The sequence below is a fragment of the Scyliorhinus torazame genome, chromosome 22, assembly GCF_047496885.1.
Source record: "Scyliorhinus torazame isolate Kashiwa2021f chromosome 22, sScyTor2.1, whole genome shotgun sequence".
NCBI lineage: Eukaryota > Metazoa > Chordata > Chondrichthyes > Carcharhiniformes > Scyliorhinidae > Scyliorhinus > Scyliorhinus torazame.
The window spans coordinates 3822940-3890875 of record NC_092728.1 but is presented as its reverse complement, the minus strand read 5'-3'; the positions used below and the strand labels follow the sequence as shown (position 1 = coordinate 3890875).

General features: G+C 65.0%; 1 protein-coding gene across 1 annotated transcript; it reads left to right on the top strand.

Moving 5' to 3' along the window:
* The first annotated feature begins 27745 nt into the window (after positions 1–27745).
* On the top strand, positions 27746–37761 carry LOC140399469 (Krueppel-like factor 15). Its single transcript, XM_072489043.1, has 3 exons — positions 27746–28640; positions 30636–31508; positions 37249–37761. Exons 2-3 carry the CDS (start codon positions 30712–30714, stop codon positions 37415–37417), a joined length of 966 nt encoding a protein of 321 aa, XP_072345144.1. The 5' UTR covers positions 27746–28640; positions 30636–30711; the 3' UTR covers positions 37418–37761.
* The last annotated feature ends 30175 nt before the right edge of the window (positions 37762–67936 follow it).

Here is a 67936-nt window from a genome sequence, read left to right as displayed (position 1 = left end):
GAGAACGGGGGGGGGAAGACGGGGGGGAGAGAACGGGGGGGGGAGAACGGGGGGGGGAGAACGGGGGGGGGGAAGAGAACGGGGGGGGGAGAACGGGGGGGGGAGAGAACGGGGGGGGGGAGAGAACGGGGGGGGAGAGAACGGGGGGGGGAGGAAACGGGGGGGGCAGAACGGGGGGGGAGAACGGGGGGGGGAGACGGGGGGGGAGAACGGGGGGGGGAGGAACGGGGGGGGAGGGGGGGGAGAACGGGGGGGGAGAAGGGGGGGGGGAGAGAACGGGGGGGGGGAGAGAACGGGGGGGGAGAGAACGGGGGGGGAGAACGGGGGGTGGGGAACGGGGGGGGGGAGAACGGGGGGGAGAACGGGGGGGAGAACGGGGGGGGGGAGAGAATGGGGGGGGAGAACGGGGGGGGGGAGAACGGGGGGGGGGAGAACGGGGGGGGGGGGAGAGAACGGGGGGGGGGGGAGAGAACGGGGGGGGGGGAGAGGGGGGGGGGGGAGAACGGGGGGGGGGAGAGAACGGGGGGGGGGAGAGAACGGGGGGGGGGAGAGAACGGGGGGGGGGAGAGAACGGGGGGGGGAGAGAACGGGGGGGGGGGAGAACGGGGGGGGGGAGAACGGGGGGGGGGAGAACGGGGGGGGAGAACGGGGGGGAGAACGGGGGGGGAGAACGGGGGGGGGAGAACGGGGGGGGGAGAGAACGGGGGGAGAGAACGGGGGGAGAGAACGGGGGGAGAGAACGGGGGGGGGAGAACGGGGGGGGGGAGAACGGGGGGGGGAGAACGGGGGGGTGGAGAACGGGGGTGGAGAACGGGGGGGGGAGAGAACGGGGGGGGGAGAGAACGGGGGGGGGGAGAGAACGGGGGGGGGGGGGGAGAGAACGGGGGGGGGGGGAGAGAACGGGGGGGGGGGAGAGAACGGGGGGGGGGGGAAGAGAACAGGGGGGGGGGGAGAGAACGGGGGGGGGGGGGAAGAGAACGGGGGGGGGGGGGAGAGAACGGGGGGGGGGAGAGAACGGGGGGGGGGGGGAGAGAACGGGGGGGGAGAACGGGGGGGGGGAACGGGGGGGGGGGAGGGGGGAGAACGAGGGGGGAGAACGGGGGGCGGAGGGAGAACGGGGGCGGAGGGAGAACGGGGGCGGAGAACGGGGGCGGAGGGAGAACGGGGGCGGAGAACGGGGGGGGAGGGGGGGGAAGAACGGGGGGGGGAGGGGGGGGGAAGAACGGGGGGGGAGGGGGGGAAGAACGGGGGGGGGGAGGGGGGGGAAGAACGGGGGGGGAGAACGGGGGAAGAACGGGGGGGGAGGGGGGGAAGAACGGGGGGGGGGAGGGGGGGAAGAACGGGGGGGGAGAACGGGGGGGGGGAGGGGGGAGAACGGGGGGGGGGGAGAACGGGGGGGGGAGAACGGGGGGGGGGGAGAGAACGGGGGGGGAGAACGGGGGGGGGGAGAACGGGGGGGGGGGAGAGAACGGGGGGGAGAGAACGGGGGGGGGAGAACGGGGGGGGGAGAACGGGGGGGGGAGGGAGACGGGGGGGGGGGAGAACGGGGGGGGGGAGAACGGGGGGGGGAGAACGGGGGGGGGGAGAACGGGGGGGGGGAGAACGGGGGGGGGGGAGAACGGGGGGGGGGAGAACGGGGGGGGGGAGAACGGGGGGGGGAGAACGGGGGGGGGAGAACGGGGGGGAGAGAACGGGGGGGAGAGACGGGGGGGGGGAGAACGCGGGGGGGGAGAAGGGAGGGGGGGGGAGAAGGGGGGGGGGAGAACGGGGGGGGAGGAGGGGAGAACGGGGGGGGAGAATGGGGGGGAACGGGGGGGGGAGCACGGGGGGGGGGGAGTACGGGGGGGGGGGAGAGTACGGGGGGGGAGAATGGGGGGGAACGGGGGGGGAGAGAGAACGGGGGGGGGGGGGGAGTACGGGGGGGGAGAATGGGGGGGAACGGGGGGGGGGGAGAACGGGGGGGGGAGAGAGAACGGGGGGGGGGGGAGAGAGAACGGGGGGGGGAGAGAGAACGGGGGGGGGGGGAGAGAGAACGGGGGGGGGGGAGAACGGGGGGGGGGGGAGAACGGGGGGGGGGGGAGAACGGGGGGGGGAGAACGGGGGGGGGAGAACGGGGGGGGGGGGAGAACGGGGGGGGGGAGAACGGGGGGGGGGGAGAACGGGGGGGGGAGAACAGGGGGGGGGAGAACTGGGGGGGGAGATCGGGGGGGGGAGAACGGTGGGGGGAGAACGGTGGGGGGGGGGGGAAACGGGGGGGGGGAGAGAACGGTGGGGGGGGAGAGAACGGTGGGGGGGGAGAGAACGGTGGGGGGGGGGGGAGAGAACGGTGGGGGGGGGGAGAGAACGGTGGGGGGGGGAGAGAACGGTGGGGGGGGGAGAGAACGGTGGGGGGGGGGAGAGAACGGTGGGGGGAGAACGGTGGGGGGGGGGAGAACGGTGGGGGGAGAACGGGGGGGGAGAACGGTGGGGGGAGAACGGTGGGGGGAGAACGGTGGGGGGAGAACGGTGGGGGGAGAACGGTGGGGTGAGGGGAGAACGGGGGGGGGGGTGGAGAACGGTGGGGGGGGGGAGAGAACGGTGGGGGGGGAGAGAACGGGGGGGGGGGAGAGAACGGGGGGGGGGGGGAGAACGGTGGGGGGGGAGAGAACGGGGGGGGGAGAGAACGGGGGGGGGGAGAGAACGGGGGGGGGGAGAGAACGGGGGGGGGAGAGAACGGGGGGGGGAGAGAACGGGGGGGGGGGGAGAGAACGGGGGGGGGAGAGAACGGGGGGGGGAGAGAACGGGGGGGGGAGAGAACGGGGGGGGAGAGAACGGGGGGGGGAGAGAACGGGGGGGGGAGAGAACGGGGGGGGAGAGAACGGGGGGGGGAGAGAACGGGGGGGGAGAGAACGGGGGGGGGAGAGAACGGGGGGGGGGAGAGAACGGGGGGGGGGAGAGAACGGGGGGGGGAGAGAACGGGGGGGGGAGAGAACGGGGGGGGGAGAGAACGGGGGGGGGAGAGAACGGGGGGGAGAGACGGGGGGGGAGAGAACGGGGGGGGGAGAGAACGGGGGGGGGAGAGAACGGGGGGGGGAGAGAACGGGGGGGGGAGAGAACGGGGGGGGGAGAGAACGGGGGGGGGAGAGAACGGGGGGGGGAGAGAACGGGGGGGGGGAGAGAACGGGGGGGGGGAGAGAACGGGGGGGGGAGAGAACGGGGGGGGGGAGAGAACGGGGGGGGGAGAGAACGGGGGGGGGAGAGAACGGGGGGGGGGAGAACGGGGGGGGGAGAACGGGGGGGGGAGAACGGGGGGGGGAGAACGGGGGGGGAGAACGGGGGGGGAGAACGGGGGGGGAGAACGGGGGGGGAGAACGGGGGGGAGAACGGGGGGGGGGGGAGAACGGGGGGGGGGAGAACGGGGGGGGGAGAACGGGGGGGGAGAACAACGGGGGGGGGGGGAGAACGGGGGGGGGGAGAACGGGGGGGGGGGAGAACGGGGGGGGGAGAACGGGGGGGGGGAAGAACGGGGGGGAGAATGGGGGTGGGGGAACGGGGGGGGGGAGGAGAATGGGGGGGGAGAACGGGGGGGGGGAGAACGGGGGGGAGAACGGGGGGGAGAACGGGGGGGAGAACGGGGGGGGAGAACGGGGGGGGGAGAACGGGGGGGGGAGGGGGGGGAGAACGGGGGGGAGAACGGGGGGGGGGAGGGGGGGGAGAACGGGGGGGGAGAACGGGGGAGAATGGGGGGGAACGGGGGGGGGGAGAACGGGGGGGAGAACGGGGGGGAGAGAACGGGGGGGGGAACGGGGGGGGGGGGGAGAGAACGGGGGGGTGGAGAACGGGGGGGGAGAGAACGGGGGGGAGAGAACGGGGGGGAGAGAACGGGGGGGGGGGGAGAGAACGGGGGGGGGGGAGAGAACGGGGGGGGGGGAGAGAACGGGGGGGGGGGGGGAGAACGGGGGGGGAGAACGGGGGGGGGAGAACGGGGGGGGGGAGAACGGGGGGGGAGAACGGGGGGGGGAGAACGGGGGGGGAGAGAACGGGGGGGAACGGGGGGGGGGGGAGAGAACGGGGGGGGGGGAGAGAACGGGGGGGGGGAGAGAACGGGGGGGGGGAGAGAACGGGGGGGGGGGGAGAGAACGGGGGGGGGGGGAGAGAACGGGGGGGGGGGAGAGAACGGGGGGGGGGAGAGAACGGGGGGGGGGGAGAGAACGGGGGGGGAGAGAACGGGGGGGGGGGAGAGAACGGGGGGGGGGGAGAGAACGGGGGGGGGGGAGAGAACGGGGGGGGGGGGAGAGAACGGGGGGGGGGGGGGAGAACGAGGGGGAGAACGGGGGCGGAGGGAGAACGGGGGCGGAGGGAGGGAGAACGGGGCGGAGGGAGAACGGGGGCGGAGAACGGGAGGGGGGCGGAGGGAGAACGGGGGCGGAGAACGGGGGGGAGGGGGGGGAAGAACGGGGGGGAGGGGGGGGAAGAACGGGGGGAGGGGGGGGAAGAACGGGGGGGAGGGGGGGGAAGAACGGGGGGGGGAGGGGGGGGAAGAACGGGGGGGGAGGGGGGGGAAGAACGGGGGGGGGAGGGGGGGGAAGAACGGGGGGGGGAGGGGGGGGAAGAACGGGGGGGGAGAACGGGGGGGAGGGGGGGGAAAAGAAAAAGAAAAAAAAAACGGGGGGGAGAACGGGGGGGGGGGGGGAAGAACGGGGGGGGGGAGAACGGGGGGGGGGGAGAGAACGGGGGGGGAGAGACGGGGGGGGGGAGAACGGGGGGGGGGAGAACGGGGGGGGAGAACGGGGGGGGGGAGAACGGGGGGGGGAGAACGGGGGGGGGGAGAACGGGGGGGGGGGAGGTAGAACGGGGGAGGGAGAACGGGGGGGGGGAGAACGGGGGGGGGGAGAACGGGGGGGGGGAGAACGGGGGGGGGAGAACGGGGGGGGGGAGAACGGGGGGGGGGGGGAGAACGGGGGGGAGAGAACGGGGGGGGGAGAACGGGGGGGGGAGAACGGGGGGGGAGAACGGGGGGGGGGGAGAACGGGGGGGGGGGGGAGAACGGGGGGGGGAGAACGGGGGGGGGAGAACGGGGGGGGAGAACGGGGGGGGGAGAACGGGGGGGGGGAGAACGGGGGGGGAGAGAACGGGGGGGGGAGAACGCGGGGGGGGAGAACGCGGGGGGGGGGAGAACGCGGGGGGGGAGAACGGGGGGGGGGAGAACGGGGGGGGGGAGAACGGGGGGGGAGAACGGGGGGGGGAGAATGGGGGGGAACGGGGGGGGGGGAGAACGGGGGGGGGGGGGGAGTACGGGGGGGGGAGAATGGGGGGGGAACGGGGGGGGGGGGAGTACGGGGGGGGGGGAGAACGGGGGGGGGGGGAGAGAACGGGGGGGGGAGAACGGGGGGGGGAGAATGGGGGGGAACGGGGGGGGGGGGAGTACGGGGGGGGGAGAATGGGGGGGGAACGGGGGGGGGGAGGAGAACGGGGGGGGGAGAGACGGGGGGGGGGGGGGAGGGGGGGGAGGGCGGGCGGGGGGGGGGGTCGGGGGGGGGCGAAGGGGGGGGCACGGGGGCGGGGGGGGCCGGGGGACGGGGAGGGGCGGGGGAGAGGGGGGGCGGGGGGGGGGGGCGGGGGGGGGGGAGAACGGGGGGGGGGGGGGGAGAATGGGGGGGAACGGGGGGGGGGGGAGAACGGGGGGGGGGGGGGGGAGTACGGGGGGGGGAGAATGGGGGGGGAGAATGGGGGGGAACGGGGGGGGGGGAGTACGGGGGGGGAGAATGGGGGGGGAGAATGGGGGGGAACGGGGGGGGGGGAGTACGGGGGGGGGGGAGAACGGGGGGGGGGAGAGAGAACGGGGGGGGGGAGAGAACGGGGGGGGGGGAGAACGGGGGGGGGGGAGAACAGGGGGGGGGAGAACAGGGGGGGGGGAGAACAGGGGGGGGGGGGGGGGAGAACAGGGGGGGGGGGGGGAGAACAGGGGGGGGGGGGGGGAGAACAGGGGGGGGGGGGAGAACAGGGGGGGGGGGGGGGAGAACAGGGGGGGGGGGGAGAACAGGGGGCGGGGGGGAGAACGGGGGGGGGAGAACGGGGGGGGGGGAGAACGGGGGGGGGGGGGAGAGAACGGTGGGGGGGGGGAGAGAACGGTGGGGGGGGGGAGAGAACGGTGGGGGGGGGGAGAGAACGGTGGGGGGGAGAACGGTGGGGGGGGGAGAACGGTGGGGGGAGAACGGTGGGGGGAGAACGGGGGGGGGGGAGAACGGTGGGGGGAGAACGGTGGGGGGAAGAACGGGGGGGGAGAATGGGGGTGGGGGAACGGGGGGGGGAGGAGAATGGGGGGGGGGGAGAACGGGGGGGGGGAGAACGGGGGGGGGAGAACGGGGGGGGGGGGGAGAACGGGGGGGGGGGGGAGAACGGGGGGGGGAGAACGGGGGGGGGAGAATGGGGGTGGGGGAACGGGGGGGGGAGGAGAATGGGGGGGAGAACGGGGGGGGGGGGAGAACGGGGGGGGAGAACGGGGGGGGGGAGAACGGGGGGGGAGAACGGGGGGGGAGAACGGGGGGGAGAACGGGGGGGGAGAACGGGGGGGGGAGAACGGGGGGGGGAGAACGGGGGGGAGAACGGGGGGGGGAGAACGGGGGGGGGGAGAACGGGGGGGGGAGAATGGGGGGGAACGGGGGGGGGGAGAACGGTGGGGGGGGAGAACGGGGGGGGAGAACGGTGGGGGGGGAGAACGGGGGGGGGAGAACGGGGGGGGGAGGGGGGGGAGAACGGGGGGGGGAGAACGGGGGGGGAGAACGGGGGGGGGGGAGAACGGGGGGGGGGAGAACGGGGGGGGAATGGGGGGGGAGAACGGGGGGGGAGAACGGGGGGGGGGGAGAACGGGGGGGGGGAGAACGGGGGGGGGGAGAACGGGGGGGGGAATGGGGGGGGGGAATGGGGGGGGAGAACGGGGGGGGGGAATGGGGGGGGAGAACGGGGGGGGGGAGAACGGGGGGGGGAGAACGGGGGGGGGAGAACGGGGGGGGAGGGGGGGAGAATGGGGGGGAACGGGGGGGGAGAATGGGGGAGAACGGGGGGGGGGAGAACGGGGGGGGGGAGAACGGGGGGGGGAGAACGGGGGGGGGAGAACGGTGGGGGGGGAGAACGGGGGGGGGGGAGAACGGGGGGGGGAGAACGGGGGGGGAATGGGGGGGGAGAACGGGGGGGGGGAGAACGGGGGGGGGGAGAACGGGGGGGGGGAGAATGGGGGGGGAGAACGGGGGGGGGGAGGGGGAGGGGGGGGAACGGGGGGGGGAGAACGGGGGCGGGGAGAACGGGGGGGGGAGGGGGGGGGGACGGGGGGGGGAGAACGGGGGGGGGGGAATGGGGGGGGAGAACGGGGGGGGGGGAGAACGGGGGGGGGAGAATGGGGGGGGAGAACGGGGGGGGAGAATGGGGGGGGAGAACGGGGGGGGGGAGGGGGAGGGGGGGAAGAACGGGGGGAGGGGGGGGAACGGGGGGGGAGAACGGGGGGAGGGGGGAGAACGGGGGGAGGGGGAGAACGGGGGGGGGAGAACGGGGGGGGGAGAACGGGGCGGGGGAGAACGGGGGGGGGAGAACGGGGGGGGGAGAACTGGGGGGGAGAACTGGGGGGGAGAACTGGGGGGCGGGGGGGGAGAACTGGGGGGGAGAACTGGGGGGGAGAACTGGGGGGGGAGCTGGGGTGGCAGGCGGGGGGCCGGGGGGTGGCGGGACCGGGGGAGGGTGTGTGTGCGGGGACCGGGGGGGGGGGGGGTGGTGGTGGCGGGGACCGGGGGGGGGGGTGGCGGGGGGGGGGGTGGTGGCGGGGACTGGGGGGGGTAGCGGGGACTGGGGGGGGGGTGGCGGGGACTGGGGGGGTGTGGCGGGGACTGGGGGGGGGTGTGGCGGGGACTGGGGGGGTGTGGCGGGGACTGGGGGGGGTGGTGGCGGGGACTGGGGGGGTGGCGGGGACCGGGGGTGATGGCGGGGAGGGTGGCTGGTGGGGACTGGGGGGGGTGGCGGGGACTGGGGGGGGGGGGTGATGGCGGGGACTGGGGTGGGGGTGGCTGGTGGGGACCGGGGGGGGGGGGGGGGTGGTGGCTGGTGGGGACCGGGGGGGGGGGTGGCTGGTGAGGACCGGGGGGGGGGGGGGGTGCCGGGGGGGGGGGGTGGTGGTGGCGGGAACCGGGGGGGGGGGGGGGGTGGCGGGGACTGGGGGGGGTGGCGGGCGGGGTGGCGGGGACTGTGGGGGGGGGTGGCGGGGACTGGGGGGGGGGTGGCGGGGACTGGGGGGGGTGGCGGGGACTGGGGGGGGGTGGCGGGGACTGGGGGGGGGTGGCGGGGACTGGGGGGGGGTGGCGGGGGGGGACTGGGGGGGTGGCGGGGGGGGACTGGGGGGGGTGGCGGGGACTGGGGGGGGTGGCGGGGACTGGGGGGGGGGTGGCGGGGGGGGACTGGGGGGGGGGGTGGCGGGGGGGGACTGGGGGGGGTGGCGGGGACCAGGGGAGGGTCCCGGGCGCTGGTTGAGGGAGAGGGGTTGCTGGGGGGGTGAGTTTGTGATCTGGATGGGTCCCGGTGTTCCGCGGGAGCGGGAATACCTTGCGGCACGTTCGGGTCCCTGTTTCTGGAACCCACCTCTTCATTCCCCTGAGGAAGGAGCAGCGCTCCGAAAGCGAGTGATTCCAAACAAACCTGTTGGACTTTAACCTGGTCCCACTCTGCTCACCCAGTCCAACACCAGCATCTCCACATCACTACAACTCCCGGCATGCCTCGGCTCAATGGGCATGCGCAGTATCCATCAGCCTACAACTCCCGACAAGCCTCGGCTCAATGGGCATGCGCAGTATCCATCAGCCTACAACTCCCGACATGCCGAGGCTCAATGGGCATGCGCAGTATCCATCAGCCTACAACTCCCGACATGCCGAGGCTCAATGGGCATGCGCAGTACCCATCAGCCTACAACTCCCGACATGCCGAGGCTCAATGGGCATGCGCAGTGCCGATCCAGGCGTCCGACGGGCTGACCGGGAATGGGCGGCAGAGCAGAGGCCGGACGCTCGCAGCCTCCGTTACTCACCCCCCCGGCCCGGAGCCCCCACCCACCCCGGAGCCCCCACTCACCCCGGAGCAACACCGATTGGAGAAAGGATACAAGTCCAGCCGCTTCCCGCCGTTCGCAGCGACCGGACTCCCCGCCGCCATCGCAGGAAGCGACCAACCAGCGGGGGGGTCTGGGAGATACCACCCTGAGCCAATGGAGGGGGGGGCTGGGAGATACCACCCTAAGCCAATGGAGGGGGGGGCTGGGAGATACCACCCTGAGCCAATGGAGGGGGGGGGCTGGGAGATACCACCCTGAGCCAATGGAGGGGGGGGCTGGGAGATACCACCCTGAGCCAATGGAGGGGGGGGGCTGGGAGATACCACCCTGAGCCAATGGAGGGGGGTCTGGGAGATACCACCCTGAGCCAATGGAGGGGGGTCTGGGAGATACCACCCTGAGCCAATGGAGGGGGGGTATCTGGGAGATACCACCCTGAACCAATGGAGGGGGGGGTTGGACTGGGAGATACCACCCTGAGATACAAGGCGGGGGGGGGGGGTAAACTGGGTGATACCATCCTGGGATATGAGGTGGGGGGAACTGGGAGATACCATCGTGAGCCACTGGAGGGAAAGACTGGGAGATACCACCGTAATCGAATGGAGGGTTGGACTGGGAGATACCACTGTGAGCCAATGGAGGGAGAGACTGGGAGGTACCACCGTGAGCCAACAGAGGGGAGATTGGGAGATACCACCCTGAGCCAATGGAGGGGGGGTAGCACAGTGGTTAGCACTGTTGCTTCACAGCTCCAGGTTCGATTCCCGGCTTGGGTCACTGTCTGTGCGGAGTCTGCACATCCTCCCCGTGTGTGCGTGGGTTTCCTCCGGGTGCTCCGGGTGCTCCGGTTTCCTCCCACAGTCCAAAGATGTGCAGGTTAGGAGGATTGGCCGAGGGCGCTGCAACAGACGGCAGCATCATACTGCAATGTGACATGTTTACATAGATGTTGACATGAGGATTTCAAACTGCTGGGCTGGTTTGGATGGTTCACTCCTGCCCCTTGTTTGTGCATGGTCATCACAGCATGGGCGGGGGGGCTGTCATTCAGTCCTCCGACTCCATGCTGGAATGAGCCTCACCCGCAAGGATCCGCAGAACCCCTACAGTGCAGAAGGAGGCCATTCGGCCCATTAACCCCTACCAACTTTTACAGATGCACCATAGAAAGCATCCTATCGGGCTGCATCACAGCCTGGTATGGCAACTGCTCGGCCCAGGACCGCAAGAAACTTCAGAGAGTCGTGAACACCACCCAGTCCATCACACGAACCTGCCTCCCATCCATTGACTCCATCTACACCTCCCGCTGCCTGGGGAAAGCGGGCAGCATAATCAAAGACCCCTCCCACCCAGCTTACTCACTCTTCCAACTTCTTCCATCGGGCAGGAGATACAGAAGTCTGAGAACACGCGTGAACAGACTCAAAAACAGCTTCTTCCCCACTGTCACCAGACTCCTAAATGACCCTCTTATGGACTGACCTCATTAACACTACACCCTGTATGCTTCATCCGATGCCGGTGTTTATGTAGTTACCTTGTGTCGCCCTATTATGTATTTTCTTTTATTCCCATGTACTTAATGATCTGTTGAGCTGCTCGCAGAAAAATACTTTTCACTACCTCGGTACACGTGACGATAAACAAATCCAATCCAATCTCTGCGTCTCTCTTTCTCTCTCCCTCACTATCTTTGTCTCTGTCTCTCTCTTTGTCTCTCTCTCACTCTTTCTATATCTCTTTTTCTATGTTTCTCTCTTTCTGTCTCCCCTCTGTCTCTTCCTCTCTGTCGCTATCTCTGTCTCTCCATTTCTCTTTTTCTCTCTCTCTCTCCCTCTGTCTGTTTCTCTTTCTCACTCTCTGTCTCTATCTCTCTTTCCCTCTGTCTCTCTCTCTACCTCTGTCTGTCTCTCTCCCTCCTTCCCTCGCCCTTACTGTCTCTCTCTCTCTGTCTATCTCACTCACTTCTCTCCCTCTCTCTCCCTTTCTATGTCTGTCTCTATCTATCTTTCTGTCTCTCTCTGTCTGTCCCTCCCTTACTGTCTCGTCTGTCACTCTCTCTGTGGCTCACTCTGTTTTTCTCTCTCTCTCTCGTCTCTCACTCTCTTCCCCCCTCTGCCAATATTTACCAATTAAGCCAATGGTAGAGAGATTGAGAGCTCTGTGTGGTGTCCGAAGATAGCGAATTGGGAAAATATGGATTGCTCCAGAGGTCAGTGCCCCGTGTTTTCGAACTGCTCTGTCTGAGGGTTGACGCACTTGGCCACGCAACACAACAGGCTTATCTCTCTCTGGAGGAAGCTTTTGCGTCTCCCGTAACTTTGCAATTTATGAAAGGATTTTCTACCTTATTTGTGTCCTAAACGGTTCCCTGCAATTTATACCTCTCCAATCGCCGTCAGCCTTGTACCTGACTCTCACTGGGGTACAGTTCCAATCCCCCGTCCCCCTGGGACACTGACTCTCACTGGGGTACAGCTCCAATCTCCCGTCTCCCCGGGACACTGACTCTCACTGGGGTACAGCTCCAATCTCCCGTCTCCCCGGGACACTGACTCTCGCTGGGGTACAGTTCCAATCTCCCATCTCCCTGGGACACTGACTCTCACTGGGGTACAGTTCCAGTCTTCCCGGGACACTGACTCTCGCTGGGGTATAGTTCCAATCTCTGTCTCCCCGGGACACTGACTCTCACTGGGGTACAGCTCCAATCTCCCGTCTCCCCGGGACACTGGCTCTCACTGGGGTACAGCTCCAATCTCCCATCTCCCTGGGACACTGACTCTCACTGGGGTACAGCTCCAATCTCCCGTCTCCCCGGGACGCTGACTCTCACTGGGGTACAGTTCCAATCTCTGTCTCCCTGGGACACTGACTCTCACTGGGGTACAGCTCCAATCTCCCATCTCCCTGGGACACTGACTCTCACTGGGGTACAGTTCCAATCTCTGTCTCCCTGGGACACTGACTCTCACTAGGGTACAATTCCAGTCTCCCTGGGACACTGACTCTCGCTGAGGTATAGTTCCAATCTCTGTCTCCCCGGGACACTGACTCTCACTGGGGTACAGTTCCAATCCCCGTCCCCCTGCGACACTGACACTCACTGGGGTACAGTTCCAATCTCCCGTCTCCCCGGGACACTGACCTTCACTGGGGTACAGTTCCAATCTCTGTCTCCCCGGGACATTGACTCTCACTGGGGTACAGTTCCAATCTCCCATCTCCCCGGGACACTGACTCTCACTGGGGTACAGTTCCAATCTCTGTCTCCCCGGGACACTGACTCTCACTGGGGTACAGTTCCAATCTCTGTCTCCCCGGGACACTGACTCTCACTGGGGTACAGTTCCAATCTCCCATCTCCCCGGGACACTGACACTCACTGGGGTATAGTTCCAGTCTCCCTGGGACACTGACTCTCACTGGGGTACAGTTCCAATCCCCCGTCCCCCTGCGACACTGACTCTCACGGGTACAGTTCCAGTCTCTCCGGGGCACTGACTCTCACTGGGGTATAGTTCCAGTCGTTCCGGGACACTGACTCTCACTGGGGTACAGCTCCAATCTCTGTCTCCCCGGGACACTGACTCTCACTGGGGTACAGTTCCAATCTCTGTCTCCCCGGGACACTGACTCTCACTGGGGTACAGTTCCAATCCCTCGTCCCCCTGGGACACTGACTCTCACTGGGGTACAGTTCGAATCCCCGTCCCCCTGGGACACTGACACTCACTGGGGTATAGTTCCAGTCTCCCTGGGACACTGACTCTCACTGGGGTACAGTTCCAATCCCCCGTCCCCCTGCAACACTGACTCTCACTGGGGTATAGTTCCAGTCTCCCTGGGACACTGACTCTCGCTGGGGTATAGTTCCAATCTCTGTCTCCCCGGGACACTGACTCTCACTGGGGTACAGTTCCAATCCCCCGTCCCCCTGCGACACTGACTCTCACGGGTACAGTTCCAGTCTCTCCGGAACAATTACTCTCACTGGGGTATAGTTCCAGTCGCTCCGGGACACTGACTCTGACTGGGGTACAGCTCCAATCTCTGTCTCCCCGGGACACTGACTCTCACTGGGGTACAGCTCCAATCTCCCATCTCCCTGGGACACTGACTCTCACTGGGGTACAGCTCCAATCTGTCTCCCCGGGACACTGACTCCGCTGGGGTACAACTCCAATCTCTGTCTCCCCGGGACACTGACTCTCACTGGTGTACAATTCCAGTCTCCCTGGGACACTGGCTCTCACTGGGGTACAGCTCCAATCTCTGTCTCCCCGGGACACTGACTCTCACTGGGGTACAGTTCCAACCTCCCATCTCCCTGGGACACTGACTCTCACTGGGGTACAGCTCCAATCTCTGTCTCCCCGGGATACTGACTCTCACTGGTGTACAATTCCAGTCTCCCTGGGACACTGGCTCTCACTGGGGTACAGCTCCAATCTCTGTCTCCCCGGGACACTGACTCTCACTGGGGTACAGCTCCAATCTCTGTCTCCCCGGGACACTGGCTCTCGCTGGGGTACAGTTCCAATCTCTCTGGGACACTGACTCTCACTGGGGTACAGCTCCAATCCCCCGTCTCCCCGGGACACTGACTCTCACTGGGGTACAGTTCCAATCTCTGTCTCCCCGGGACACTGACTCTCACTGGGGTACAGCTCCAATCTCTGTCTCCCCGGGACACTGGCTCTCGCTGGGGTACAGCTCCAATCTCTGTCTCCCCGGGACACTGGCTCTCGCTGGGGTACAGTTCCAATCTCTCTGGGACACTGACTCTCACTGGGGTACAGCTCCAATCTCTGTCTCCCCGGGACACTGACCCTCACTGGGCTACAGTTCCAGTCTCCCCGGGACACTGACCCTCACTGGGGTACAGCTCCAATCTCTGTCTCCCCGGGACACTGACCCTCACTGGGCTACAGTTCCAGTCTCCCTGGGACACTGACTCTCGCTGAGGTATAGTTCCAATCTCTGTCTCCCCGGGACACTGAATCTCACTGGGGTACAGTTCCAATCCCCGTCCCCCTGCGACACTGACACTCACTGGGGTACAGTTCCAATCTCCCGTCTCCCCGGGACACTGACCTTCACTGGGGTACAATTCCAATCTCTGTCTCCCCGGGACATTGACTCTCACTGGGGTACAGTTCCAATCTCCCATCTCCCCGGGACACTGACTCTCACTGGGGTACAGTTCCAATCCCCCGTCCCCCAGCGACACTGACTCTCACGGGTACAGCTCCAGTCTCTCCGGGACACTGACTCTCACTGGGGTACAGTTCCAATCTCTGTCTCCCCGGGACATTGACTCTCACTGGGGTACAGTTCCAATCTCCCGTCTCCCCGGGACACTGACCTTCACTGGGGTACAATTCCAATCTCTGTCTCCCCGGGACATTGACTCTCACTGGGGTACAGTTCCAATCTCCCATCTCCCCGGGACACTGACTCTCACTGGGGTACAGTTCCAATCTCTGTCTCCCCGGGACACTGACTCTCACTGGGGTACAGTTCCAATCTCTGTCTCCCCGGGACACTGACTCTCACTGGGGTACAGTTCCAATCTCCCATCTCCCCGGGACACTGACACTCACTGGGGTATAGTTCCAGTCTCCCTGGGACACTGACTCTCACTGGGGTACAGATCCAATCCCCCGTCCCCCTGCGACACTGACTCTCACGGGTACAGTTCCAGTCTCTCCGGGACACTGACTCTCACTGGGGTATAGTTCCAGTTGCTCCGGGACACTGACTCTCACTGGGGTACAGCTCCAATCTCTGTCTCCCCGGGACACTGACTCTCACTGGGGTACAGTTCCAATCTCTGTCTCCCCGGGACACTGACTCTCACTGGGGTACAGTTCCAATCCCTCGTCCCCCGGGACACTGACTCTCACTGGGGTACAGTTCCAATCCCCGTCCCCCTGGGACACTGACACTCACTGGGGTATAGTTCCAGTCTCCCTGGGACACTGACTCTCACTGGGGTATAGTTCCAATCTCTGTCTCCCCGGGACACTGACTCTCACTGGGGTACAGTTCCAATCCCCCGTCCCCCTGCGACACTGACTCTCACGGGTACAGTTCCAGTCTCTCCGGGACACTGACTCTCACTGGGGTATAGTTCCAGTCGCTCCGGGACACTGACTCTCACTGGGGTACAGCTCCAATCTCTGTCTCCCCGGGACACTGACTCTCACTGGGGTTCAGCTCCAATCTCTGTCTCCCCGGGACACTGACTCTCACTGGGGTTCAGCTCCAATCTCCCATCTCCCTGGGACACTGACTCTCACTGGGGTACAGCTCCAATCTGTCTCCCCGGGACACTGACTCCGCTGGGGTACAGCTCCAATCTCTGTCTCCCCGGGACACTGACTCTCACTGGGGTATAGTTCCAATCTCTGTCTCCCCGGGACACTGACTCTCACTGGGGTACAGTTCCAATCCCCCGTCCCCCTGCGACACTGACTCTCACGGGTACAGTTCCAGTCTCTCCGGGACACTGACTCTCACTGGGGTATAGTTCCAGTCGCTCCGGGACACTGACTCTCACTGGGGTACAGCTCCAATCTCTGTCTCCCCGGGACACTGACTCCGCTGGGGTACAGCTCCAATCTCTGTCTCCCCGGGACACTGACTCTCACTGGTGTACAATTCCAGTCTCCCTGGGACACTGGCTCTCACTGGGGTACAGCTCCAATCTCTGTCTCCCCGGGACACTGGCTCTCGCTGGGGTACAGCTCCAATCTCTGTCTCCCCGGGACACTGACTCTCGCTGGGGTACAGTTCCAATCTCCCTGGGACACTGACTCTCACTGGGGTACTGCTCCAATCTCCCTGGGAAACTGACTCTCACTGGGGTACAGCTCCAATCTCCCGTCTCTCTGGGACACTGACTCTCACTGGGGTACAGTTCCAATCTCCCGTCTCTCTGGGACACTGACTCTCACTGGGGTACAGTTCCAATCTCCCATCTCCCCGGGACACTGACCCTCACTGGGCTACAGTTCCAGTCTCCCCGGGACGCTGACGCTCACTGGGGTCCAGTTCCAATCTCCCGTCTCCCCGGGACACTGACTCTCACTGGGGTACAGCTCCAATCTCCCATCTCCCTGGGACACTGACTCTCACTGGGGTACAGTTCCAATCTCCCGTCTCCCCGGGACACTGACTCTCACTGGGGTATAGTTCCAGTCTCCCTGGGACACTGACTCTCGCTGGGGTATAGTTCCAATCTCTGTCTCCCCGGGACACTGACTCTCACTGGGGTACAGCTCCAATCTCTGTCTCCCCGGGACACTGACTCTCACTGGGGTACAGCTCCAATCTCTGTCTCCCCGGGACACTGACTCTCACTGGGGTACAGTTCCAATCCCCCGTCCCCCTGCGACACTGACTCTCACGGGTACAGTTCCAGTCTCTCCGGGACACTGACTCTCACTGGGGTATAGTTCCAGTCGCTCCGGGACACTGACTCTCACTGGGGTATAGTTCCAGTCGCTCCGGGACACTGACTCTCACTGGGGTACAGCTCCAATCTCCCGTCTCCCCGGGACACTGACTCTCACTGGGGTACAGTTCCAATCTCCCGTCTCTCTGGGACACTGACTCTCACTGGGGTACAGTTCCAATCTCTGTCTCCCCGGGACACTGACTCTCACTGGGGTACAGCTCCAATCTCTGTCTCCCCGGGACACTGACTCTCACTGGGGTTCAGCTCCAATCTCCCATCTCCCTGGGACACTGACTCTCACTGGGGTACAGCTCCAATCTGTCTCCCCGGGACACTGACTCCGCTGGGGTACAGCTCCAATCTCTGTCTCCCCGGGACACTGACTCTCACTGGTGTACAATTCCAGTCTCCCTGGGACACTGGCTCTCACTGGGGTACAGCTCCAATCTCTGTCTCCCCGGGACACTGGCTCTCACTGGGGTACAGCTCCAATCTCTGTCTCCCCGGGACACTGACTCTCGCTGGGGTACAGTTCCAATCTCCCTGGGACACTGACTCTCACTGGGGTACTGCTCCAATCTCCCTGGGAAACTGACTCTCACTGGGGTACAGCTCCAATCTCCCGTCTCTCTGGGACACTGACTCTCACTGGGGTACAGCTCCAATCTCCCGTCTCTCTGGGACACTGACTCTCACTGGGGTACAGTTCCAATCTCCCGTCTCTCTGGGACACTGACTCTCACTGGGGTACAGTTCCAATCTCCCATCTCCCCGGGACACTGACCCTCACTGGGCTACAGTTCCAGTCTCCCCGGGACACTGACCCTCACTGGAATACAGTTCCAGTCTCCCCGGGACGCTGACTCTCACTGGGGTCCAGTTCCAATCTCCCGTCTCCCCGGGACACTGACTCTCACTGGGGTACAGCTCCAATCTCCCATCTCCCTGGGACACTGACTCTCACTGGGGTACAGTTCCAATCTCCCGTCTCCCCGGGACACTGACTCTCACTGGGGTATAGTTCCAGTCTCCCTGGGACACTGACTCTCGCTGGGGTATAGTTCCAATCTCTGTCTCCCCGGGACACTGACTCTCACTGGGGTACAGTTCCAATCCCCCGTCCCCCTGCGACACTGACTCTCACGGGTACAGTTCCAGTCTCTCCGGGACACTGACTCTCACTGGGGTATAGTTCCAGTCGCTCCGGGACACTGACTCTCACTGGGGTATAGTTCCAGTCGCTCCGGGACACTGACTCTCACTGGGGTACAGCTCCAATCTCCCGTCTCCCCGGGACACTGACTCTCACTGGGGTACAGTTCCAATCTCCCATCTCCCTGGGACACTGACTCTCACTGGGGTACAGTTCCAATCTCTGTCTCCCCGGGACACTGACTCTCACTGGGGTACAGCTCCAATCTCTGTCTCCCCGGGACACTGACTCTCACTGGGGTTCAGCTCCAATCTCCCATCTCCCTGGGACACTGACTCTCACTGGGGTACAGCTCCAATCTGTCTCCCCGGGACACTGACTCCGCTGGGGTACAGCTCCAATCTCTGTCTCCCCGGGACACTGACTCTCACTGGTGTACAATTCCAGTCTCCCTGGGACACTGGCTCTCACTGGGGTACAGCTCCAATCTCTGTCTCCCCGGGACACTGGCTCTCGCTGGGGTACAGCTCCAATCTCTGTCTCCCCGGGACACTGACTCCGCTGGGGTACAATTCCAGTCTCCCTGGGACACTGGCTCTCGCTGGGGTACAGCTCCAATCTCTGACTCCGCTGGGGTACAGCTCCAATCTCTGTCTCCCCGGGACACTGACTCTCACTGGTGTACAATTCCAGTCTCCCTGGGACACTGGCTCTCACTGGGGTACAGCTCCAATCTCTGTCTCCCCGGGACACTGGCTCTCGCTGGGGTACAGCTCCAATCTCTGTCTCCCCGGGACACTGACTCTCGCTGGGGTACAGCTCCAATCTCCCATCTCCCCGGGACACTGACCCTCACTGGGGTACAGTTCCAGTCTCCCCGGGACGCTGACTCTCACTGGGGTACAGCTCCAATCTCCCGTCTCCCCGGGACACTGACCCTCACTGGGCTACAGTTCCAGTCTCCCCGGGACACTGACCCTCACTGGGCTACAGTTCCAGTCTCCCCGGGACGCTGACTCTCACTGGGGTCCAGTTCCAATCTCCCGTCTCCCCGGGACACTGACTCTCACTGGGGTACAGCTCCAATCTCCCGTCTCCCCGGGACACTGACTCTCACTGGGGTACAGTTCCAATCTCAGTCTCCCCAGGACACTGACTCTCACTGGGGTACAGTTCCAATCTCCCGTCTCCCCGGGACACTGACTCTCACTGGGGTACAGCTCCAATCTCCCATCTCCCTGGGACACTGACTCTCACTGGGGTACAGCTCCAATCTCCCGTCTCCCCGGGACACTGACTCTCACTGGGGTACAGTTCCAGTCTCCCCGGGACACTGATCCTCACTGGGCTTCAGTTCCCGTCTCCCCGGGACGCTGACTCTCACTGGGGTCCAGTTCCAATCTCTCGTCTCTCCGGGAAGGCTACAGTTCCAGTCTCCCCGGGACGCTGACTCTCACTGGGGTACAGTTCCAATCTCTGTCTCCCCGGGACACTGACTCTCACTGGGGTACAGTTCCAATCTCCCGTCTCCCCGGGACACTGACTCTCACTGGGGTACAGTTCCAATCTCAGTCTCCCCAGGACACTGACCCTCACTGGGGTACAGTTCCAATCTCCCGTCTCCCCGGGACACTGACTCTCACTGGGGTACAGTTCCAATCTCCCGTCTCTCCGGGAAACTGACTCTCACTGGGGTATAGTTCCAATCTCTGTCTCCCCGGGACACTGACTCTCACTGGGCTACAGTTCCAGTCTTCCCGGGACACTGACTCTCACTGGGGTACAGTTCCAATCTCCCGTCTCTCCGGGACACTGACTCTCACTGGGGTACAGTTCCAATCTCCCGTCTCCCCGGGACACTGACTCTCACTGGGGTACAGTTCCAATCTCTGTCTCCCCGGGACACTGACTCTCACTGGGGTACAGTTCCAATCTCCCATCTCCCCGGGACACTGACTCTCACTGGGGTACAGTTCCAATCTCTGTCTCCCCGGGACACTGACTCTCACTGGGGTACAGTTCCACTCCCAGTCTCCCCGGGACACTGACTCTCACTGGACTACAGTTCCAGTCTCCCCGGGACACTGACTCTCACTGGACTACAGTTCCAGTCTCCCCGGGACACTGACTCTCACGGGTACAGTTCCATCCTCTCCATAAGACCATTAGACGTAGGCCCCTTGGCCCATCGATACTGCTCCGCCAGTCAATCATGACTGATATTTTCTCATCCCCATTCTCCTGCCTTCTCTCCATATCCCCTGACCCCCTTATTAATCAAGAACCTGTCTATCTCTGTCTTAAAGACACTCAGTGATTTGGCCTCCACAGCCTTCTGCGGCAAAGAGTTCCACAGATTCACCACCCTCTGGCTGGAGAAATTCCTCCTCATCTGTTTTAAAGGATCGTCCCTTTAGTCTGAGATTGTGTCCTCTGCTTCTAGTTTTTCCTACAAGTGGAAACATCCTCTCCACGTCCACTCTATCCAGGCCTCGCCGTATCCTGGAAGTTTCAATAAGATCCCCCCTCATCCTTCTAAACTCCAACGAGTACAGACCCAGAGTCCTCAACCGTTCCTCATACGACAAGCTCTTCATTCCAGGGATCATTCTTGTGAACCTCCTCTGGACCCTTTCCAAGGCCAGGATATTTTTTTTACAATTTAGAGTATCCAATTAATTTTTTCCAATTAAGGGGCAATTTAGCGTGGCCAATCCACCTATCCTGCACATCTTTTGGGTTGTGGGGGCGAAACCCACGTAAACACGGGGAGAATGTACAAACTCCACACGGACAGTGAGGAGCCGGGATCGAACCTGGGACCTCGGCGCCGTGAGGCAGCAGTGCTAACCACTTGCGCCACCGTGCTGCACCCTTGCCAGGATCTTACCCGTAACACCGCGGGCTCTTAACTTATTTAACAGTCTCCTATGCTCCACCTGGAAATCTAAATAAATCAGGTCCACTGGTTCTCCTTTCTCTATCTTCCTTGATACTTCCTCAAAGAACTCTCACAGATTTGTCAGACGTGACCTCCCCTTGACGAAGCCGTGCTGACTCAGTCCTATTTTTGCACTGCCAAGTACTCCGCGATCTCATCTTTAATAACAGACTCTAAAACCTTACCAATGACCGAAGTCAGGCTAACCGGCCTATAATTTCCCGTCTTCTGCCTCCCTCCCTTCTTAAACAGGGGTGTTACATTAGCCACTTTCCAATCCTCTGGGACCCTTCCTGCCTCCTGTGATTCCTGAAAGATCATCACTAATGCCTCCACAATCTCCTCAGCTATCTCTTTTAGAACTCTGGGGTGTAGTCCATCCGGTCCAGGTGACTTATCCACCTTCAGACCTTTCAGTTTCCCCAGAACCTTCTCCTTAGTGATCGCCACTGCACTCACCTCTGCCCCCTGGTTCTCCTGGAGCTCTGGCATCCCACTGGTGTCTCCCACCGTGAAGACTGATGCAAAGTAACTATTCAGTTCGTCTGCCATTTCTTTGTTTCCTATTATTACTTCTCCAGCTACATTTTCCAGTGATCCAATGTCTATTTTTGCCTCTCTCTTACCTTTTATATATTGAAAAAATCTCTTCCTATCTTCCTTTATATTACTAGCTAGCTTGCACTCGTGCTTCATCTTCTTCCCCCTTATTGCTTTTTCAGTTGTCCTCTGCTCGCTTTTAAAGGCTTCCCAATCCTCTGGTTTCCCACTAATCCTCGCCACTTTATATGCTTTTTCTTTTGCTTTTATGTTGTCCTTGACATCCCTCGTCAGCCATGGATGCCTTGTCCTCCCCTTAGCATGTTTCCTCCTCCTTGGGATGAATTTCTGTTGTGCCTCCCTAATAACCCCCAAAACTCAGCCATTGCTGTTCCGCTGTCTTCCCTGCTAGGCTCCTTTTCCAATCAACACTGGCCAGCTCTTCCCTCATGTCTTTGTAGTTACCCTTATTTAATTGTAATACCGTTACATCTGATTGCAGCTTCTCCCTCTCAAACTGCAGGGTAAATTCTGTCATATTGTGGTCACTGCTCCCTAAGGGATCCTTCACCTTAAGTTCCCGAATCAAGTCTGCCTCATTACACATCACCAAATCCAGAATTGCCTGTTCCCTAGTAGGCTCTGTCACAAGCTGCTCCAAAAAACCATCTCTTAGACATTCCACAAATTCGTTTTCTTGGGATCCACTCCCAACCTGATTTTCCCAGTCCACCTGCATATTGAAGTCCCCCATGATTATTGTAATATTGCATTTTTTACAGCCTTTTCTGTCTCCTGATTTATTTTCTGTCCCACATCCTGACCTGGCTAGGGGGCCTGTACATAACTCCCATCAGGGTCTTTTTACCTTTGCTATTCCTCAACTCTACCCACAGAGATTCTATGCCTTCTGATCCTATATCGCTCCTGGCTATCGATTTAACTTCCCTGGGGACACTGACACTCACTGGGGTACAGATCCATTTCGGAAAGAAAGTCGGAGGGTCAGTGCTGAGGGAGCGCCGCACTGAGGGTCAGTACTGAGGGAGTGCTGCACTGTCAGAGGGTCAGTACTGAGGGAGTGCTGCACTGTCAGAGGGTCAGTACTGAGGGAGTGCTGGACTGTCGGAGGGTCAGTACTGAGGGAGTGCCGCACTGTCAGAGGGTCAGTACTGAGGGAGTCTGCACTGTCAGAGGGTCAGTACTGAGGGAGTGCTGCACAGTCAGAGAGTCAGTACTGAGGGAGTGCCACACTGTCAGAGGGTCAGTACTGAGGGAGTGCCGCACTGTCAGAGGATCAGTACTGAGTGAGTGCCGCACTGTCAGGGGGTCAGTACTGAGGGAGTGCCGCACTGTCAGAGGGTCAGTACTGAGGGAGTGCTGCACTGTCAGAGGGTCAGTACTTTGGGAGTGCTGCACTGTCAGAGGGTCAGTACTGAGGGAGCGCTGCACTGTCAGAGGGTCAGGACTGAGGGAGTGCCGCACTGTCAGAGGGTTAGTACTGAGGGAGTGCTGCACTGTCAGTGGGTCAGTACTGAGGGAGTGCCGCACTGTCAGAGGGTCAGTACTGAGGGAGTGCCGCACTGTCAGCGGGTCAGTACTGAGGGAGTGCCACACTGTCAGAGGGTCAGGACTGAGAGAGTGCTGCACTGTCAGTGGGTCAGTACTGAGGGAGTGCCGCACTGTCAGAGGGTCAGTACTGAGGGAGTGCCGCACTGTCAGAGGGTCAGTACTGAGGGAGTGCTGCACTGTCAGAGGGTCAGTACTGAGGGAGTGCCGCACTGTCAGAGGGTCAGTACTGAGGGAGTGCTGCACTGTCAGAGGGTCAGTACTGAGGGAGCGCTGTACTGTCATAGGGTCAGGACTGAGAGAGTGCTGCACTGTCAGTGGGTCAGTACTGAGGGAGTGCCGCACTGTCAGCGGGTCAGTACTGAGGGAGTGCCGCACTGTCAGCGGGTCAGTACTGAGGGAGTGCCGCACTGTCAGAGGGTCAGTACTGAGGGAGTGCCGCACTGTCATAGGGTCAGTACTGAGGGAGTGCTGCACTGTCAGAGGGTCAGTACTGAGGGAGTGCTGCACTGTCAGAGGGTCAGTACTAAGGGAGTGCTGCACTGTCAGAGGGTCAGTACTGAGGGAGTGCTGCACTGTCAGAGGGTCAGTACTGAGGGAGTGCTGCACTGTCAGAGGGTCAGTACTAAGGGAGTGCTGCACTGTCAGAGAGTCAGTACTGAGGGAGTGCCGCACGGTCAGAGGGTCAGTACTGAGGGAGAGCTGCGCTGTCAGAGGGTCAGTACTGAGGGAGTGCTGCACTGTCAGAGGGTCAGTACTGAGGGAGTGCCGCACTGTCAGAGGGTCAGTACTGAGGGAGTGCTGCACTGTCAGAGGGTCAGGACTGAGAGAGTGCTGCACTGTCAGTGGGTCAGTACTGAGGGAGTGCCGCACTGTCAGCGGGTCAGTACTGAGGGAGTGCCGCACTGTCAGAGGGTCAGGACTGAGAGAGTGCTGCACTGTCAGTGGGCCAGTACTGAGGGAGTGCCGCACTGTCAGAGGTTCAGTACTGAGGGAGTGCCGCACTGTCAGATGGTCAGTACTGAGGGAGCGCCGCACTGTCAGAGGGTCAGTACTGAGGGAGTGCCGCACTGTCAGAGGGTCAGTACTGAGGGAGTGCTGCACTGTCAGAGGGTCAGTACTGAGGGAGTGCCGCACTGTCAGAGGGTCAGTACTGAGGGAGTGCCGCACTGTCAGAGGGTCAGTACTGAGGGAGTGCCGCACTGTTGAGGGTCAGTAGTGAGGGAGTGCCGCACTGTCAGAGGGTCAGTACTGAGGGAGCGCCGCACTGTCAGAGAGTCAGTACTGAGGGAGTGCCGCACTGTTGTGGGTCAGTAGTGAGGGAGTGCCGCACTGTCAGAGGGTCAGTACTGAGGGAGCGCCGCACTGTCAGAGAGTCAGTACTGAGGGAGTGCTGCACTGTCAGAGGGTCAGTACTGAGGAAGTGCCGCACTGTCAGAGGGTCAGCACTGAGGGAGTGCTGCACTGTCAGAGGGTCAGTACTGAGGGAGTGCCGCACTGTCAGATGGTCAGTACTGAGGGAGTGCCGCACTGTCAGAGGGTCAGTACTGAGGGAGTGCTGCACTGTCAGAGAGTCAGGCCTGAGGGAGTGCCGCACTGTCAGAGGGTCAGTACTGAGGGAGTGCCACACTGTCAGAGGGTCAGTACTGAGGGAGCGCCGCACTGTCAGAGGGTCAGTACTGAGGGAGTGCTGCACTGTCAGAGGGTCACTACTGAGGGAGTGCTGCACTGTCAGAGGGTCAGTACTGAGGGAGTGCCGCACTGTCAGAGGGTCAGTACTGAGGGAGTGCCGCACTGTCAGAGGGTCAGTACTGAGGGAGTGCTGCACTGTCAGAGGGTCAGTACTGAGGGAGTGCTGGACTATCAGAGGGTCAGCACTGAGGGAGTGCCGCACTGTCAGAGGGTCAGTACTGAGGGAGTGCTGCACTGTCAGAGGGTCAGTACTGAGGGAGTGCTGGACTGTCAGAGGGTCAGTACTGAGGGAGTGCCGCACTGTCAGAGGGTCAGTACTGAGGGAGTGCCGCACTGTCAGAGGGTCAGTGCTGAGGGAGTGCCGCACTGTCAGAGGGTCAGCACTGAGGGAGTGCTGCACTGTCAGAGGGTCAGTACTGAGGGAGCGCTGCACAGTCAGAGGGTCAGTACTGAGGGAGTGCCGCACTGTCAGAGGGTCAGCACTGAGGGAGCGCTGCACTGTCAGAGGGTCAGTACTGAGGGAGTGCTGCACTGTCAGAGGGTCAGTGCTGAGGGAGTGCCGCACTGTCAGAGGGTCAGTACTGAGGGAGTGCCGCACTGTCAGAGGGTCAGTACTGAGGGAGTGTCACACTGTCAGAGGGTCAGTACTGAGGGAGCGCTGCACTGTCAGAGGGTCAGTACTGAGGGAGTGCCGCACAGTCAGAGGGTCAGTACTGAGGGAGTGCCGCACTGTCAGAGGGTCAGTACTGAGGGAGCGCTGCACTGTCAGAGGGTCAGTACTGAGGGAGTGCTGCACTGTCAGAGGGTCAGTGCTGAGGGAGTGCCGCACTGTCAGAGGGTCAGTACTGAGGGAGTGCCGCACTGTCAGAGGGTCAGTACTGAGGGAGTGTCACACTGTCAGAGGGTCAGTACTGAGGGAGCGCTGCACTGTCAGAGGGTCAGTACTGAGGGAGTGCCGCACTGTCAGAGGGTCAGTACTGAGGGAGTGCCGCACAGTCAGAGGGTCAGTACTGAGGGAGTGCCGCACTGTCAGAGGGTCAGTGCTGAGGGAGTGCTGCACTGTCAGAGGGTCAGTGCTGAGGGAGTGCCGCACTGTCAGAGGGTCAGTACTGAGGGAGTGTCACACTGTCAGAGGGTCAGTACTGAGGGAGCGCTGCACTGTCAGAGGGTCAGTACTGAGGGAGTGCTGCATTGTCAGAGGGTCAGTACTGAGGGAGTGCCGCACTGTCAGAGGGTCAGTACTGGGGGAGTGCTGCACTGTCAGAGAGTCAGTACTGAGGGAGTGCCGCACTGTCAGAGGGTCAGTACTGAGGGAGTGCCGCACTGTCAGAGGGTCAGTACTGAGGGAGTGCCGCACTGACAGTGGGTCAGTACTGAGGGAGTGCCCCACTGTCAGAGGGTCAGCACTGAGTGAGTGCTGCACTGTCAGAGGGTCAGTACTGAGGGAGTGCTGCACTGTCAGAGGGTCAGTACTGAGGGAGTGCTGCACTGTCAGAGGGTCAGTACTGAGGGAGTGCCGCACTGTCAGAGGGTCCGTACTGAGGGAGTGCCGCACTGTCAGAGGGTCAGTACTGAGGGAGTGCTGCACTGTCAGAGGGTCAGTACTGAGGGAGAGCTGCACTGTCCGAGGGTCAGTACTGAGGGAGTGCTGGACTGTCAGAGGGTCAGTACTGAGGGAGTGCTGCACTGTCAGAGAGTCAGTACTGAGGGAGTGCCGCACTGTCAGAGGGTCAGTACTGAGGGAGTGCCGCACTGTCAGAGGGTCAGTACTGAGGGAGTGCCACACTGTCAGAGAGTCAGTACTGAGGGAGTGCCGCACTGTCAGAGGGTCAGTACTGAGGGAGTGCCGCACTGTCAGAGGGTCAGTACTGAGGGAGTGCTGCACTGTCAGAGGGTCAGTACTGAGGGAGTGCCGCACTGTCAGAGGGTCAGTACTGAGGGAGTGCCGCCCTGTCAGAGGGTCAGTACTGAGGGAGTGCCGCACTGTCAGAGGGTCAGTACTGAGGGAGTGCCACACTGTCAGAGAGTCAGTACTGAGGGAGTGCCGCACTGTCAGAGGGTCAGTACTGAGGGAGTGCCGCACTGTCAGAGGGTCAGTACTGAGGGAGTGCCGCACTGTCAGAGGGTCAGTACTGAGGGAGTGCCGCACTGTCAGAGGGTCTGTACTGAGGGAGTGCTGCACTGTCAGAGGGTCAGTGCTGAGGGAGTGCCGCACTGTCAGAGGGTCAATACTGAGGGAGTGCTGCACTGTCAGAGGGTCAGTGCTGAGGGAGTGCCGCACTGTCAGAGGGTCAGTGCTGAGGGAGTGCCGCACTGTCAGAGGGTCAGTGCTGAGGGAGTGCCGCACTGTCAGAGGGTCAGTGCTGAGGGAGTGCCGCACTGTCAGAGGGTCAGTACTGAGGGAGTGCCGCACTGTCAGAGGGTCAGTACTGAGGGAGTGCCGCACTGTCAGAGGGTCAGTACTGAGGGAGTGCCGCACTGTCAGAGGGTCAGTACTGAGGGAGTGCCGCACTGTCAGAGGGTCAGTACTGAGGGAGTGCTGCACTGTCAGTGGGTCAGCACTGAGGGAGCGCCGCACTGTCAGAGGGTCAGTACTGAGGGAGTGCAGCACTGTCAGAGGGTCAGTACTGAGGGAGTGCCGCACTGTCAGAGGGTCAGTACTGAGGGAGTGCTGCACTGTCAGAGGGTCAGTACTGAGGGAGTGCCGCACTGTCAGAGGGTCAGGACTGAGGGAGTGCAGCACTGTCAGAGGGTCAGTACTGAGGGAGTGCTGCACTGTCAGAGGGTCAGTACTGAGGGAGTGCCGCACTGTCAGAGGGTCAGTACTGAGGGAGTGCCGCACTGTCAGAGGGTCAGTACTGAGGGAGTGCTGCACTGTCAGTGGGTCAGCACTGAGGGAGCGCCGCACTGTCAGAGGGTCAGTACTGAGGGAGTGCAGCACTGTCAGAGGGTCAGTACTGAGGGAGTGCTGCACTGTCAGAGGGTCAGTACTGAGGGAGTGCTGCACTGTCAGAGGGTCAGCACTGAGGGAGTGCCGCACTGTCAGAGGGTCAGTACTGAGGGAGTGCTGCACTGTCAGAGGGTCAGTACTGAGGGAGTGCCGCACTGTCAGAGGGTCAGTACTGAGGGAGTGCTGCACTGTCAGAGGGTCAGTACTGAGGGAGTGCTGCACTGTCAGAGGGTCAGGACTGAGGGAGTGCAGCACTGTCAGAGGGTCAGTACTGAGGGAGTGCCGCACTGTCAGAGGGTCAGGACTGAGGGAGTGATACATTTGGAAGATGGGGGTGGGGGTTTCTCCCTATTTATCGCTGAACCAACATCACAAATAAGCTGATGTTCAGGTTTTTACTAATATGTTAACTGGACATGTCCGTCGCTGGCTCAGCGCCAGCGTTTATCGCCCGTCCCTAATTGCCCCTTGTGGAGGGGGTGGGTGAGCCGCCTTCTTGAACCCGCTGCAGTCCCCGTGCGGTGTAGGTACACCCACTGTGCTGTTCGGGAGGGAGTTCCGGGATTTTGCCCCAGGGACAGTGAAGGAACGGCCGATATATTTCCCAGTCGGGGTTGCTGCTTGAGGGATCCTTCTGTGCAGATATTAACCTTCTCCCTCGCCGCATTGCAGCAGTGATCACCTTTCCCAAGTACGGCAGGGACTGTGCAATACTTTGGGGGAGGGGTTGCTGGGATGGTGACGGGTTCTATGGAAATGCAGCCTCCGTTACCCAGGCAGTGCCTGAGGTTATACTCTGATAAACCCTGGCACTGTTTGACCTGTTACACACAGCGAGATAGTTGCACATTAACAGGTAGGAGGGTGCCCTTAGACGTGCCGGAATGTTTTCCAAGCCATCCTGCGCCGATCACAGACTGAGAAAGTTGACTGAGTGACGGTGCTGTGAGAGGGGGAGCCCTGTGTCAGACCCTGACGTGAGCGTGGACCCGGGGAGGGGTCAGCCTCCTTAAATAAGAGCGGCGGTGTGTCTGACTGCAGAGGGAAGAATTCGCCCAGCGTTGACACGGAGCGAGGGAGAGCGGGACCGAGGGAGCGAGGGAGAGTAGAATCCAGATTGGGATCTTTATACAGCTCAGTTCTGCACAAATACAACCCACACACTTGGCTGACAATCCAGACTGACTGAGCTCGTCATTCACAAGGTCCACGTGGAGGTGGTCTTGTGGCCTGGGGTGTGCTGTCCAGCAGGTAACCGACCATCACTGTTTGATGGGGACAGTGTAGAGGGAGCTTTACTCTGTATCTAACCCCGTGCTGTACCTGTCCTGGGAGTGTTTGATAGGGACAGTGTAGAGGGAGCTTTACTCTGTATCTAACCCCGTGCTGTACCTGTCCCGGGAGTGTTTGATGGGGACAGTGTAGAGGGAGCTTTACTCTGTATCTAACCCCGTGCTGTACCTGTCCTGGGAGTGTTTGATGGGGACAGTGTAGAGGAGGCTTTACTCTGTATCTAACCCCGTGCTGTACCTGTCCTGGGAGTGTTTGATGGGGTCAGTGTCGAGGGAGCTTTACTCTATATCTAACCCCGTGCTGTATCTGTCCTGGGAGTGTTTGATGGGGAGAGTGTAGAGGGAGCTTTACTCTGTATCTAACCCCGTGTTTACCTGTCCTGGGAGTGTTTGATGGGGGCAGTGTAGAGGGAGCTTTACTCTGTATCGAACCCCGTGCTGTACCTGTCCTGGGGGTGTTTGATGGGGACAGTGTAGAAGGAGCTTTACTCTGTATCTAACCCCGTGCTGTACCTGTCCTGGGAGTGTTTGATGGGGGCAGTGTTGAGGGAGCTTTACTCTATATCTAACCCCGTGCTGTATCTGTCCTGGGAGTGTTTGATGGGAACAGTGTAGAGGGAGCTTTACTCTGTATCTAACCCCGTGCTGTACCTGTCCTGGGAGTGTTTGATGGGGACAGTGTAGAAGGAGCTTTACTCTGTATCTAACCCCGTGCTGTACCTGTCCTGGGGGTGTTTGATGGGGACAGTGTAGAGGAAGCTTTACTCTGTATCTAAACCCGTGCTGTACCTGTCCTGGGGGTGTTTGATGGGGACAGTGTAGAGGAAGCTTTACTCTGTATCCATCCCCGTGCTGTACCTGTCCTGGGAGTGTTTGATGGGGACAGTGTAGAGGGAGCTTTACTCTGTATCTAACCCCGTGCTGTACCTGTCCTGGGAGTGTTTGATGGGGACAGTGTAGAGGGAGCTTTACTCTGTATCTAACCCCGTGCTGTACCTGTCCTGGGAGTGTTTGATGGGGACAGTGTAGAGGGAGCTTTACTCTGTATCTAACCCCGTGCTGTACCTGTCCTGGGAGTGTTTGATGGGGACAGTGTAGAGGGAGCTTTACTCTGTATCTAACCCCGTGCTGTACCTGTCCTGGGAGTGTTTGATGGGGACAGTGTAGAGGGAGCTTTACACTGTATCTAACCCCGTGCTGTACCTGTCCTGGGAATGTTTGATGGGGACAGTGTAGAGGGAGCTTTACTCTGTATCTAACCCCGTGCTGTACCTGTCCTGGGAGTGTTTGATGGGGACAGTGTAGAGGGAGCTTTACTCTGTATCTAACCCCGTGCTGTACCTGTCCTGGGAGTGTTTGATGGGGACAGTGTCGAGGGAGCTTTACTCTGTATCTAACCCCGTGCTGTACCTGTCCTGGGAGTGTTTGATGGGGACAGTGTAGAGGGAGCTTTACTCTGTATCTAACCCCGTGCTGTACCTGTCCTGGGAGTGTTTGATGGGGACAGTGTAGAGGGAGCTTTACTCTGTATCTAACCCCGTGCTGTACCTGTCCTGGGAGTGTTTGATGGGGACAGTGTAGAGGGAGCTTTACTCTGTATCTAACCCCGTGCTGTCCCTGTCCTGGGAGTGTTTGATGGATGAGTTAGCACTGTTCCTTCACAGCTCCAGGGTCCCAGGTTCGATTCCCCGCTGGGTCACTGTCTGTGTGGAGTCTGCACGTTCTCCCCGTGTGTGCGTGGGTTTCCTCCGGGTGCTCCGGTTTCCTCCCAGAAGTCCCTAAAAAACGCGCTGTTAGGTGAATTGGTCATTCTGAATTCTCCCTCTATGACCCGAACAGGCGCCGGAATGTGGTGACTAGGGGCTTTTCACAGTAACTTCATCGCAGTGTTAATGTAAGCCTACTTGTGACACTAATAAAGATTATTATTAATCAGGTGTCGTTCCTTTGGCAGAACGGTGAGAAACACAGACTCTGCTCCGGGGAAGTGTTTTGGCTGAAGTTGTGTCGGAGTTTAACCCCGCCCGGGGATGTTCTACTACAGCAGCCAGGGGTTGGATTCCCGGCTTCAGGACTCTCCTGCCTCCTGGCTCTGGGAATATGACAGCGACAGTTCCAGTCACAGCGTGCCAGAGCCCAACTGCTCGCTGCACTGCCAGAGTTTCATGGATTATCTGCTGTCCCAGGCTGCGGGGTCTGAACAGAGCGATGCTGACCCCCACCTCCACGACCTGCAGAGCGGTGCTGACCCCCACCTCCCCGACCTGCAGCCCAGGCCATGCCGAAACTTCCAACCCACGCTGGACGAGATTGAGGAATTCCTGCTGGAGAAGAGAAGCCTGGCGCTGAAGGGGGAAAGTTCGGAGAGCGCTGACTGGCCCCCGCGGCTGGGGGGTGATGGCTCGGGCGTTCAGGGGCTGAGAGTCGGGGAGTCAGAGGAGTGCAGGGCCGGGGGGCAGGACCCCGCGGGCTCCCCCGGACCCTCTGGCCTCCTGCTGCAGCTGCAATGTGTGAGGGAGGGCCGTGGGCTCCTCCCCCAGCTCCTGCTTAGCGTCCAGGGACAGACGTACACGCTGGTGCCCCAGGCCTCCCCCTCCGTAGCCCCTCGCCAGTTTGTCCGCATCGCAGCCAAGCTCTCGGCCCAGGGCCCGCGCGAAACACCGAACAAGGCGGCAGCTGGGACGGCCACGGAGGCCCTGAAGGTCCACAAGTGTGCCCACCCCGGCTGCAATAAGATCTACCGCAAGAGCAGCCACCTGAAGGCCCACAACAGGCGACACACCGGGGAGAAACCCTTCGCTTGTACCTGGCCCGGCTGCCATTGGCGGTGAGTGAAGACCACACAACAACCTGCATTCCTATAGCACCTTAAACACGCTTAAAACATTGCCATCTGACCCCTGACCCCCAGCCACCTGACCCCTGCCGCCCAGCCATCTGACCCCAGCCACCTGACCCCTGCCCCCAGCCACCTGAACCCTGCCCCCAGCCACCTGACCCCTGCCCCCAGCCACCTGACCCCTGCCCCCCAGCCATCTGACCCCTGCCCCCCACCATCTGACCCCTGCCCCCAGCCATCTGACCCCTGCCCCCCACCATCTGACCCCTGCCCCCAGCCATCTGACCCCTGCCCCCCACCATCTGACCCCTGCCCCCAGCCATCTGACCCCTGCCCCCCAGCCACCTGACCCCTGCCCCCCAGCCATCTGACCCCTGCCCCCAGCCACCTGACCCCTGCCCCCAGCCACCTGACCCCTGCCGCCCAGCCATCTGACCCCAGCCACCTGACCCCTGCCCCCCAGCCATCTGACCCCAGCCACCTGACCCCTGCTCCCCCAGCCATCTGACCCCTGCCCCCAGCCATCTGACCCCTGCCCCCCAGCCATCTGACCCCTGCCCCCAGCCACCTGACCCCTGCCCCCAGCCACCTGACCCCTGCCCCCCAGCCATCTGACCCCTGCCCCCCAGCCATCTGAACCCTGCCCCCCAGCCACCTGACCCCTGCCCCCCAGCCATCTGACCCCTGCCCCCCAGCCATCTGACCCCAGCCCCCCAGCCATCTGCCCCCTGCCCCCCAGCCATCTGACCCCAGCCACCTGACCCCTGCCCCCAGCCACCTGACCCCTGCCCCCAGCCACCTTCCTGCCCCCAGCCACCTGACCCCTGCCCCCAGCCACCTGACCCCTGCCCCCCAGCCATCTGACCCCAGCCACCTGACCCCTGCTCCCCCAGCCATCTGACCCCTGCCCCCCAGCCATCTGCCCCCTGCCCCCCAGCCATCTGACCCCAGCCACCTGACCCCTGCCCCCAGCCACCTGACCCCTGCCCCCAGCCACCTGACCCCTGCCCCCAGCCACCTTCCTGCCCCCAGCCACCTGACCCCTGCCCCCAGCCACCTGACCCCTGCCCCCCAGCCATCTGACCCCAGCCACCTGACCCCTGCTCCCCCAGCCATCTGACCCCTGCCCCCAGCCATCTGACCCCTGCCCCCCAGCCATCTGACCCCTGCCCCCCAGCCATCTGACCCCTGCCCCCAGCCACCTGACCCCTGCCCCCAGCCACCTGACCCTTGCCCCCCAGCCATCTGACCCCTGCCCACCAGCCATCTGACCCCTGCCCCCCCAGCCACCTGACCCCTGCCCCCCAGCCACCTGACCCCTGCCCCCCAGCCATCTGACCCCTGACCCCCAGCCATCTGACCCCTGCCCCCCAGCCATCTGCCCCCTGCCCCCCAGCCATCTGACCCCTGCCCCCCAGCCATCTGACCCGTGCCCCCAGCCATCTGACCCCTGCCCCCAGCCATCTGACCCCCCCCAGCTACCAGAACCACCCCTGCCCCCCCTCCCAACAGCTACCTGACCCCTGGAGCAGGTTACAGAGATAAGGAGGGGTGGAGGGCTGGAGGAGGTTACAGAGATAGGGAGGGGTGTAGGGGCTGGAGGAGGTTACAGAGATAGGGAGGGGTGTAGGGAGCTGGGGGAGATTACAGAGATAGGGAGGGGTGTAGGGATTGGAGGAGGTTACAGAGATAGGGAGGGGTGTAGGGGCTGGAGGAGGTTACAGAGATAGGGAGGGGTGTAGGTGACTGGAGGAGGTTTCAGAGATAGGGAGGGTTGTAGGGGCTGGAGTAGGTTACAGAGATAGGGAGGGGTGGAGGGGCTGGAGGAGGTTACAGAGATAGGGAGGGGTGTAGGTGACTGGAGGAGGTTACAGAGATAGGGAGGGGGTGTAGGGGCTGGAGGAGGTTACAGAGATAGGGAGGGGTGTAGAGACTGGAGGAGGTTACAGAGATAGGGAGGGTGTAGGGGCTGGAGGAGGTTACAGAGATAGGGAGGGGTGTAGGGGCTGGAGGAGGTCACAGAGATAGGGAGGGTTGTAGGAGCTGGAGGAGGTTACAGGGATAGGGAGGGGTATAGAGGTTGGAGGAGGTTACAGAGATAGGGAGGGGTGTAGGGGCTGGAGGAGGTTACAGAGATAGGGAGGGGTGTAGAGACTGGAGGAGGTTACAGAGATAGGGAGGATTGTAGGAGCTGGAGGAGGTTACAGGGATAGGGAGGGGTATAGGGGCTGGAGGAGGTTACAGAGATAGGGAGGGGTGTAGAGGCTGGAGGAGGTTACAGAGATAGTGAGGGGTGTCGGGGGCTGGAGGAGGTTACAGGGATAGGGAGGGGTGTCGGGGGCTGGAGGAGGTTACAGGGATAGGGAGGGGTGTAGGGGCTGGAGGAGGTTACAGAGATAGGGAGAGGTGTAGGGGTTGGAGGAGGTTACAGAGATAGGGAGGGTTGTAGGGGCTGGAGGAGGTTACAGAGATAGGGAGGGTGTAGGGGCTGGAGGAGGTTACAGAGATAGGGATGGGTGTAGGGGTTGGAGGAGGTTACAGAGATAGGGAGGGTTGTAGGGGCTGGAGGAGGTTACAGTGATAGGGAGGGTGTAGGGGCTGGAGGAGGTTACAGAGATAGGGAGGGTGTAGGGGCTGGAGGAGGTTACAGAGATAGGGATGGGTGTAGGGGTTGGAGGAGGTTACAGAGATAGGGAGGGTTGTAGGGGCTGGAGGAGGTTACAGTGATAGGGAGGGTGTAGGGGCTGGAGGAGGTTACAGAGATAGGGAGGGTGTAGGGGCTGGAGGAGGTTACAGAGATAGGGATGGGTGTAGGGGTTGGAGGAGGTTACAGAGATAGGGAGGGTTGTAGGGGCTGGAGGAGGTTACAGAGATAGGGAGGGGTGTAGGGGCTGGAGGAGGTTACAGAGATAGGGAGGGTGTAGGGGCTGGAGGAGGTTACAGAGATAGGGAGGGTGTAGGGGCTGGAGGAGGTTACAGTGATAGGGAGGGGTGTAGGGGCTGGAGGAGGTTACAGAGATAGGGAGGGGTGTAGGGGCTGGAGGAGGTTACAGAGATAGGGAGGGGTGTAGTGGCTGGACGAGGTTACAGAGATAGGGAGGGGTGTAGGGGGCTGGAGGAGGTTACAGAGATAGGGAGGGTGTAGGGGCTGGAGGAGGTTACAGAGATAGGGAGGGTGTAGGGGCTGGAGGAGGTTACAGAGATAGGGAGGGGTGTAGGGGTGGAGGAGGTTGGGGATAGGGAGGGTGTAGGGGTGGAGGAGGTTGGGGATAGGGAGGGTGTAGGGGTGGAGGAGGTTGGGGATAGGGAGGGTGTAGGGGTGGAGGAGGTTGGGGATAGGGAGGGTGTAGGGGTGGAGGAGGTTGGGGATAGGGAGGGTGTAGGGGTGGAGGAGGTTGGGGATAGGGAGGGTGTAGGGGTGGAGGAGGTTGGGGATAGGGAGGGTGTAGGGGTGGAGGAGGTTGGGGATAGGGAGGGTGTAGGGGTGGAGGAGGTTGGGGATAGGGAGGGTGTAGGGGTGGAGGAGGTTGGGGATAGGGAGGGTGTAGGGGTGGAGGAGGTTGGGGATAGGGAGGGTGTAGGGGTGGAGGAGGTTGGGGATAGGGAGGGTGTAGGGGTGGAGGAGGTTGGGGATAGGGAGGGTGTAGGGGTGGAGGAGGTTGGGGATAGGGAGGGTGTAGGGGTGGAGGAGGTTGGGGATAGGGAGGGTGTAGGGGTGGAGGAGGTTGGGGATAGGGAGGGTGTAGGGGTGGAGGAGGTTGGGGATAGGGAGGGTGTAGGGGTGGAGGAGGTTGGGGATAGGGAGGGTGTAGGGGTGGAGGAGGTTGGGGATAGGGAGGGTGTAGGGGTGGAGGAGGTTCGGGATAGGGAGGGTGTAGGGGTGGAGGAGGTTGGGGATAGGGAGGGTGACTTTGCCCCTGTGTCAGTTCCCCCGGCAGCTCCTGTGAAGAGAAGTTGAGCGAATGTTTCAGAAAGTCTCCGACTGAGTTCATCGAGAATTTGATGTTTGATTTTTCCGAATGTGCGGATTTGTCCACAATTCCCCCCCTGGTTTTCCGCGGTGTGGGGCACACGGTTCATCCGGAATCTGATCGGAGTTGCGATGTGGAGTTGAAGTTAACCATTGGGTTCGGACAGGAATGTTTGTGATGCCCCTGCAGTTGAATATGTCTGTGGACTTGCGGCAGCTGTGCCCGGTGACGTGTCTGTGCATCTGTGAGGATAGTTTCGGATCTCTCACCTGTCCTGATGCTGAGTGAGTGAGAGTGTTTGAGTGAATGTGTGTTTGCATGTGTATGTCTGAGTGTGTGTGGGGGGTGGGGGGGGGGGGGGGTGTGTGTGGGGGGTGGGGGGGGGGTGGGGGGGGGGTGTGTGTGGGGGGGGTGGGTGTGTGTGGGTGTGTGTGGGGGTGTGGGGGGTGTGTGTGGGGGGTGTGGGTGTGGGGATGTGTGTGGGGGGTGTGGGTGTGGGGATGTGTGTGGGGGGGGGGTGGGGGTGTGTGTGGGGTGTGTGGGTGGGGTGTGTGGGGGGTGTGGGGGGTGTGTGGGGGGTGTGGGGGGGGTGTGTGGGGGGTGTGGGTGTGTGTGGGGGGGGTGTGGGTGTGTGTGGGGATGGGGGGTGTGGGGGTGTGTGTGGGGGGGTGTGTGTGTGTGGTGTGGGGTGTGGGTGTGTGTGGGGGGGTGTGGGGGTGTGTGTGGGGGGGGTGTGGGGGTGTGTGTGGGGGGTGTGTGTGTGGGTGTGTGTGTGTGGGGGGGGTGTGTGGGGGTGTGTGTGGGGTGTGGGTGTGGGTGTGTGTGTGGGGGTGTGGGGGTGTGTGGGGGGTGTGTGGGGGTGTGTGTCTGTGTGTGTGTGTGTGTGTGTGTGTGTGTGTGGGTGGGGTGGGGGATGTGGGGGTGTGTGGGGGGGGTGTGGGGGTGTGTGGGGGGGGTGTGTGGGGGGGGTGTGGGGGTGTGTGTGGGTGTGTGTGGGGGGGTGGGTGTGTGGGGGGGTGTGGGGGGTGTGTGTGGGGGGTGTGGGTGTGGGGATGTGTGTGGGGGGGGGGGGTGGGGGTGTGTGTGGGGTGTGTGGGTGGGGTGTGTGGGTGGGGTGGGGGGGGTGTGTGGGGGGTGTGGGTGTGTGTGGGGGGGGGGGGGTGTGGTGGGGATGGGGGGTGTGGGGTGTGTGTGGGGGTGTGTGTGTGTGGTGGGGGTGTGGGTGTGTGTGGGGGGGGTGTGGGGTGTGTGTGGGGGGGGTGTGGGGGTGTGTGGGGGGTGTGTGTGTGGGTGTGTGGGTGTGGGGGGGGTGTGTGGGGTGTGTGTGGGGGGTGGGGGGTGTGTGGGGGGGTGTGGGGGGTGTGTGGGGGGTGGGGGTGTGGGGGGGGTGTGGGGGGTGTGTGGGGGGGTGTGGGGGTGTGTGTGTGGGGTGTGGGGGATGTGGGGGTGTGGGGGGGGGGTGTGGGGGTGTGTGGGGGGGGTGTGTGGGGGGGTGTGGGTGTGGGTGTGGGGGGGTGTGTGGGGGTGTGTGGGGGTGTGGGTGTGGGGGGGGGTGTGTGGGGGTGTGTGGGGTGTGTGTGTGGGGGTGGGGTTGTGGGGGTGTGTGGGGGGTGTGGGGGGGGTGTGGGTGTGTGTGGGGGGGGGTGTGGGTTTGTGTGGGGGGTGTGGGTGTGTGTGGGGGTGTGGGGGGGGGGGTGTGGACCAGTCTGGGAGTTCTCCGCCGCTCTGATGGTCTGTCCCCTGTGTCTGTGCTGCAGGTTTTCCCGCTCTGATGAACTTTCGAGACACAAGCGTTCACACTCTGGGATTAAGCCGTACGAGTGCTCGGTGTGCGAGAAGAGATTTGCTCGTAGTGACCACTTGTCGAAACACGTCAAGGTGCATCGCTTCCCCCGGTGCAGTCGAGGCAGCCAGATCGCCAACTGACTCTGTCCCTCACTCCCAGACTCTCTGATCCAGGCTCTCACAGCCTGGACTCTGCGGTCGGAATTCCAGGCAGCCGGGTGCTGGGTTTAGAATGTGCTGACGGACAGGAATCGAATCGACTGTCCAGCTTTTCCCAGAGGCCAAGTCTGGGACATTCTTCCCACGCCAGTGGTCAAGGAATTCTCAAAACAAGCGTGGACTGCAGGGCAACTATTGCACTGTGGGATGCTTCACTGAAAGCTGCGATGGAGATAAACATTTGTGTTGTTTCATTCACTGTTGTTCCAAGCCCAAAACATACCCCCTTCCCCCCCCCCCCAACACCCTCATACTGGGGGAGAGAATCTCCGATCAGTCTGAGGGAGGGGGGTGCCTGTCTGAGGGGGGGTCAGTCTGGGGGGGGCCTGTCTGAGGGGGGTCTGTCTGAGGGGGGTCAGTCTGGGGGGGGTCAGTCTGGGGGGGTCTGTCTGAGGGGGGGGTCTGTCTGAGGGGGGGTCTGTCTGAGGGGGGTCAGTCTGGGGGGGTCTGTCTGAGGGGGGGTCAGTCTGGGGGGGTGTCAGTCTGGGAGGGGTCTGTCTGAGGGGGGTCTGTCTGGGGTCGGTCAGTTTGGGGGGGGTCAGTCTGGGGGGGTCAAACTGGGGGGGTTCAGTCTGGGGGGGTCAGCCTGGAGAGGATCAGTCTGGGGGGGGGGTCAGTCTGGGGGGGGGGCAGTCTGGAGAGGGTCAGTCTGGGGGGGTCAGTCTGGGGGGGGGTCAGTCTGGGGGGGTCAGTCTGGAGAGGGTCAGTCTGGGGGGGTCAGTCTGGGGGGGGTCAGTCTGGGGGGGGGTCAGTCTGGGGGGGGGGGTCAGTCTGGGGGGGGTCAGTCTGGGGGGGGTCAGTCTGGGGGGGGCAGTCTGGAGGGGGGTCAGTCTGGGGGGGGGTCAGTCTGGGGGGGTCAGTCTGGGGGGGGTCAGTCTGAGGGGGGTCAGTCTGGGGGGGGGGTCAGTCTGGGGGGGGGTCAGTCTGGGGGGGGTCAGTCTGGTGGGTCAGTCTGGGGGGGTCAGTCTGGGGGGGGGTCAGTCTGGGGGGGGTCAGTCTGGTGGGTCAGTCTGGGGGGGATCAGTCTGGGGGGGGTCAGTCTGGGGGGGGTCAGTCTGGGGGGGGGCAGTCTGGTGGGGGGTCAGTCTGGGGGGGGTCAGTCTGGGGGGGTCAGTCTGGGGGGGTCAGTCTGGGGGAGGTCAGTCTGGGGGGGGGGTCAGTCTGGGGGGGGTCAGTCTGGGGGGGGGGTCAGTCTGGGGGGGGGTCAGTCTGGGGGGGTCAGTCTGGGGGGGTCAGTCTGGGGGGGGTCAGTCTGGGGGGGTCAGTCTGGGGGGGGTCAGTCTGGGGGGGTCAGTCTGGGGGGGGTCAGTCTGGGGGGGGGTCAGTCTGGGGGGGGGGTCAGTCTGGGGGGGGGGGTCAGTCTGGGGGGGGGGGTCAGTCTGGGGGGGTCAGTTTGGTTTCCGATTGCCGTTGAAGGATGTGCTGATTTTAGTTGCAGTTGTTTGTGTGACCTGTTCACAAACCAGTTCCCTCATTTTGTGATTCATTTCAGTCCCGGTCTCCTGGGAGCAACAAATAACTTTTATTAAATTCTGAATGTACCGTGTGGCTCTCCGCAATTCAGTCTCAGCACCTTCTGTGTCTCATATCGGTGTCTCTGATCTCCAGGAGGTGGTGTTGTGATGGTTAGCTAGTAATCCAGTAATCTGATAATCCAGTAATCTGATAATCCAGTAATCCTGGTAATCCAGTAATCCTGGTAATCCAGTAATTCCGAGGCCCAGGATATCGCTCTGACAAAACGGGTTCAAATCCCTCTCACAGCAGCGTCCCAAATTAAAATTCAATTCAATAAGACCATAAGACACAGGAGCAGAATTCGGCCACTCGGCCCATCGAGTCTGCTCCGCCAGTCAATCATGGCTGATATTTTTCTCATCCCCATTCCCCTGCCTTCTCCCCATAACCCCTGACCCCCTTATTGATCAAGAACCTATCTATCTCTGTCTTAAAGACACTCAGTGATTTGGCCTCCACAGCCTCCTGCGGCAAAGAGTTCCACAGATTCACCGCCCTCTGGCTGAAGAAATTCCTCCTCATCTCTGTTTTAAAGGATCGTCCCTTTAGTCTGAGATTGTGTCCTCTGCTTCTAGTTTCTCCTACAAGTGGAAACATCCTCTCCACGTCCACTCTATCCAGGCCTCGCAGTAGCCTGTAAGTTTCAATAAGCTCCCCCCTCATCCTTCTAAACTCCAACGAGTACAGACCCAGAGTCATCAACCGTTCCTCACACAACAAGTTCTTCATTCCAGGGATCATTCTTGTGAAACCTCCTCTGGACCCTTTCCAAGGCCAGCACATCCTTCGTTAGATACGGGGAACTGCTCACAATACTCCAAATGGGGTCTGACCAGAACCTTATACAGCCTCAGAGGTACATCCTTGGTCTTGTATTCTAGCCCTCTCGACATGAATGCTAACATTGCATTTGCCTTCCTAACTGCCGACTGAACCTGCACGTTAACCTTAAGAGAATCGTGAACAAGGACTCCCAAGTCCCTTTGTGCTTCTGATTTCCGAAGCATTTCCCCATTTAGAAAATAGTCTGAGCCTAAATTCCTCCTCCCAAAGTGCATAACCTTACACTTTTCCACATTGTATTCCATCTGCCACTTCTTTGCCCGCTCTCCTAGCCTGTCCAAATCCTTCTGCAGCCCCCTTGCACCCTCAATACTACCTGTCCCTCTACAGATCTTTGTATCATCTGCAAACTTAGCAACAGAGCCTTCAGTTCCTTCTTCCAGATCATTAATGTATATTGTGAAAAGTTGTGGTCCCAGCACAGACCTCTGAGGCACACCACTAGTCACCGGCTGCCATCCTGAAAAAGACCCCTTTATCCCCACTCTCTGCCAGTCAGCCAATCCTCTATCCATGCCAGGATCTTACCCTGAACACCATCTGTAATCACCTCTATCTTTTTTTCTCTTTAACCCCCTTTCTCTCTCTCTGTGACTCCCTCTTTCTCTGTGACCCTCTCTTTTTCTCTCTTTGTGACCAATTCTTTCTCTGTCTGTGACACCCCCCCCCCCCTCTAAGTAGCCCTGGCTCCGCGCTCTCTCGGTTCAGACACACTCTCTCTCTCCTCCCAATGTTGTTGTCACATTGTGGGAGAGATCCTGTTTTTCTCGAGGTTCCCAGTGGATCTGATCTACTCGTGACGTGGTGAACAGTGGAACTGCGCAGGAGCCCAGCGAGAGACCGAGGGCTTTGCCCTCCTCGCTCATTCAACAGCCAGTGACGTTGGAAGCGGCTTTGCTCGTTAATCATTGATCACCCATTGCCAATCAATGTCAGAAAACTTCCGATGTAGCAGTTCGTATTTAATAGTAAATAAAGTGATTGACTTAGACATTGGGACATCACCAACATGTGGACCAAGTTCATAAACCACGCAGCACAGGGGACGCCATTCAGCCCATCCACAGGAGGCCATTCAGCCCATCCACAGGAGGCCATTCAGCCCATCCACAGGAGGAAGCCATTCTGTCCACCTTGCCAGTGTCGGCTATTTGAAAGTTCCATCCGATTCATCCCCCCGCCCCCTGTGAATTTTCCCCCTCTCCGGTATTTCTCCCATTCCCTCTTTTGAACGTGGGGGGCACGCACAGCTAAATCCCCACCACACCCCCCCACCCTGTCCAGGAGAACTTTGTCAGTCCACAGAAGGGAGTGACTGTCGGGATGATGAGACGTCCCGCCCTGTACGTCCGTACATCAGCCCCTCCACCCGAGAGAGAGAGTTGGGGCAAAACGATTGGCAGCGTCGAGTTTTGGAGGGAATAGAAATGGCGTCTGTCAATGAGTAACCCCATCGGGAAGTGGAGCAAAGTCCTTGTGCAATTTCTGACTTAAAAACACACACACACACAAAGAGGTGGACGCATAGCCGGGGCAAACAGAGCGGTTGCGTCAGTAACTAACGCTGTTGATACGTTTGCTGACGTTGTTTTCCGAGAGTTTGTCTTTCCCAGACGGGGGCAGGAGCAGCGAATCGCAGTTAGACATCCCGAGGCAGCACGAAGCTGGCAGCAACCTGACTGGGGCTCGGTTAACCGCCCGCGAGCTGCCATTGAGAGGGGAGGCAGAGAGAGAGAGACGTGGGCCGTTCAGGGAGGGAATTCCAGAGATTAGACCCCCCCCCCCCTCAGGGCAGCTGAATCCGGAGAGCTCACAGGGACATCGTTCCCCGTTTTACAATGAACACTCGGAATTTCCTGGGAAGGGTGAGGGTGTAGGGTAGTGAGGGTGTAGTGAGGTGAGGGTGCAGTGAGGTGAGGGGGTAGTGAGGTGAGGGACAGGGAGGCGAGGGACAGGGAGGCGAGGGACAGGGAGGCGAGGGCAGGGAGGCGAGGGACAGGGAGGCGAGGGACAGGGAAGCGAGGGACAGGGAGGTGAGGGTGTAGTGAGGCGAGGGACAGGGAGGCGAGGGACAGGGAGGCGAGGGGACAGGGAGGCGAGGGACAGAGAGGCGAGGGACAGGGAGGTGAGGGTGTAGTGAGGCGAGGGACAGGGAGGCGGGACAGGGAGGCGAGCGACAGGGAGGCGAGGGACAGGGAGGCGAGGGACAGGGAGGCGAGGGACAGGGAGGCGAGGGACAGGGAGGCGAGGGACAGGAAGGTGAGGGGTGTAGTGAGGCGAGGGGACAGGGAGGCGAGGGACAGGGAGGTGAGGGACAGGGAGGTGAGGGTGTAGTGAAGCGAGGGACTGAGAGGCGAGGGTCAGGGAGGCGAGGGACAGGGAGGTGAGGGACAGGGAGGCGAGGGACAGGGAAGCGTGGGACAGGGAGGCAAGGGACAGGGAGGCGAGGGACAGGGAGGTGAGGGTGTAGTGAGGCGAGGGACAGGGAGGCGAGGGACAGGGAGGCGAGGGGACAGGGAGGCGAGGGACAGGGAAGCGTGGGACAGGGAGGCGAGGGACAGGGAGGCGAGGGACAGGGAGGTGAGGGTGTAGTGAGGCGAGGGACAGGGAGGCGAGGGACAGGGAGGCGAGGGACAGGGAGGCGAGGGACAGGGAGGTGAGGGTGTAGTGAGGCGAGGGACAGGGAGGCGAGGGACAGGGAGGCGAGGGACAGGGAGGCGAGGGGACAGGGAGGCGAGGGACAGGGAGGTGGGGGACAGGGAGGTGAGGGTGTAGTGAGGCGAGGGACAGGGAGGCGAGGGACAGGGAGGCGAGGGACAGGGAGGCGAGGGACAGGGAGGCGAGGGACAGGGAGGCGAGGGACAGGGAGGCGAGGGACAGGGAGGCGAGCGACAGGGAGGCGAGGGACAGGGAGGCGAGGGACAGGGAGGCGAGGGTGTTGTGAAGCGAGGGACAGGGAGGCGAGGGTCAGGGAGGCGAGGGTCAGGGAGGCGAGGGACAGGGAGGCGAGGGACAGGGAGGCGAGGGACAGGGAGGCGAGGGTGTAGTGAGGCGAGGGTCAGGGAGGCGAGGGACAGGGAGGCGAGGGACAGGGAGGCGAGGGACAGGGAGGCGAGGGACAGGGAGGCGAGGGTCAGGGAGGCGAGGGACAGGGAGGCGAGGGACAGGGAGGTGAGGGTGTAGTGAGGCCAGGGACAGGGAGGCGAGGGACAGGGAGACGAGGGACAGGGAGGCGAGGGATAGGGAGGCGAGGGACAGGGAGGCGAGGGACAGGGAGGTGTGGGTGTAGTGAGGCGAGGGACAGGGAGGCGAGGGACAGGGAGGCGAGGGACAGGGAGGCGAGGGGCAGGGAGGCGAGGGACAGGGAGGCGAGGGACAGGGAGGCGAGGGTGTAGTGAGGCGAAGGACAGGGAGGCGAGGGACAGGGAGGCGAGGGACAGGGAGGCAAGGGACAGGGAGGCAAGGGACAGGGAGGTGAGGGACAGGAGGCGAGGGACAGGGAGGCGAGGGACAGGGAGGTGAGGGTGTAGTGAGGCGAGGGACAGGGAGGCGAGCGATAGGGAGGCGAGGGACAGGGAGGCGAGGGACAGGGAGGTGAGGGACAGGGAGGCGAGGGACAGGGAGGCGAGGGACAGGGAGGCGAGGGACAGGGAGGCGAGGGACAGGGAGGTGAGGGTGTAGTGAGGCGAGGGACAGGGAGGCGAGGGACAGGGAGGCGAGGGACAGGGAGGCGAGGGACAGGGAGGCGAGGGACAGGGAGGCGAGGGACAGGGAGGCGAGGGACAGGGAGGCGAGGGACAGGGAGGTGAGGGACAGGGAGGCGAGGGACAGGGAGGCGAGGGACAGGGAGGCGAGGGACAGGGAGGTGAGGGTGTAGTGAGGCGAGGGACGGAGGCGAGGGACAGGGAGGCGAGGGACAGTGAGGTGAGGGACAGGGAGGCGAGGGGCAGGGAGGTGAGGGTGTAGTGAGGCGAGGGACAGTGAGGCGAGGGACAGGGAGGTGAGGGTGTAGTGAGGCGAGGGACAGGGAGGCGAAGGACAGGGAGGTGAGGGTGTAGTGAGGCGAGGGACAGGGAGGCGAGGGACAGGGAGGCGAGGGACAGGGAGGCGAGGGACAGGGAGGCGAGGGACAGGGAGGCGAGGGACAGGGAGGTGAGGGACAGGGAGGCGAGGGACAGGGAGGCGAGGGACAGGGAGGCGAGGGACAGGGAGGTGAGGGTGTAGTGAGGCGAGGGACAGGGAGGCGAGGGACAGGGAGGCGAGGGACAGTGAGGTGAGGGACAGGGAGGCGAGGGGCAGGGAGGTGAGGGTGTAGTGAGGCGAGGGACAGTGAGGCGAGGGACAGGGAGGTGAGGGTGTAGTGAGGCGAGGGACAGGGAGGCGAAGGACAGGGAGTTGAGGGTGTAGTGAGGCGAGGGACAGGGAGGCGAGGGACAGGGAGGTGAGGGTGTAGTGAGGCGAGGGACAGGGAGGCGAGGGACAGGGAGGCGAGGGACAGGGAGGCGAGGGACAGGGAGACGAGGGACAGGGAGGCGAGGGACAGGGAGGTGAGGGTGTAGTGAGGAGAGGGTCAGGGAGGCGAGGGTCAGGGAGGCGAGGGAGAGGGAGGCGAGGGACAGGGAGGCGAGGGTCAGGGAGGCGAGGGTCAGGGAGGCGAGGGACAGGGAGGCGAGGGACAGGGAGGCGAGGGACAGGGAGGTGTGGGTGTAGTGAGGTGAGGGAGAGGGAGGCGAGGGACAGGGAGGCGAGGGACAGGGAGGCGAGGGACAGGGAGGCGAGGGGCAGGGAGGCGAGGGGCAGGGAGGCGAGGGACAGGGAGGCGAGGGACAGGGAGGCGAGGGACAGGGAGGCGAGGGTGTAGTGAGGCGAGGGACAGGGAGGCGAGGGACAGGGAGGCGAGGGACAGGGAGGTGAGGGTGTAGTGAGGCGAGGGGCAGGGAGGCGAGGGAGAGGGAGGCGGGACAGGGAGGCGAGGGACAGGGAGGCGAGGGACAGGGAGGCGAGGGACAGGGAGGCGAGGGACAGGGAGGTGAGGGTGTAGTGAGGCGAGGGACAGGGAGGCGAGGGACAGGGAGGCGAGGGACAGGGAGGTGTGGGTGTAGTGAGGCGAGGGACAGGGAGGCGAGGGACAGGGATGTGAGGGACAGGGAGGTGAGGGTGTAGTGAGGCGAGGGACAGGGAGGCGAGGGTCAGGGAGGCGAGGGACAGGGAGGCGAGGGACAGGGAGGCGAGGGACAGTGAGGTGAGGGTGTAGTGAGGCGAGGGACAGGGAGGCGAGGGACAGGGAGGCGAGGGACAGGGAGGCGAGGGACAGGGAGGCGAGGGACAGGGAGGCGAGGGTGTAGTGAAGCGAGGGACAGGGAGGCGAGGGACAGGGAGGCGAGGGACAGGGAGGTGAGGGTGTAGTGAGGCGAGGGACAGGGAGGCGAGCGACTGGGAGGTGAGGGACAGGGAGGCGAGGGACAGGGAGGCGAGGGACAGGTAGGCGAGGGACAGGGAGGCGAGCGACAGGGAGGCGAGGGACAGGGAGGCGAGGGACAGGGAGGCGAGGGACAGGGAGGCGAGGGACAGGGAGGTGAGGGTGTAGAGAGGCGAGGGACAGGGAGGCGAGGGACAGGGAGGCGAGGGACAGGGCGGCGAGGGACAGGGCGGCGAGGGACAGGGAGGCGAGGGACAGGGAGGCGAGGGACAGGGAGGCGAGGGTCAGGGAGGCGAGGGACAGGGAGGCGAGGGACAGGGAGGCGAGGGACAGGGAGGCGAGGGTCAGGGAGGTGAGGGACAGGGAGGCGAGGGACAGGGAGGCGAGGGACAGGGAGGTGAGGGTGTAGTGAGGCGAGGAACAGGGAGGCGAGGGACAGGGAGGCGAGGGACAGGGAGGCGAGGGACAGGGAGGAGAGGGTGTAGTGAGGCGAGGGACAGGGAGGCGAGGGACAGGGAGGCGAGGGACAGGGAGGCGAGGGACAGGGAGGTGAGCGTGTAGTGAGGTGAGGGACAGGGAGGCGAGGGACAGGGAGGCGAGGGACAGGGAGGCGAGGGACAGGGAGGTGAGCGTGTAGTGAGGCGAGGGACAGGGAGGCGAGGGACAGGGAGGCGAGGGACAGGGAGGCAAGGGACAGGGAGATGAGGGTGTAGTGAGGCGAGGGACAGGGAGGCGAGGGACAGGGAGGCGAGGGACAGGGTGGCGAGGGACAGGGAGGCGAGGGACAGGGAGGCGAGGGACAGGGAGGCGAGGGTGTAGTGAAGCGAGGGACAGGGAGGCGAGGGTCGGGGAGGCGAGGGACAGGGAGGTGAGGGACAGGGAGGCGAGGGACAGGGAGGCGAGGGACAGGGAGGCGAGGGACAGGGAGGTGAGGGTGTAGTGAGGCGAGGGACAGGGAGGCGAGGGACAGGGAGGCGAGGGACAGGGAGGCGAGGGACAGGGAGGCGAGGGACAGTGAGGCGAGGGGCAGGGAGGCGAGGGACAGGGAGGTGAGGGATAGGGAGGCGAGGGACAGGGAGGCGAGGGACAGGGAGGCGAGGGACAGGGAGGTGTGGTTGTAGTGAGGCGAGGGACAGGGAGGCGAGGGACAGGGAGGTGAGGGACAGGGAGGCGAGGGACAGGGAGGCGAGGGACAGTGAGGCGAGGGGCAGGGAGGCGAGGGACAGGGAGGTGAGGGATAGGGAGGCGAGGGACAGGGAGGCGAGGGACAGGGAGGCGAGGGACAGGGAGGTGTGGTTGTAGTGAGGCGAGGGACAGGGAGGCGAGGGACAGGGATGTGAGGGACAGGGAGGTGAGGGTGTAGTGAGGCGAGGGACAGTGGGCGAGGGCCAGGGAGGCGAGGGCCAGGGAGGCGAGGGACAGGGAGGCGAGGGACAGGGAAGCGAGGGACAGGGAAGCGAGGGACAGGGTATGCGAGGGACAGGGAGGCGAGGGACAGGGAGGCGAGGGACAGGGAGGTGAGGGTGTAGTGAGGCGAGGGACAGGGAGGCGAGGGACAGGGAGGCGAGGGACAGGGAGGCGAGGGTGTACTGAAGCGAGGGACAGGGAGGCGAGGGTCAGGGAGGCGAGGGACAGGGAGGCGAGGGACAGGGAGGCGAGGGACAGGGAGGCGAGGGACAGTGAGGTGAGGGTGTAGTGAGGCGAGGGACAGGGAGGCGAGGGACAGGGAGGCGAGGGACAGGGAGGCGAGGGACAGGGAGGTGAGGGTGTAGTGAAGCGAGGGTGTTATGAAGCGAGGGACAGGGAGGCGAGGGACAGGGAGGCGAGGGACAGGGAGGCGAGGGACAGGGAGGTGAGGGTGTAGTGAGGCGAGGGACAGGGAGGCGAGCGACTGGGAGGTGAGGGACAGGTAGGCGAGGGACAGGGAGGCGAGCGACAGGGAGGCGAGGGACAGGGAGGCGAGGAACAGGGAGGCGAGGGACAGGTAGGCGAGGGACAGGGAGGCGAGCGACAGGGAGGCGAGGGACAGGGAGGCGAGGGCAGGGAGGCGAGGGACAGGGAGGTGAGGGTGTAGAGAGGCGAGGGGCAGGGAGGCGAGGGACAGGGAGGCGAGGGACAGGGCGGCGAGGGACAGGGCGGCGAGGGACAGGGAGGCGAGGGACAGGGAGGCGAGGGACAGGGAGGCGAGGGTCAGGGAGGCGAGGGACAGGGAGGCGAGGGACAGGGAGGCGAGGGTCAGGGAGGCGAGGGACAGGGAGGTGAGCGTGTAGTGAGGCGAGGGACAGGGAGGCGAGGGACAGGGAGGCGAGGGACAGGGAGGTGAGCGTGTAGTGAGGCGAGGGACAGGGAGGCGAGGGACAGGGAGGCGAGGGACAGGGAGGCAAGGGACAGGGAGATGAGGGTGTAGTGAGGCGAGGGACAGGGAGGCGAGGGACAGGGAGGCGAGGGACAGGGTGGCGAGGGACAGGGAGGCGAGGGACAGGGAGGCGAGGGACAGGGAGGCGAGGGTGTAGTGAAGCGAGGGACAGGGAGGCGAGGGTCGGGGAGGCGAGGGACAGGGAGGTGAGGGACAGGGAGGTGAGGGACAGGGAGGTGAGGGACAGCGAGGCGAGGGACAGGGAGGCGAGGGACAGGGAGGCGAGGGACAGGGAGGCGAGGGACAGGGAGGCGAGGGACAGGGAGGTGAGGGTGTAGTGAGGCGAGGGACAGGGAGGCGAGGGACAGGGAGGTGAGGGACAGGGAGGCGAGGGACAGGGAGGCGAGGGGCAGGGAGGCGAGGGGCAGGGAGGCGAGGGACAGGGAGGTGAGGGATAGGGAGGCGAGGGACAGGGAGGCGAGGGACAGGGAGGCGAGGGACAGGGAGGTGAGGGTGTAGTGAGGTGAGGGACAGGGAGGCGAGGACAGGGAAGCGAGGGACAGGGAGGCGAGGGACAAGGAGGTGAGGGACAGGGAGGCGAGGGACAGGGAGGCGATGGACAGGGAGGCGAGGGACAGGGAGGCGAGGGACAGGGAGGCGAGGGACAGGGGGGCGAGGGACAGGGGGCGAGGGACAGGGGGGTGAGGGACAGGGGGGTGAGGGACAGGGAGGCGAGGGACAGGGAGGCGAGGGACAGGGAGGCGAGGGACAGGGGGGCGAGGGACAGGGGGCGAGGGACAGGGGGGTGAGGGACAGGGAGGTGAGGGACAGGGAGGCGAGGGGCAGGGAGGCGAGGGGCAGGGAGGCGAGGGGCAGGGAGGCGAGGGACAGGGAGGCGAGGGAAAGGGAGGCGAGCGACACGGAGTCGAGGGACAGGGAGCCGTGGGACAGGGAGGTGAGGGACAGGGAGGCGAGGGGCAGGGAGGGGAGGGGCAGGGAGGTGAGGGACAGGGAGGTGAGGGACAGGGAGGTGAGGGTGTAGTGAGGCGAGGGACAGGGAGGCGAGGGACAGGGAGGCGAGGGACAGGGAGGCGAGGGACAAGGAGGTGAGGGACAGGGATGTGAGGGTGTAGTGAGGCGAGGGACAGGGAGGCGAGGGTCAGGGAGGCGAGGGACAGGGAGGCGAGGGACAGGGAGGCGAGGGACACGGAGTCGAGGGACAGGGAGGCGAGGGACAGGGAGGTGAGGGTGTAGTGAGGTGAGGGACAGGGAGGCGAGGACAGGGAAGCGAGGGACAGGGAGGCGAGGGACAAGGAGGTGAGGGACAGGGAGGCGAGGGACAGGGAGGCGATGGACAGGGAGGCGAGGGACAGGGTGGTGAGGGACAGGGAGGCGAGGGACAGGGAGGCGAGGGACAGGGGGGCGAGGGACAGGGGGCGAGGGACAGGGGGGTGAGGGACAGGGAGGTGAGGGACAGGGAGGCGAGGGACAGGGAGGCGAGGGACAGGGAGGCGAGGGACAGGGGGGCGAGGGACAGGGGGCGAGGGACAGGGGGGTGAGGGACAGGGAGGTGAGGGACAGGGAGGCGAGGGGCAGGGAGGCGAGGGGCAGGGAGGCGAGGGGCAGGGAGGCGAGGGACAGGGAGGCGAGGGAAAGGGAGGCGAGCGACACGGAGTCGAGGGACAGGGAGCCGTGGGACAGGGAGGTGAGGGACAGGGAGGCGAGGGGCAGGGAGGGGAGGGGCAGGGAGGTGAGGGACAGGGAGGTGAGGGACAGGGAGGTGAGGGTGTAGTGAGGCGAGGGACAGGGAGGCGAGGGACAGGGAGGCGAGGGACAGGGAGGCGAGGGACAAGGAGGTGAGGGACAGGGATGTGAGGGTGTAGTGAGGCGAGGGACAGGGAGGCGAGGGTCAGGGAGGCGAGGGACAGGGAGGCGAGGGACACGGAGTCGAGGGACAGGGAGGCGAGGTACAGGGAGGCGAGGGACAGGGAGGCGAGGGACAGGGAGGTGAGGGTGTAGTGAGGCGAGGGACAGGGAGGCGAGGGACAGGGAGGCGAGGGACAGGGAGGCGAGGGGCATGGAGGCGAGGGGCAGGGAGGCGAGGGACAGGAAGGTGAGGTACAGGGAGGCGAGGGACAGGGAGGCTAAGGACAGGGAGGAGAGGGACAGGGAGGAGAGGGACAGGGAGGCGAGGGACAGGGAGGCGAGGGACAGGGAGGCGAGGGACAGGGAGGCGAGGGACAGGGAGGTGAGGGTGTAGTGAGGCGAGGGACAGGGAGGCGAGGGACAGGGAGGCGAGGGACAGGGAGGCGAGGGACAGGGAGGCGAGGGACAGGGAGGCGAGGGACAGGGAGGCGAGGAACATGGAGGCGAAGGGCAGGGAGGTGAGGGACAGGGAGGCGAGGTACAGGGAGGCGAGGTACAGGGAGGCGAGGGACAGGGAGGCGAGCGACAGGGAGGAGAGGGACAGGGAGGCGAGAGACAGGGAGGCGAGGGACAGGGAGGCGAGGGACAGGGAGGCGAGGGACAGGGAGGTGAGGGTGTAGTGAGGCGAGGGACAGGGAGGCGAGGGACAGGGAGGTGAGGGACAGGGAGGTGAGGGACAGGAAGGTGAGGGTGTAGTGAGGCGAGGGACAGGGAGGTGAGGGACAGGGAGGCGAGGGACAGGGAGGCGAGGGACAGGGAGGCGAGGGACAGGGAGGCGAGGGACAGGGAGGTGAGGGTGTAGTGAGGTGAGGGACAGGGAGGCGAGGGACAGGGAGGTGAGGGACAGGGAGGCGAGGGACAGGGAGGCGAGGGACAGGGAGGTGAGGGTGTAGTGAGGCGAGGGACAGGGAGGTGAGGGACAGGGAGGCGAGGGACAGGGAGGTGAGGGACAGGGAGGCGAGGGACACGGAGGCGAGGGACAGGGAGGTGAGGGTGTAGTGAGGCGAGGGACAGGGAGGCGAGGGACAGGGAGGAGAGGGACAGGGAGGTGAGGGACAGGGAGGTGAGGGTGTAGTGAGGTGAGGGACAGGGAGGCGAGGACAGGGAGGCCAGGGACAGGGAGGCCAGGGACAGGGAGGTGAGGGTGTAGTGAGGCGAGGGACAGGGAGGCGAGGGACAGGGAGGCGAGGGACAGGGAGGCGAGGGTCAGGGAGTGAGGGACAGGGAGGCAAGGGTGTAGTGAGGCGAGGGACAGGGAGGTGTGGGACAGGGAGGCCAGGGACAGGGAGGCGAGGGACAGGGAGTGAGGGACAGGGAGGCGAGGGTGTAGTGAGGCGAGGGACAGGGAGGCGAGGGACAGGGAGGTGAGGGTGTAGTGAGGCGAGGGACAGGGAGGTGAGGGACAGGGAGGTGAGGGACATGGAGGTGAGGGACAGGGAGGTGGGGGACAGGGAGGCGAGGGACATGGAGGTGAGGGACAGGGAGGCGAGGGACAGGGAGGTGAGGGTGTAGTGAGGCGAGGGACAGGGAGGTGAGGGACAGGGAGGCGAGGGACAGGGAGGCGAGGGACAGGGAGGCGAGGGACAGGGTGGCGAGGGACAGGGAGGTGAGGGTGTAGTGAGGCGAGGGACAGGGAGGCGAGGGACAGGGAGGCGAGCGACAGGGAGGCGAGGGACAGGGAGGTGAGGGTGTAGTGAGGCGAGGGATAGGGAGGCGAGGGACAGGGAGGCGAGCGACAGGGAGGCGTGGGACAGGGAAGCGAGGGACAGGGAGGCGAGGGACAGGGAGGCGAGGGACAGTGAGGCGAGGGGCAGGGAGGCGAGGGACAGGGAGGTGAGGGATAGGGAGGCGAGGGACAGGGAGGCGAGGGACAGGGAGGCGAGGGACAGGGAGGTGAGGGTGTAGTGAGGTGAGGGCCAGGGAGGCGAGGACAGGGAAGCGAGGGACAGGGAGGCGAGGGACAAGGAGGTGAGGGACAGGGAGGCGAGGGACAGGGAGGCGATGGACAGGGAGGCGAGGGACAGGGTGGTGAGGGACAGGGAGGTGAGAGTGTAGTGAAGTGAGGGACAGGGAGGCAAGGGACAGGGAGGTGAGGGACAGGGAGGCGAGGGACAGGGAGGCGAGGGACAGGGAGGCGAGGGACAGGGGGGCGAGGGACAGGGGGCGAGGGACAGGGGGGTGAGGGTGTAGTGAGGCGAGGGACAGGGAGGCGAGGGACAGGGTGGTGAGGGACAGGGAGGTGAGAGTGTAGTGAAGTGAGGGACAGGGAGGCAAGGGACAGGGAGGTGAGGGACAGGGAGGCGAGGGACAGGGAGGCGAGGGACAGGGAGGCGAGGGACAGGGGGGCGAGGGACAGGGAGGCGAGGGACAGGGAGGTGAGGGTGTAGTGAGGCGAGGGACAGGGAGGCGAGGGACAGGGAGGAGAGGGACAGGGAGGTGAGGGACAGGGAGGTGAGGGTGTAGTGAGGTGAGGGACAGGGAGGCGAGGACAGGGAGGCCAGGGACAGGGAGGCCAGGGACAGGGAGGTGAGGGTGTAGTGAGGCAAGGGACAGGGAGGCGAGGGACAGGGAGGCGAGGGACAGGGAGGCCAGGGACAGGGAGGTGAGGGTGTAGTGAGGCAAGGGACAGGGAGGCGAGGGACAGGGAGGCGAGGGACAGGGAGGCGAGGGACAGGGAGGCGAGGGTCAGGGAGTGAGGGACAGGGAGGCGAGGGTGTAGTGAGGCGAGGGACAGGGAGGTGAGGGACAGGGAGGTGAGGGACAGGGAGGTGAGGGTGTAGTGAGGCGAGGGACAGGGAGGTGAGGGACAGGGAGGTGAGGGACATGGAGGTGAGGGACAGGGAGGTGGGGGACAGGGAGGCGAGGGACATGGAGGTGAGGGACAGGGAGGCGAGGGACAGGGAGGTGAGGGTGTAGTGAGGCGAGGGACAGGGAGGTGAGGGACAGGGAGGCGAGGGACAGGGAGGCGAGGGACAGGGAGGCGAGGGACAGGGAGGCGAGGGACAGGGAGGTGAGGGACAGGGAGGTGAGGGACAGGGAGGTGAGGGACAGCGAGGCGAGGGACAGGGAGGCGAGGGACAGGGAGGCGAGGGACAGGGAGGCGAGGGACAGGGAGGCGAGGGACAGGGAGGTGAGGGTGTAGTGAGGCGAGGGACAGGGAGGCGAGGGACAGGGAGGTGAGGGACAGGGAGGCGAGGGACAGGGAGGCGAGGGACAGGGAGGCGAGGGGCAGGGAGGCGAGGGGCAGGGAGGCGAGGGACAGGGAGGTGAGGGATAGGGAGGCGAGGGACAGGGAGGCGAGGGACAGGGAGGCGAGGGACAGGGAGGCGAGGGACAGGGAGGTGAGGGTGTAGTGAGGTGAGGGACAGGGAGGCGAGGACAGGGAAGCGAGGGACAGGGAGGCGAGGGACAAGGAGGTGAGGGACAGGGAGGCGAGGGACAGGGAGGCGATGGACAGGGACGCGAGGGACAGGGTGGTGAGGGACAGGGAGGCGAGGGACAGGGAGGCGAGGGACAGGGGGGCGAGGGACAGGGGGCGAGGGACAGGGGGGTGAGGGACAGGGAGGTGAGGGACAGGGAGGCGAGGGACAGGGAGGCGAGGGACAGGGAGGCGAGGGACAGGGGGGCGAGGGACAGGGGGCGAGGGACAGGGGGGTGAGGGACAGGGAGGTGAGGGACAGGGAGGCGAGGGGCAGGGAGGCGAGGGGCAGGGAGGCGAGGGGCAGGGAGGCGAGGGACAGCGAGGCGAGGGAAAGGGAGGCGAGCGACACGGAGTCGAGGGACAGGGAGCCGTGGGACAGGGAGGTGAGGGACAGGGAGGCGAGGGGCAGGGAGGGGAGGGGCAGGGAGGTGAGGGACAGGGAGGTGAGGGACAGGGAGGTGAGGGTGTAGTGAGGCGAGGGACAGGGAGGCGAGGGACAGGGAGGCGAGGGACAGGGAGGCGAGGGACAAGGAGGTGAGGGACAGGGATGTGAGGGTGTAGTGAGGCGAGGGACAGGGAGGCGAGGGTCAGGGAGGCGAGGGACAGGGAGGCGAGGGACAGGGAGGCGAGGGACAGGGAGGCGAGGGACACGGAGTCGAGGGACAGGGAGGCGAGGTACAGGGAGGCGAGGGACAGGGAGGCGAGGGACAGGGAGGTGAGGGTGTAGTGAGGCGAGGGACAGGGAGGCGAGGGTCAGGGAGGCGAGGGGCATGGAGGCGAGGGGCAGGGAGGCGAGGGACAGGAAGGTGAGGTACAGGGAGGCGAGGGACAGGGAGGCTAAGGACAGGGAGGAGAGGGACAGGGAGGAGAGGGACAGGGAGGCGAGGGACAGGGAGGCGAGGGACAGGGAGGCGAGGGACAGGGAGGTGAGGGTGTAGTGAGGCGAGGGACAGGGAGGCGAGGGACAGGGAGGCGAGGGACAGGGAGGCGAGGGACAGGGAGGCGAGGGACAGGGAGGCGAGGAACATGGAGGCGAGGGGCAGGGAGGTGAGGGACAGGGAGGCGAGGTACAGGGAGGCGAGGTACAGGGAGGCGAGGGACAGGGAGGCGAGCGACAGGGAGGAGAGGGACAGGGAGGCGAGAGACAGGGAGGCGAGGGACAGGGAGGCGAGGGACAGGGAGGCGAGGGACAGGGAGGTGAGGGTGTAGTGAGGCGAGGGACAGGGAGGCGAGGGACAGGGAGGTGAGGGACAGGGAGGTGAGGGACAGGGAGGTGAGGGTGTAGTGAGGCGAGGGACAGGGAGGCGAGGGACAGGGAGGCGAGGGACAGGGAGGCGAGGGACAGGGAGGTGAGGGTGTAGTGAGGTGAGGGACAGGGAGGCGAGGGACAGGGAGGTGAGGGACAGGGAGGCGAGGGACAGGGAGGCGAGGGACAGGGAGGTGAGGGTGTAGTGAGGCGAGGGACAGGGAGGTGAGGGACAGGGAGGCGAGGGACAGGGAGGTGAGGGACAGGGAGGCGAGGGACAGGGAGGCGAGGGACAGGGAGGTGAGGGTGTAGTGAGGCGAGGGACAGGGAGGCGAGGGACAGGGAGGAGAGGGACAGGGAGGTGAGGGACAGGGAGGTGAGGGTGTAGTGAGGTGAGGGACAGGGAGGCGAGGACAGGGAGGCCAGGGACAGGGAGGCCAGGGACAGGGAGGTGAGGGTGTAGTGAGGCGAGGGACAGGGAGGCGAGGGACAGGGAGGCGAGGGACAGGGAGGCGAGGGACAGGGAGGCGAGGGTCAGGGAGTGAGGGACAGGGAGGCGAGGGTGTAGTGAGGCGAGGGACAGGGAGGTGTGGGACAGGGAGGCCAGGGACAGGGAGGCGAGGGACAGGGAGTGAGGGACAGGGAGGCGAGGGTGTAGTGAGGCGAGGGACAGGGAGGCGAGGGACAGGGAGGTGAGGGTGTAGTGAGGCGAGGGACAGGGAGGTGAGGGACAGGGAGGTGAGGGACATGGAGGTGAGGGACAGGGAGGTGGGGGACAGGGAGGCGAGGGACATGGAGGTGAGGGACAGGGAGGCGAGGGACAGGGAGGTGAGGGTGTAGTGAGGCGAGGGACAGGGAGATGAGGGACAGGGAGGCGAGGGACAGGGAGGCGAGGGACAGGGAGGCGAGGGACAGGGTGGCGAGGGACAGGGAGGTGAGGGTGTAGTGAGGCGAGGGACAGGGAGGCGAGGGACAGGGAGGCGAGCGACAGGGGGGCGAGGGACAGGGAGGTGAGGGTGTAGTGAGGCGAGGGATAGGGAGGCGAGGGACAGGGAGGCGAGCGACAGGGAGGCGTGTGACAGGGAAGCGAGGGACAGGGAGGCGAGGGACAGGGAGGCGAGGGACAGTGAGGCGAGGGGCAGGGAGGCGAGGGACAGGGAGGTGAGGGATAGGGAGGCGAGGGACAGGGAGGCGAGGGACAGGGAGGCGAGGGACAGGGAGGTGAGGGTGTAGTGAGGTGAGGGACAGGGAGGCGAGGACAGGAAGGCCAGGGACAGGGAGGCCAGGGACAGGGAGGTGAGGGTGTAGTGAGGCGAGGGACAGGGAGGCGAGGGACAGGGAGGCGAGGGACAGGGAGGCGAGGGACAGTGAGGCGAGGGGCAGGGAGGCGAGGGACAGGGAGGTGAGGGACAGGGAGGCGAGGGACAGGGAGGCGAGGGACAGGGAGGCGAGGGACAGGGAGGTGAGGGTGTAGTGAGGTGAGGGCCAGGGAGGCGAGGACAGGGAAGCGAGGGACAGGGAGGCGAGGGACAAGGAGGTGAGGGACAGGGAGGCGAGGGACAGGGAGGCGATGGACAGGGAGGCGAGGGACAGGGTGGTGAGGGACAGGGAGGTGAGAGTGTAGTGAAGTGAGGGACAGGGAGGCAAGGGACAGGGAGGTGAGGGACAGGGAGGTGAGGGACAGGGAGGCGAGGGACAGGGAGGCGAGGGACAGGGAGGCGAGGGACAGGGGGGCGAGGGACAGGGGGCGAGGGACAGGGGGGTGAGGGTGTAGTGAGGCGAGGGACAGGGAGGCGAGGGACAGGGTGGTGAGGGACAGGGAGGTGAGAGTGTAGTGAAGTGAGGGACAGGGAGGCAAGGGACAGGGAGGTGAGGGACAGGGAGGCGAGGGACAGGGAGGCGAGGGACAGGGAGGCGAGGGACAGGGGGGCGAGGGACAGGGAGGCGAGGGACAGGGAGGTGAGGGTGTAGTGAGGCGAGGGACAGGGAGGCGAGGGACAGGGAGGAGAGGGACAGGGAGGTGAGGGACAGGGAGGTGAGGGTGTAGTGAGGTGAGGGACAGGGAGGCGAGGACAGGGAGGCCAGGGACAGGGAGGTGAGGGTGTAGTGAGGCGAGGGACAGGGAGGCGAGGGACAGGGAGGCGAGGGACAGGGAGGCGAGGGACAGGGAGGCGAGGGTCAGGGAGTGAGGGACAGGGAGGCGAGGGTGTAGTGAGGCGAGGGACAGGGAGGTGTGGGACAGGGAGGCCAGGGACAGGGAGGCGAGGGACAGGGAGTGAGGGACAGGGAGGCGAGGGTGTAGTGAGGTGAGGGACAGGGAGACGAGGGACAGGGAGGTGAGGGTGTAGTGAGGCGAGGGACAGGGAGGTGAGGGACAGGGAGGTGAGGGACATGGAGGTGAGGGACAGGGAGGTGGGGGACAGGGAGGCGAGGGACATGGAGGTGAGGGACAGGGAGGCGAGGGACAGGGAGGTGAGGGTGTAGTGAGGCGAGGGACAGGGAGGTGAGGGACAGGGAGGTGAGGGACAGGGAGGCGAGGGACAGGGAGGCGAGGGACAGGGTGGCGAGGGACAGGGAGGTGAGGGTGTAGTGAGGCGAGGGACAGGGAGGCGAGCGACAGGGAGGCGAGGGACAGGGAGGTGAGGGTGTAGTGAGGCGAGGGATAGGGAGGCGAGGGACAGGGAGGCGAGCGACAGGGAGGCGTGGGACAGGGAGGCGAGGGACAGGGAGGCGAGGGACAGTGAGGCGAGGGGCAGGGAGGCGAGGGACAGGGAGGTGAGGGATAGGGAGGCGAGGGACAGGGAGGCGAGGGACAGGGAGGCGAGGGACAGGGGGGCGAGGGACAGGGGGCGAGGGACAGGGGGGTGAGGGACAGGGAGGTGAGGGACAGGGAGGCGAGGGGCAGGGAGGCGAGGGGCAGGGAGGCGAGGGGCAGGGAGGCGAGGGACAGGGAGGCGAGGGACAGGGAGGCGAGGGAAAGGGAGGCGAGCGACACGGAGTCGAGGGACAGGGAGGCGTGGGACAGGGAGGTGAGGGACAGGGAGGCGAGGGGCAGGGAGGCGAGGGGCAGGGAGGTGAGGGACAGGGAGGTGAGGGACAGGGAGGTGAGGGTGTAGTGAGGCGAGGGACAGGGAGGCGAGGGACAGGGAGGCGAGGGACAGGGAGGCGAGGGACAGGGAGGCGAGGGACAGGGAGGTGAGGGACAGGGAGGTGAGGGTGTAGTGAGGCGAGGGTCAGGGAGGCGAGGGTCAGGGAGGCGAGGGACAGGGAGGCGAGGGACAGGGAGGCGAGGGACAGGGAGGCGAGGGACACGGAGTCGAGGGACAGGGAGGCGAGGTACAGGGAGGCGAGGGACAGGGAGGTGAGGGTGTAGTGAGGCGAGGGACAGGGAGGCGAGGGACAGGGAGGCGAGGGACAGGGAGGCGAGGGGCATGGAGGCGAGGGGCAGGGAGGCGAGGGACAGGAAGGTGAGGTACAGTGAGGCGAGGGACAGGGAGGCGAAGGACAGGGAGGAGAGGGACAGGGAGGAGAGGGCAGGGAGGCGAGGGACAGGGAGGCGAGGGACAGGGAGGCGAGGGACAGGGAGGCGAGGGACAGGGAGGTGAGGGTGTAGTGAGGCGAGGGACAGGGAGGCGAGGGACAGGGAGGCGAGGGGCAGGGAGGCGAGGGACAGGAGGCGAGGGACAGGGAGGCGAGGTACAGGGAGGCGAGGGACAGGGAGGCGAGAGACAGGGAGGCGAGGGACAGGGAGGCGAGGGACAGGGAGGCGAGGGACAGGGAGGTGAGGGTGTAGTGAGGCGAGGGACAGGGAGGCGAGGGACAGGGAGGCGAGGGACAGGGAGGTGAGGGACAGGGAGGTGAGGGTGTAGTGAGGCGAGGGACAGGGAGGCGAGGGACAGGGAGGCGAGGGACAGGGAGGCGAGGGGCAGGGAGGCGAGGGACAGGGAGGTGAGGGTGTAGTGAGGCGAGGGACAGGGAGGCGAGGGACAGGGAGGTGAGGGACAGGGAGGCGAGGGACAGGGAGGCGAGGGACAGGGAGGTGATGGTGTAGTGAGGCGAGGGACAGGGAGGTGAGGGACAGGGAGGCGAGGGACAGGGAGGTGAGGGACAGGGAGGCGAGGGACAGGGAGGCGAGGGACAGGGAGGTGAGGGTGTAGTGAGGCGAGGGACAGGGAGGCGAGGGACAGGGAGGAGTGGGACAGGGAGGTGAGGGACAGGGAGGTGAGGGTGTAGTGAGGTGAGGGACAGGGAGGCGAGGACAGGGAGGCCAGGGACAGGGAGGCCAGGGACAGGGAGGTGAGGGTGTAGTGAGGCGAGGGACAGGGAGGTGAGGGAGAGGGAGGCGAGGGACAGGGAGGCGAGGGACAGGGAGGCGAGGGTCAGGGAGTGAGGGACAGGGAGGCGAGGGTGTAGTGAGGCGAGGGACAGGGAGGCGAGGGACAGGGAGGCGAGGGACAGGGAGTGAGGGACAGGGAGGCGAGGGTGTAGTGAGGCGAGGGACAGGGAGGCGAGGGACAGGGAGGTGAGGGACAGGGAGGCCAGGGACAGGGAGGCGAGGGACAGGGAGTGAGGGACAGGGAGGCGAGGGTGTAGTGAGGCGAGGGACAGGGAGGCGAGGGACAGGGAGGTGAGGGTGTAGTGAGGCGAGGGACAGGGAGGTGAGGGACAGGGAGGTGAGGGACATGGAGGTGAGGGACAGGGAGGTGAGGGACAGGGAGGCGAGGGACATGGACGTGAGGGACAGGGAGGCGAGGGACAGGGAGGTGAGGGTGTAGTGAGGCGAGGGACAGGGAGGTGAGGGACAGGGAGGCGAGGGACAGGGAGGCGAGGGACAGGGAGGCGAGGGACAGGGAGGCGAGGGACAGGGAGGTGAGGGTGTAGTGAGGCGAGGGACAGGGAGGCGAGGGACAGGGAGGCGAGCGACAGGGAGGCGAGGGACAGGGAGGTGAGCGTGGAGTGAGGCGAGGGATAGGGAGGCGAGGGACAGGGAGGCGAGCGACAGGGAGGCGTGGGGCAGGGAGGCGAGGGACAGGGAGGCGAGGGACAGGGAGGCGAGGGACAGGGAGGCGAGAGACAGGGAGGCGAGGGACAGGGAGGTGAGGGTGTAGTGAGGTGAGGGACAGGGAGGCGAGGGACAGGGAGGTGAGAGTGTAGTGAGGCGAGGGACAGGGAGGTGAAGGACAGGGAGCCGAGGGACAGGGAGGTGAGGGTCAGGGAGGCGAGGGACAGGGAGGTGAGAGTGTAGTGAGGCGAGGGACAGGGAGGTGAGGGACAGGGAGGCGAGGGACAGGGAGGTGAGAGTGTAGTGAGGCGAGGGACAGGGAGGCGAGGGACAGGGAGGTGAGGGACAGGGAGGCGAGGGACAGGGAGGTGAGGGACAGGGAGGCGAGGGACAGAGAGGCGAGGGTGTAGTGAGGCGAGGGACAGGGAGGCGAGGGACAGGGAGGTGAGGGACAGGGAGGGGAGGGACAGGAGGCGAGGGACAGAGAGGTGAGGGACAGGGAGGTGAGGGACAGGGAGGCGAGGGACAGGGAGGTGGGGGTGCAGTGAGGCGAGGGACAGGGAGGCGAGGGACAGGGAGGCGAGGGACAGGGAGGCGAGGGACAGGGAGGTGAGGGACAGGGAGGGGAGGGACAGAGAGGCGAGGGACAGAGAGGTGAGGGACAGGGAGGCGAGGGACAGGTAGGCGAGGGACAGGGAGGCGAGCGACAGGGAGGCGAAGGACAGGGAGGCGAGGGCAGGGAGGCGAGGGACAGGGAGGTGAGGGTGTAGAGAGGCGAGGGGCAGGGAGGCGAGGGACAGGGAGGCGAGGGACAGGGCGGCGAGGGACAGGGCGGCGAGGGACAGGGAGGCGAGGGACAGGGAGGCGAGGGACAGGGAGGCGAGGGACAGGGAGGCGAGGGTCAGGGAGGCGAGGGACAGGGAGGCGAGGGACAGGGAGGCGAGGGACAGGGAGGCGAGGGTCAGGGAGGCGAGGGACAGGGAGGCGAGGGACAGGGAGGCGAGGGACAGGGAGGTGAGGGTGTAGTGAGGCGAGGGACAGGGAGGCGAGGGACAGGGAGGCGAGGGACAGGGAGGCGAGGGACAGGGAGGTGAGGGTGTAGTGAGGCGGGGGACAGGGAGGCGAGGGACAGGGAGGCGAGGGACAGGGAGGCGAGGGACAGGGAGGTGAGCGTGTAGTGAGGTGAGGGACAGGGAGGCGAGGGACAGGGAGGCGAGGGACAGGGAGGCGAGGGACAGGGAGGTGAGCGTGTAGTGAGGCGAGGGACAGGGAGGCGAGGGACAGGGAGACGAGGGACAGGGAGGCAAGATACAGGGAGATGAGGGTGTAGTGAGGCGAGGGACAGGGAGGCGAGGGACAGGGAGGCGAGGGACAGGGTGGCGAGGGACAGGGAGGCGAGGGACAGGGAGGCGAGGGACAGGGAGGCGAGGGTGTAGTGAAGCGAGGGACAGGGAGGCGAGGGTCGGGGAGGCGAGGGACAGGGAGGTGAGGGACAGGGATGTGAGGGACAGGGAGGTGAGGGACAGCGAGGCGAGGGACAGGGAGGCGAGGGACAGGGAGGCGAGGGACAGGGAGGCGAGGGACAGGGAGGCGAGGGACAGGGAGGCGAGGGACTGGGAGGTGAGGGTGTAGTGAGGCGAGGGACAGGGAGGCGAGGGACAGGGAGGTGAGGGACAGGGAGGCGAGGGACAGGGAGGCGAGGGACAGGGAGGCGAGGGGCAGGGAGGCGAGGGGCAGGGAGGCGAGGGACAGGGAGGTGAGGGATAGGGAGGCGAGGGACAGGGAGGCGAGGGACAGGGAGGCGAGGGACAGGGAGGTGAGGGTGTAGTGAGGTGAGGGACAGGGAGGCGAGGACAGGGAAGCGAGGGACAGGGAGGCGAGGGACAAGGAGGTGAGGGACAGGGAGGCGAGGGACAGGGAGGCGATGGACAGGGAGGCGAGGGACAGGGTGGTGAGGGACAGGGGGCGAGGGACAGGGGGGTGAGGGACAGGGAGGTGAGGGACAGGGAGGCGAGGGGCAGGGAGGCGAGGGGCAGGGAGGCGAGGGGCAGGGAGGCGAGGGACAGGGAGGCGAGGGAAAGGGAGGCGAGCGACACGGAGTCGAGGGACAGGGAGGCGTGGGACAGGGAGGTTAGGGACAGGGAGGCGAGGGGCAGGGAGGGGAGGGGCAGGGAGGTGAGGGACAGGGAGGTGAGGGACAGGGAGGTGAGGGTGTAGTGAGGCGAGGGACAGGGAGGCGAGGGACAGGGAGGAGAGGGACAGGGAGGCGAGGGACAGGGAGGCGAGGGACAGGGAGGCGAGGGACAGGGAGGCGAGGGACAGGGAGGTGAGGGTGTAGTGAGGCGAGGGACAGGGAGGCGAGGGACAGGGAGGTGAGGGACAGGGAGGCGAGGGACAGGGAGGCGAGGGACAGGGAGGCGAGGGACAGGGAGGCGAGGAACATGGAGGCGAGGGGCAGGGAGGTGAGGGACAGGGAGGCGAGGTACAGGGAGGCGAGGTACAGGGAGGCGAGGGACAGGGAGGCGAGGGACAGGGAGGCGAGGGTCAGGGAGGCGAGGGACAGGGAGGCGAGGGACAGGGAGGCGAGGGACACGGAGTCGAGGGACAGGGAGGCGAGGTACAGGGAGGCGAGGGACAGGGAGGCGAGGGACAGGGAGGTGAGGGTGTAGTGAGGCGAGGGACAGGGAGGCGAGGGACAGGGAGGCGAGGGACATGGAGGCGAGGGGCAGGGAGGCGAGGGACAGGAAGGTGAGGTACAGGGAGGCGAGGGACAGGGAGGCGAAGGACAGGGAGGAGAGGGACAGGGAGGAGAGGGACAGGGAGGCGAGGGACAGGGAGGCGAGGGACAGGGAGGCAAGGGACAGGGAGGCGAGGGACAGGGAGGTGAGGGTGTAGTGAGGCGAGGGACAGGGAGGCGAGGGACAGGGAGGTGAGGGACAGGGAGGCGAGGGACAGGGAGGCGAGGGACAGGAAGGCGAGGGACAGGGAGGCGAGGGACAGGGAGGCGAGGAACATGGAGGCGAGGGGCAGGGAGGTGAGGGACAGGGAGGCGAGGTACAGGGAGGCGAGGTACAGGGAGGCGAGGGACAGGGAGGCGAGCGACAGGGAGGAGAGGGACAGGGAGGCGAGGGACAGGGAGGTGAGGGTGTAGTGAGGCGAGGGACAGGGAGGCGAGGGACAGGGAGGTGAGGGACAGGGAGGTGAGGGTGTAGTGAGGCGAGGGACAGGGAGGCGAGGGACAGGGTGGCGAGGGACAGGGAGGCGAGGGACAGGGAGGTGAGGGTGTAGTGAGGCGAGGGACAGGGAGGCGAGGGACAGGGAGGCGAGGGACAGGGAGGTGAGGGACAGGGAGGTGAGGGTGTAGTGAGGCGAGGGACAGGGAGGCGAGGGACAGGGAGGCGAGGGACAGGGAGGCGAGGGACAGGGAGGCGAGGGACAGGGAGGTGAGGGTGTAGTGAGGTGAGGGACAGGGAGGCGAGGGACAGGGAGGTGAAGGACAGGGAGGCGAGGGACAGGGAGGCGAGGGACAGGGAGGTGAGGGTGTAGTGAGGCGAGGGACAGGGAGGTGAGGGACAGGGAGGCGAGGGACAGGGAGGTGAGGGACAGGGAGGCGAGGGACAGGGAGGCAAGGGACAGGGAGGTGAGGGTGTAGTGAGGCGAGGGACAGGGAGGCGAGGGACAGGGAGGAGAGGGACAGGGAGGTGAGGGACAGGGAGGTGAGGGTGTAGTGAGGTGAGGGACAGGGAGGCGAGGACAGGGAGGCCAGGGACAGGGAGGCCAGGGACAGGGAGGTGAGGGTGTAGTGAGGCGAGGGACAGGGAGGCGAGGGACAGGGAGGCGAGGGACAGGGAGGCGAGGGACAGGGAGGCGAGGGTCAGGGAGTGAGGGACAGGGAGGCGAGGGTGTAGTGAGGCGAGGGACAGGGAGGTGTGGGACAGGGAGGCCAGGGACAGGGAGGCGAGGGACTGGGAGTGAGGGACAGGGAGGCGAGGGTGTAGTGAGGCGAGGGACAGGGAGGCGAGGGACAGGGAGGTGAGGGTGTAGTGAGGCGAGGGACAGGGAGGTGAGGGACAGGGAGGTGAGGGACATGGAGGTGAGGGACAGGGAGGTGGGGGACAGGGAGGCGAGGGACATGGAGGTGAGGGACAGGGAGGCGAGGGACAGGGAGGTGAGGGTGTAGTGAGGCGAGGGACAGGGAGGTGAGGGACAGTGAGGCGAGGGACAGGGAGGCGAGGGACAGGGAGGCGATGGACAGGGTGGCGAGGGACAGGGAGGTGAGGGTGTAGTGAGGCGAGGGACAGGGAGGCGAGGGACAGGGAGGTGAGGGTGTAGTGAGGCGAGGGATAGGGAGGCGAGGGACAGGGAGGCGAGCGACAGGGAGGCGTGGGACAGGGAAGCGAGGGACAGGGAGGCGAGGGACAGGGAGGCGAGGGACAGTGAGGCGAGGGGCAGGGAGGCGAGGGACAGGGAGGTGAGGGATAGGGAGGCGAGGGACAGGGAGGCGAGGGACAGGGAGGCGAGGGACAGGGAGGTGAGGGTGTAGTGAGGTGAGGGACAGGGAGGCGAGGACAGGGAAGCGAGGGACAGGGAGGCGAGGGACAAGGAGGTGAGGGACAGGGAGGCGAGGGACAGGGAGGCGATGGACAGGGAGGCGAGGGACAGGGTGGTGAGGGACAGGGAGGTGAGAGTGTAGTGAAGTGAGGGACAGGGAGGCAAGGGACAGGGAGGTGAGGGACAGGGAGGCGAGGGACAGGGAGGCGAGGGACAGGGAGGCGAGGGACAGGGGGGCGAGGGACAGGGGGCGAGGGACAGGGGGGTGAGGGTGTAGTGAGGCGAGGGACAGGGAGGCGAGGGACAGGGTGGTGAGGGACAGGGAGGTGAGGGACAGGGAGGCGAGGGACAGGGAGGCGAGGGACAGGGAGGCGAGGGACAGGGGGGCGAGGGACAGGGAGGCGAGGGACAGGGAGGCGAGGGACAGGGGGGCGAGGGACAGGGAGGCGAGGGACAGGGAGGTGAGGGTGTAGTGAGGCGAGGGACAGGGAGGCGAGGGACAGGGAGGAGAGGGACAGGGAGGTGAGGGACAGGGAGGTGAGGGTGTAGTGAGGTGAGGGACAGGGAGGCGAGGACAGGGAGGCCAGGGACAGGGAGGCCAGGGACAGGGAGGTGAGGGTGTAGTGAGGCGAGGGACAGGGAGGCGAGGGACAGGGAGGCGAGGGACAGGGAGGCGAGGGACAGGGAGGCGAGGGTCAGGGAGTGAGGGACACGGAGGCGAGGGTGTAGTGAGGCGAGGGACAGGGAGGTGTGGGACAGGGAGGCCAGGGACAGGGAGGCGAGGGACAGGGAGTGAGGGACAGGGAGGCGAGGGTGTAGTGAGGTGAGGGACAGGGAGGCGAGGGACAGGGAGGTGAGGGTGTAGTGAGGCGAGGGACAGGGAGGTGAGGGACAGGGAGGTGAGGGACATGGAGGTGAGGGACAGGGAGGTGGGGGACAGGGAGGCGAGGGACATGGAGGTGAGGGACAGGGAGGCGAGGGACAGGGAGGTGAGGGTGTAGTGAGGCGAGGGACAGGGAGGTGAGGGACAGGGAGGCGAGGGACAGGGAGGCGAGGGACAGGGAGGCGAGGGACAGGGTGGCGAGGGACAGGGAGGTGAGGGTGTAGTGAGGCGAGGGACAGGGAGGCGAGGGACAGGGAGGCGAGGGACAGGGAGGCGAGGGACAGTGAGGTGAGGGTGTAGTGAGGCGAGGGATAGGGAGGCGAGGGACAGGGAGGCGAGCGACAGGGAGGCGTGGGACAGGGAGGCGAGGGACAGGGAGGCGAGGGACAGGGAGGCGAGGGACAGTGAGGCGAGGGGCAGGGAGGCGAGGGACAGGGAGGTGAGGGATATGGAGGCGAGGGACAGGGAGGCGAGGGACAGGGAGGCGATGGACAGGCAGGTGAGGGTGTAGTGAGGTGAGGGACAGGGAGGCGAGGACAGGGAAGCGAGGGACAGGGAGGCGAGGGACAAGGAGGTGAGGGACAGGGAGGCGAGGGACAGGGAGGCGATGGACAGGGAGGCGAGGGACAGGGTGGTGAGGGACAGGGAGGTGAGAGTGTAGTGAAGTGAGGGACAGGGAGGCAAGGGACAGGGAGGTGAGGGACAGGGAGGCGAGGGACAGGGAGGCGAGGGACAGGGGGGCGAGGGACAGGGGGCGAGGGACAGGGGGTGAGGGACAGGGAGGTGAGGGACAGGGAGGCGAGGGGCAGGGAGGCGAGGGGCAGGGAGGCGAGGGGCAGGGAGGCGAGGGACAGGGAGGCGAGGGACAGGGAGGCGAGGGAAAGGGAGGCGAGCGACACGGAGTCGAGGGACCGGGAGGCGTGGGACAGGGAGGTGAGGGACAGGGAGGCGAGGGGCAGGGAGGCGAGGGGCAGGGAGGTGAGGGACAGGGAGGTGAGGGACAGGGAGGTGAGGGTGTAGTGAGGCGAGGGACAGGGAGGCGAGGGACAGGGAGGCGAGGGACAGGGAGGCGAGGGACAGGGAGGTGAGGGACAGGGAGGTGAGGGTGTAGTGAGGCGAGGGACAGGGAGGCGAGGGTCAGGGAGGCGAGGGACAGGGAGGCGAGGGACAGGGAGGCGAGGGACAGGGAGGCGAGGGACACGGAGTCGAGGGACAGGGAGGCGAGGTACAGGGAGGCGAGGGACAGGGAGGTGAGGGTGTAGTGAGGCGAGGGACAGGGAGGCGAGGGACAGGGAGGCGAGGGACAGGGAGGCGAGGGGCATGGAGGCGAGGGGCAGGGAGGCGAGGGACAGGAAGGTGAGGTACAGTGAGGCGAGGGACAGGGAGGCGAAGGACAGGGAGGAGAGGGACAGGGAGGAGAGGGCAGGGAGGCGAGGGACAGGGAGGCGAGGGACAGGGAGGCGAGGGACAGGGAGGCGAGGGACAGGGAAGTGAGGGTGTAGTGAGGCGAGGGACAGGGAGGCGAGGGACAGGGAGGCGAGGGACAGGGAGGCGAGGAACATGGAGGCGAGGGGCAGGGAGGTGAGGGACAGGGAGGCGAGGTACAGGGAGGCGAGGTACAGGGAGGCGAGGGACAGGGAGGCGAGCGACAGGGAGGAGAGGGACAGGGAGGCGAGAGACAGGGAGGCGAGGGACAGGGAGGCGAGGGACAGGGAGGCGAGGGACAGGGAGGTGAGGGTGTAGTGAGGCGAGGGACAGGGAGGCGAGGGACAGGGAGGTGAGGGACAGGGAGGTGAGCGACAGGGAGGTGAGGGTGTAGTGAGGCGAGGGACAGGGAGGCGAGGGACAGGGAGGCGAGGGACAGGGAGGTGAGGGTGTAGTGAGGCGAGGGACAGGGAGGCGAGGGACAGGGAGGCGAGGGACAGGGAGGCGAGGGGCATGGAGGCGAGGGGCAGGGAGGCGATGGACAGGAAGGTGAGGTACAGTGAGGCGAGGGACAGGGAGGCGAAGGACAGGGAGGAGAGGGACAGGGAGGAGAGGGCAGGGAGGCGAGGGACAGGGAGGCGAGGGACAGGGAGGCGAGGGACAGGGAGGCGAGGGACAGGGAAGTGAGGGTGTAGTGAGGCGAGGGACAGGGAGGCGAGGGACAGGGAGGCGAGGGACAGGGAGGCGAGGAACATGGAGGCGAGGGGCAGGGAGGTGAGGGACAGGGAGGCGAGGTACAGGGAGGCGAGGTACAGGGAGGCGAGGGACAGGGAGGCGAGCGACAGGGAGGAGAGGGACAGGGAGGCGAGAGACAGGGAGGCGAGGGACAGGGAGGCGAGGGACAGGGAGGCGAGGGACAGGGAGGTGAGGGTGTAGTGAGGCGAGGGACAGGGAGGCGAGGGACAGGGAGGTGAGGGACAGGGAGGTGAGCGACAGGGAGGTGAGGGTGTAGTGAGGCGAGGGACAGGGAGGCGAGGGACAGGGAGGCGAGGGACAGGGAGGCGAGGGGCAGGGAGGCGAGGGACAGGGAGGCGAGGGACAGGGAGGTGAGGGTGTAGTGAGGCGAGGGACAGGGAGGCGAGGGATAGGGAGGTGAGGGACAGGGAGGCGAGGGACAGGGAGGCGAGGGACAGGGAGGTGAGGGTGTAGTGAGGCGAGGGACAGGGAGGTGAGGGACAGGGAGGCGAGGGACAGGGAGGTGAGGGACAGGGAGGCGAGGGACAGGGAGGCGAGGGACAGGGAGGTGAGGGTGTAGTGAGGCGAGGGACAGGGAGGCGAGGGACAGGGAGGAGTGGGACAGGGAGGTGAGGGACAGGGAGGTGAGGGTGTAGTGAGGTGAGGGACAGGGAGGCGAGGACAGGGAGGCCAGGGACAGGGAGGCCAGGGACAGGGAGGTGAGGGTGTAGTGAGGCGAGGGACAGGGAGGCGAGGGACAGGGAGGCGAGGGACAGGGAGGCGAGGGACAGGGAGGCGAGGGTCAGGGAGTGAGGGACAGGGAGGCGAGGGTGTAGTGAGGCGAGGGACAGGGAGGCGAGGGACAGGGAGGCGAGGGACAGGGAGTGAGGGACAGGGAGGCGAGGGTGTAGTGAGGCGAGGGACAGGGAGGCGAGGGACAGGGAGGTGAGGGACAGGGAGGCCAGGGACAGGGAGGCGAGGGACAGGGAGTGAGGGACAGGGAGGCGAGGGTGTAGTGAGGCGAGGGACAGGGAGGCGAGGGACAGGGAGGTGAGGGTGTAGTGAGGCGAGGGACAGGGAGGTGAGGGACAGGGAGGTGAGGGACAGGGAGGTGAG

Excerpts from the sequence above, each read along its gene's own strand:
- LOC140399469 (XM_072489043.1), top strand. The coding sequence starts at position 30,712 with ATGTTCTACTACAGCAGCCAGGGGTTGGATTCCCGGCTTCAGGACTCT. Across the intron at positions 31,509-37,248 it reads TGGCCCGGCTGCCATTGGCG|GTTTTCCCGCTCTGATGAAC; the intron begins GTGAGTGAAGAC and ends TCTGTGCTGCAG.